Source organism: Magnolia sinica, chromosome 8, assembly GCF_029962835.1.
Source record: "Magnolia sinica isolate HGM2019 chromosome 8, MsV1, whole genome shotgun sequence".
In the NCBI taxonomy this organism is placed as follows: domain Eukaryota; kingdom Viridiplantae; phylum Streptophyta; class Magnoliopsida; order Magnoliales; family Magnoliaceae; genus Magnolia; species Magnolia sinica.
Window position 1 is genome coordinate 8228218 of NC_080580.1, and position 72089 is coordinate 8300306.

General features: G+C 38.9%; 3 protein-coding genes across 5 annotated transcripts in view; 2 read left to right on the forward strand and 1 right to left on the reverse strand.

Annotated features, from left to right (window-relative positions):
• Window positions 1-24398: 24398 nt before the first annotated feature.
• LOC131252772 (PRA1 family protein A1-like) lies at window positions 24399-37576 on the forward strand. The gene is made up of 8 exons (XM_058253458.1): window positions 24399-24725; window positions 27903-27943; window positions 28054-28132; window positions 29186-29272; window positions 29422-29510; window positions 29621-29692; window positions 29775-29892; window positions 37166-37576. The coding sequence occupies exons 1-7, from the start codon at window positions 24568-24570 to the stop codon at window positions 29876-29878; spliced, it is 630 nt and encodes a 209-aa protein (XP_058109441.1). The 5' UTR covers window positions 24399-24567; the 3' UTR covers window positions 29879-29892; window positions 37166-37576.
• Window positions 37577-39757: 2181 nt separating this feature from the next.
• LOC131252773 (uracil phosphoribosyltransferase) lies at window positions 39758-48453 on the reverse strand. 2 transcript variants are annotated; one of them, XM_058253459.1, is made up of 11 exons: window positions 48293-48450; window positions 47543-47621; window positions 46761-46819; window positions 45160-45237; window positions 44341-44422; window positions 43760-43808; window positions 42836-42897; window positions 42221-42288; window positions 41035-41090; window positions 40640-40687; window positions 39758-40194 (listed from the first exon to the last, which is right to left on the reverse strand). In XM_058253459.1, exons 1-11 carry the CDS (start codon window positions 48296-48298, stop codon window positions 40143-40145), a joined length of 639 nt encoding a protein of 212 aa, XP_058109442.1. In that variant the 5' UTR covers window positions 48299-48450; the 3' UTR covers window positions 39758-40142. The 2 variants fall into 2 exon arrangements, with proteins under 2 accessions (XP_058109442.1, XP_058109443.1); XM_058253460.1 differs by lacking the exon at window positions 47543-47621 and having other exon boundaries at window positions 48293-48453.
• Window positions 48454-71080: 22627 nt separating this feature from the next.
• LOC131252775 (uncharacterized) overlaps window positions 71081-72089 on the forward strand; it is a 16194-nt gene continuing 15185 nt past the window's right edge. For both annotated transcript variants that reach the window (XM_058253461.1, XM_058253462.1), the window contains exon 1: window positions 71081-71311. In XM_058253461.1, the coding sequence (XP_058109444.1) occupies window positions 71255-71311 (57 nt within the window). In that variant the 5' untranslated portion in view covers window positions 71081-71254. The remainder of the gene's footprint in view (window positions 71312-72089) is intronic.

Consider the following 72089-nt stretch of genomic DNA (forward strand, 5'->3'; position numbering starts at 1 on the left):
CCTATAACCTATAACCTAAACCTATTCTCAAATCCCTAAAATTAAACATAAACCTACAACCTAAACCTAAACCTAAACCTATAACCTATAACCTTAACCTTAACCTAAACCTAAATTTGAAAACCTAAACCTAAACCCGAACCCGAACCCGAATTCATAAACCTAAACCTATAACCCATAACATATAACCTAAACCTAAACCTATTCTCAAATCCCTAAACATAAACCTAAACCTACAACCTAAACCTAAACCTATAACCTATAACCTTAACCTTAACCTAAACCTAAGCTTGAAAACCTAAAGCTTAACCCAAACCCGAACCTGAATTCCTAAACATATAACCTAAACCAAAACGTAAACATAAACCTAAACCTATAACCTAATTAAACCTACAACCTAAACCTAAACCTAAACCTATACCCTAAACCTAAACCTAAACCTATAACATAAACCTATAACCTATAACTTAAACCTAGAACCTATAACCAAAACCTAAACCTACAACATAAACCTAAACCTATAACCTATAACCTTAACCTAAACCTAAACCTAAACCCAAACCCGAATTCTTAAACCTAAACCTAAGCCTATAACCTATAACCTAAACCTAAGCCTATAACCTATAACCTATAACTTAAACCTAAATATATTCTAAAATCCCTAAACCTAAACATAAACCAACAACCTAAACATAAACCTATAACCTATAACCTTAACCTTAACCTTAACCTTAACCTAAACCTAAACCCGAACCCAAACCCGAATTCCTAAACATATAACCTGAACCTAAACATAAAACTAAACCTAAATCTATAACCTAAACCTATAACATATAACCTAAACCTAAACCTATAACCTATAACCTATGACCTAAACCTATAACGTATAACCTATAACCTAAACCTAAACCTATAACCTATAACCTATAACCTAAACCTAAACCTATAACCTATAATCTTAACCTAAACGTAAACCTAAATCTAAACCTATAACCTATAACCTATAACCTTAACCTTAACCTAAACTTAAACTTGAAAACCTAATCCTAAACCCGAACCCGAATCCGAATTCCTAAACCTAAGCCTAAACCTAAACCTATAACATAAACCTAAGCTTATAACCTATAACCTATAACCTATAACCTAAACTTAAATATATTCTCAAATCCCTAAACCTAAACATAAACCTACAACCTAAACCTAAACCTATAACCTACAACCTTAACCTTAACCTTAACCTTAACCTAAACTTGAAAACCTAAACCTACACCCGAACCCGAATTCATAAACATATAACCTAAACCCAAACCTAAACCTATAACCTAAACCTGCAGCCTAAACCTAAACCTAAACCTAAACCTATAACCTAAACATGAACCTTTAACCTATAACCTAAACCTAAACCTAAACTTATGACTTAAACCTACAACATATAATCTATAACCTAAACTTATAACCTAAACCCATAACTTTAACCTACAACCTTAACCTAAACCTATAACCTTAACCTACAACCTTAACCTTAGCCTAAACCTAAACCTGAAAACCTAAACCCGAACCCAAATCCGAACCCGAATTCCTAAAACTAAACCTATAACCTAAACCTAAACCTAAACCTATTCTCAAATCCCTAAAACTAAACTTAAACCTACAACCTAAACCTAAACCTATAACATATAACCTTAACCTTAAGCTAAACCTAAACTTGAAAACCTAAACCTAAACACGAACCCGAACCCGAATTCCTATACATATAACCTAAACCTAAACATAAACCTATAACCTAAACCTACAATCTAAACCTAAATCTATAACCTAAACCTACAATCTAAACCTAAACCTAAACCTAAACCTAAACCTATAATCTAAACCTATAACATATAACCTATAACCTAAACCTAAACCTAAACCTAAACCTATAACATATAACCTAAACCTAAACCTAAACCTAAACCTATAACATATAACCTATGACCTAAACATATAACCTAAACCTATAACCTAAATCTACAACTTTAACCTAAACCTATAACCTATAACCTTAACCTAAACCTAAACCTGAACCTGAAAACTTAAACCTAAACCTGAACCCGAATCCGAACTCGAATTCCTAAAACTAAACCTATAACCTAAACCTATTCTCAAATCCCTAAAATTAAATATAAACCTACAACCTAAACCTAAACCTATAACTTATAACCTTAACCTTAACCTAAACGTAAACTTGAAAACCTAAACTTAAACCCGAACCCGAATTCCTAAACATATAACCTAAACCTAAACGTAAACCTAAACCTAAACCTATAACCTAAACCTACAACCTAAACCTAAACCTAAACCTATAACCTACAACCTAAACCTAAACCTAAAACCTAAAAATATGACCTATAACCTAAACATATAACCTAAATCGTAACCTAAACCTGCAGCCTAAACCTGCAGCCTAAACCTAAACCTAAACCTAAACCTATAACCTAAACCTAAACCTATAACTTAAACCTAAACCTAAGCTATAACCTATAACCTAAACCTAAACCTATAACCTATAACCTAAACCTATAACCTTAACCAAAACCTAAACCTAAACCTATAACCTATAACCTTAACCAAAACTTAAACCAAAAGTTGAAAACCTAAACCTAAACCCGAACTCGAATTCCTGAACCTGAACCTAAACCTATAACATATAACCTGTAACCTAAACCTAAACCTATTCTCAAATCTCTCAACCTAAACCTAAATCTGCAACCTAAACCTATAACCTATAACCTATAACCTTAACCTAAACCTAAACCCGAACCTCAATCCCTTCTAAACATATAACCTAAACATAAACGTAAACGTAAGCCTACAACCTAAACCTATAACCTAAACAAATAATCTATAACCTAAACCTAAACCTATAGCCTATAACCTAAACCTAAACCTAAACCTAAACCTACAACCTAAACCTAAATCTGCAACATAAATCTAAACCTATAACCTATAACCTTAACCTTAACCTAAACCGAAACATGAAAACCTAAACCTATATCCGAACCCGAACCCAAATTCCTAAACATATAACCTAAACCTAAACCTATAACCTAAACCTACAACCTAAACCTAAACCTAAACCTATAACCTACAACCTAAACCTAAATCTATTCTCAAATCCCTAAACCTAAACCTAAACCTACAACCTAAACCTAAACCTATAACTTATAACCTTAACCTTAACCTAAACCTAAACTTGAAAACCTAAACCTAAACCCGAACCCGAATCCGAATTCTTAAACATATAACCTAAACCTAAACGAAAACCTAAACCTAAACCTATAACCTAAACTTACAACCTAAACCTAAACCTATAACCTATGGCCTATAACCTAAACCTATAACCTAAACATAAGCATACAACCTAAACCTAAACCTATAACCTATAACATTAACTTTAACCTAAACCTAAACTTGAAAGCCTAAACCTAAACCCGAACCCGAAGCTGAACTCGAATTCATAAACCTAAATATAAACCTAAACCTATAACCTAAACCTAAGCCTATAACCTATAACCTATAACCTATAACCTATAACCTAAACCTATTCTCAAATCCCTAAAACTAAAACTAAACCTAAACTAACAACCTAAACCTAAACCTATAACCTATAACCTTAACCTAAACTTGAAAACCTAAACCTAAACCTGAACCTGAACCCGAATTCCTAAACATATAACCTAAACCTAAACGTAAACCTAAGTCTAAACCTATAACCTAAACCTAAACATATACCTATAACCTAAACTTATAACATCTAAGCTAAACCGTACCATTCCGTTAGCTTCCGCGGTCCTTCCGGTCAAATTCCGGTAACCTTCGCACCATATCCGGTGTTTGCGCACGATCCTAAGCCGGGTCCCGCACACCGACGTCGGCTCAATCCGAAACTTATGTCTTGGCGATCGCGTCATCGCCGCGGTTCCAACGCCGTGACTTGCGCACCGAACCGATACCCAGGCAAGAAGATGCCGATCAGCGTTTATTCCGAAGAAACACCGCGCGTTGCGGATTTCGAGGGAATCTCTACACAATTATTCCCATCAATCAACCATAAATGCATCCCATACATCAAGTACAACAACCCATCCCTCTTTCTCCAAAGTCAACTCTCTCTCTCTCTTCACCCATCCCTCTTTTACACACTTTTCAAACAAACCCATGCTTCATTAATTACACCCATCACTCCATCACCTCATATCACTCCCATCCTCTCATTTCTCTCTCATTTTCTCATATCTCTCCCAAGCAACTCAACCCCCCTCACGTCCAAGCTTTCTCTCCCTCTCAAGTGTGGCCCACCTTCCATCTTCCATCTACACCCTCCCATCTCTCATCCACACCATTAATCCCCCATCATCCTCCATTAAAAGTGAAGGTAAGGAGCTAAGGAGTCCAAGGGAGCAAGGAAAAGGAAGATAAGGTGGGTGATTTGCCATTATTTTAAACTTTAGGGTCCACTTGTTGGTGGGACCCCTTTTGGATGTATGTGATTTAATCAAGAGGGCCCATAGTGGCGGGGTTCCTCTATCTCACCGTATATCTCTCTCTATCTCTCTCTTTCTCTCTTTCTTTGTAATGGTGTGGATCCCACCAATATGTGTTACATCTACCCCGTCCATCTACATCAGACGGTGTGGCCCACTCTATTGCAGGTGATGATCCACACCATCCATTGCTTGGATGAACCAATGCTTTTTTTTAATATATATATATATATATATATATATATATATATATATATATATATATATATATATATGTATATACATATATGTTATATTTTATATAATATATATATAATATAATATGTATCATATATATTATATGCATATATGATGGTGGGCCACTTCTACGTGGGACCCACCATAGCAATGTGTTTGGGTGTGGTGTCCAGCGTCCAGGGGACGCTGGACGTTAGCAAGAGAAGTGTGTGCACTGGCAATGGGTGTGCATATAAAAAAAAAAAAAAGAGAGAGAGTAGGGAGAGGTGGGCCACTCATGCAGGCCCCACCTTGATGCTTTCATGCAATCCAAGCCGACCACCCTATTTTTCAGATCATTTTAGGCGTTGAGCCGAAAAATGATCTCAATCTGAACTTATGGTGGGCCATAGCATAGCAAACGAGTTCCTACCTTTGATTTACTCCCTAATGCTCCTGTATATCTGAAACAGCCCAATATTAGACTCAATGGGTTTGTATCGAGCCACAGGGACTAATGGCTGGTGTGGATCGTACTGAAGCGGGCCCCACCTAGGAAAAACCGTAGAAAAAGAAAGCAAGCAGCAGCAGCTGCCGCTGCCACTGACAACAGACGCAGGCAGCGCCTGCGCTGCCGCTGACGGACGGACGGGCGACCGGGCTGGGGCTCACGGCCCCAGCTGTGGGCCCCACCTTGATCCTTCCAACCATCAACACCGTGCATTCTCTGGGTCCCCACGGACCGGCCGTCCACTCGAAAAATCAGCCACAGACGGAACTCAGGCGGGCCACACCATCTAAAATCATGTAAAGACATGTCGAATCATACAAAAACCCTTGGTGGGGCCTACCTGAAATTTGGATGCGACTGAAACTTGGTCTGTACCCTCAGCCAAGTGGGACACACACCACATCACGGTGAGCTCCCTATCCATGTGTAAAATAAAATAAAATAAAATAAAATAAAATAAAATAAAAAAAAAACATAACGGTGGGCTCCCTGACCGTGTACTGGGGATGCAAGAATAACGGTGGGCCCCACCCACGGTCCGTGTGACCTTATGAGCAGTTTGGGTGGAAAATAAACATTCCAGTGGGCCCAGTCCAGTGGGCCCTACCTTGGTTCAAGTAGTTTTATGAACAGTTGGGTGGGAAATAAACATTATGTTGAGCCTTAAGTTGGGTGGAAAATAAACATTATATTGGGCCTTAAGCTGAGTGAAAAATGAGTATTTTGGTGGGCCCCACTTACGTAAGTATTGTAAACCACACCCTCTATTAGTGTGGGCTCCATCATGATGCCTGTGTTTCCCTCCATTAGACTGGGCTCCATCATGATGCATGTGTTTCATCCAACTGTCCATCCATTTTTGGAGATAATTTAAGGCCCATTTTATGAGGCCCACTGTGATGTATGCAGGCCCATGTGACTAGGCCCACGTGGATGCATTTGTGGCCCGTCATTGAGGCCTACCTTGATATATGTATACGAGACCCATGCATGAGGCCCATTCGATGTATTAGAGGCCCAATGGGATGTACATGAGGCCCATTTCTTGATTTATGTGTTGACCCCTATAGCGATAGTGCCTTGGGAGCAATGTTGGTTTGATGTCCACATTGAACGGATAATGTTGGTTAAATGTCCGCATTATAACTCTCCCTAAGGCCCACTGATAGGCCCAAAATTATGGTGAGAAGGCCGCCTAGGGCCATCTCCATTATATCTAGAGCCCATCTCTTTATACATGTTTAGTATAGATCCATGATTCATGAACATTCGCACCATATGTATGCCTGATGTGAGGGTGACCGATCATAGCATATATCTTTGGATAGACTATTTATGGGCTCCCTGATTAGGCTGAGTTGCCTCATATAAGTGCATGGTATATACAGGATTGTATGGCTGATAGTGTGACTCATGCATTTGCATTTGTGTGATTGTAGTTACCGTATGCCCTAACGACATCGGGGCCATAGCCTCCATGACACATCGTGGATGGCCGGATTTGATACCGAAAATATTTGGTTCTAGCATACGGCGCCATAGACGTCCCCTCGGGTGAAAATCCCTAAACCCGATGGTACTGAGGATGACTCCAACGCCGAGACCGAGTGGATGTACGAGCGCATGAGGGCCGAATACCGAGGCCGCGTCTCCCACCGTGTCGTGGTCGGTTGGAAAGGGAGTGGCCTTACTTGCCCGATGGTAGGGGCAATACTAGGCTGAGTTTGACCAGCTCGCGAATGGGTCTGCTATCGACGTACCGGATAGGTATTGGCAGACTATTGGCCAGGCGGATAGTGAGGTTTCTTATGCTCACTTGGACTGTACGGCTAGGAGAGCGACAGTGCCATTTGGAGTGTATTGAACCTCGGTGATTATCCAGAATGAGAACTATACTAATACATGATGAGGATTGGCATACTTGAGTTGCATCTCGCATCGCATGGCCGTGTTATGGCCGACAGCATTCATATCTTGCACCGCATAGCCTTGGTACGGCTGATTGCATTCATGTGCTCATTACCATGTTTCCGCATCACTCTGACCTTGCATTTTGAGCACGTTTATATTGCGCACACACACTTACACCACCCTCTAAGCTTTCCACAAGCTTATGCACGATTGATGCGTGCAGGTGACGCCAGGACGCAGCCGCAGCCATAGTCTCGCTGTAGTTGGAGCGTGCAGCTGAGCTTCTGGAGTTTTGCTTCTTTTGTTACATTGTATTTCCCCTTTTTGTCGCATTGTACTAAAAATCTTTTGATCATAGTGGATTTTGTAGTAGTGTTCTTGTGCTTATTGTTTGTGGGTTATGCTTTTGTTATGCTCATTATGAATCAAACTAATGATTTGAAACCCTCCTTGTAGTATCCCAGGATCGGAACCTGGTAAATGGGTGTCGGGATCCGAGAATAAACCTATAACCTAAACCTAAACATATACCTATAACCTAAACTTATAACATCTAAGCTAAACCTAAACCTATAACCTATAACCTAAACCTAAACATATACCTATAACATCTAAGCTAAACCTAAACCTAAACTTATTCTCAAAACCCTAAACCTAAACCTAAACCTATTTTCAAATCCCTAAACCTAAACCTAAACCTATTCTCAAATATTTCATAGGTAAAAATTAATACAAAGATTTATACCGACAAAATATTTCGTAGGTAAAAGTTTAATCCACAGTTTTTACCTACGAAATATCTCGTGGGTAAAAGTTTAATCCACGTTTTTTACCTACCAAAAATTTCATAAGTAAAAGGTTCATCCACATTTTTTACCTATGAAAAATATCGTAGGTAAAAGTTTCGTTCACATTTTTTACCTACGAAAAATTTCGTAGGTAAAAGATTCTTCCACATTTTTTACCTACGAAAAATTTCGTAGGTAAGAGCTTCATCCACATTTTTTATACGAAAAATTTTGTGAGTAAAAGAATCATTCGCATTTTTACCTATGAAAAATTTCGTAAGTAAAAGTTTTGTCCACATTTTTTACGTATGAAAATTTTCGTGGGTAAAAGTTTCATCCACATTTTTTATCTACGCAAATTTTCGTAGGTAAAAGTTTCATCCACATTTTGTACCTACGAAAAATTTCGTCAGTAAAAGTCTTACCATTGCCGACGAAGTGATTTTTTGTCGATAAAAGCCTTTACCCGCGGTCTTATCGCAATGATTTTTCCAACGACATATTTCGTCAGTAATACTCATTACCAATGAAAAAATCTTTTACCGACGAATTATATCGTCGGTAAAAGAGCAATTTCCTGTAGTGCTTTCTCCCGAACCAACGATTTAAAAATCTCTCCACCGGCCTGAGGATCTCTCTCAAGATCTTCGGAGGATTAAATCAGATCTCGAAAACCCTGGATGGCAATAATCTCAACAGAATTCCAAACGAATCTAGATACCTATGCAGAGTCCCCTCCGATGTATCCAGAGAAACTCCTTATGGCGTGATCTTCCTTCTCCTATTAATAGAGGTGCCCCTCGCCAACTAAGGTAGGCATATTCTTTCACAATACACAACTGGTGACTCTTTATCAAGAGGTCATTCCCTTCAAAATAAACCAAAGGTCCTAACTTAGGCATCGGAGGGTCCCCTGCTTAGCCAGGGTCTCATTTGTCCCTTATTTCTTTGTGCAGGTTCCAAGAGGCTAGCCAGGGAGGGTCTTCCGAAAAACTGCATCAACAAGACCGATCGACTAACATTCAAAGATAGTATTTCTGAAGATCCTCTGACAATCTTGAGCTCATGGAAGGATTCTCTCCATTTCTGTGAATGGGAAGGAGTCACCTACAGTCACCACCATCATCAAAGGGCTACCATCTTGAACCTCAGGGGCCATAGCTTGGTGGGCTACTTATCAATGCACGGTATCGTTTTCAATTGGTAAAAATTATACGGATCAAGTACTTTGTAACGTAGTCGACATGGAAGTTTATTATATGTTACTTGGTCGACCACTGTAAAATAATATTGATGTTATGTATAGAGGTCAGGATAACATATTTATATTTATTAAAAACTATAGAAAGATTATCCTCATTCCTATGAGAACGGAGAACCAACTCAAGACTTTTTAAGTTGAAGAGCAGTCTCTTAGACCCAAACATGATTTCGTTAAACAATTTGATGAGACGGGAGATGTAGATGTATTAGTTGAAAGGAAAATTATATGGAGCCTGTGAACATTCCAAAGGATTTGAAACCAGTGTTGCAAGAGTTCAAGGTGATTGTGCAATGAACTTCTTAATAAATTGTCTCTGATACGAGATATACAAAACCACATTGATCTTGTCTCAATGAGAAGTTTGTCTAATTTCATACGTTATTAGAAGGAATGTGAGATCTTGAAGACAGAAGTGAAGTAACTAATTGATACTAGCCAAGTCAAGAAGAGCATGAGTACATGTATTGTGTCAGCTCAAGAGCCTAATACAAATTACAAGAGAATGGGTAATAAACATTGGCATCAGAAGATACAAGAGAATAGGCTAATAAATTACAAGTAACTTGATGATGAGTTTTTTTACGAGTGGAGGGGTCTGATGTAGAACGTGTCACAGATACATTCTAGCATGGTTGGGCCAAAAGGTTAGATGGTTGTTTTCCTTCATTTTGATTTGTTCATATGATGTGTGGTTTTAATTCTCTAGTTAATTAGTTTACTAAATTTCCTTAGAGTCATACAAGGTTTGTCAAATTACCTTATGGCCTTTTTGTTCATGTGATGTGTGTCCATACTTTTTTTTTTTTAAAATATTTTATGGCACTATCCAAAAAAATGAAGTAGATCTAATCATCAAGTGGACCATACCATAAGAAACAGTGGTGATTGACTGTCATCCCATTAAAAACTTCTTAGGGTGCACCTTATTGTTTAGGTAGGGTTTATTTACTATTATTAAAAACTTCTTATAGTGCAACTAAATGTTTTTATAGTTTTTATTTACCATCCGATTTGTTGATAAGGTCACGTAAGCTTAGATGAATATATATATATATATATATATAAATGCTCACCTGTGAACCAGTTCGTATCTAGTACATATGAACTTTTTTGAGAACCCATCGTACATGATGTGGATCCAAAATCTGAACCGTTCATGTGAAACAGCACCTCCCATCATACATGATGTGGATCCATAATCTAAACCATTCATGTGAAGCAGCACCTCGTGAAACCTCCCAGAACCAATTTTTACTTTGATCTAGAACTTTGATGGGCCATGAAAAATTAAAACAGTTTCCTCCCTTGATTTGCATTTCTCTTTGCTATGGCTCACCAGAATTTTAGATCAGGGTGAAAATTTCTCACATGAAGTTTCATGGGATTCCGCATCACATGGACCGTTCAGATTAGACACCCATGACATGTGAGCAAAGGTGCGCACGTGCGTAGGTGCGCAGGGAAGCATGACTCTATATATATATCATCCAAAACTTTTGTGGCCCATTAATGATCAGTCAACACTGTTTCTTATGTTATGGTCCACCTGATAATTGGATCAGTTTCGTTTTTTTGGATAATATCATAAAATAATTTAAACAAAAGGATGGACAGCGTGGATACATAATAAATAAATCAAGGTGGCCCCACAGTAACCTCGTGATAAGGGCCCCCCGCCGTGGTTGAGTACAAGGTCTCACCCAATCCACTCTCAGACGGGACTTAGTTGCGCCCGAAACCAGCGACGTGGTGATAAGCGGTTCGGCTATTGACGTTGTCGGTGTTGTGGGCCTTACCATGATGTACCTGTTTTATCCAGTCCGTCTATTCATTTTTTTTCAGATCATTGTATGGCTTGATCCCAAAAATGAGGGAGATCTAAATCTCAGGTGGACTACACCATAGGAAAAATTAGTGATTGAATGTCCACCGTTAAAAAACTCCAAAGGGTCCACGTTATTATTTATTTGATGAAGGGAAAAAAAAAAAAACAAATATCAGCTAATCCGAAGCCCCATTAATTTTTTAATGGTGAGCCTTAAATCAACATTGTTTCATGTGATGTGGTTTACTTGCCATTTAGATTTACTTCATTTTTTTGACTCGGACCATAAGATCATCTGAAAATATAAATGGACGGAATGGATGAAACAAATACATCATGGTACGGCCACATACCACCAACAGTAACCATTGGCTAGTGGGAGGGTCATTAGCCGGTGCAAGTCGGTGTTCCTCTGTGGTGTGTTGACGCCACTAAGTCCTGTGAGTAGTACCATAATGGAAGCGGATTGCGTGGTGAGTTACGCTGGTAAACTCGTGAGGTCTATAATTTATGTATTTTATCCTTTCCGTCCATCCATTTTAATAGATAATTCTAGGGCTTGAGACCAAAAATGAAGTATATATAATGTGCAAATTCACCACACCATAGGAAACAGCTAAATTGAACATTTACCGTTGAAAATTTCTTGGAGGCCACAAAAGTTTTGGATCAAGCTTATATTTGTTTTTTCCCTTCATCCATGTTTGTATGTTCTTACGAACAGTTTGGATGACAAATAAACATCACTGTGGAGCCTAAAAAGGATTCAATGGTGGAAATCATTATCTACCCTGTTTCATGCTGTATGATACACTTCATCTTCAGATTGGGTCAATTTTTGGTCATCTTAAAGGTACTTTAGTGCTCTTTCATTCCTAACTAGAAGTGTCACGCCCCAAAATTCGGTACCCGAGTTGGCCAGACCCGACTCCGAATCTCAGGACATGATTCAATTTTAAACATTCACAACCACACTTAATTAAAACTCATTACAATAAACAATATTCATCAAATACAATCTTTAACTATTACAGCCTAAACTCACTTCTAAGTTCCTGCTATACAATTTATTATTATTATTATTTTTTAAAATACAAATACAGATATGGCTACCACTAAGCCGATGGTTAGATCCTCACTCTGCTTCGCCTCGACTAAACTCCAAGACCTGAAACACTGTTATTTTGGGTATGAGCACAACCGCTCGTGGGATCTTATCCAACCAAATATGAAATTTCTAGATTTATATCAAACGAATAAATAATAAAAGTACTTTCTGAAATTCCAAAACATGAATCAAAATATTAAATATTTCATATGACATGAATGCGATGCTGGAATCATAAAGACGTACTGAATGCCACACTATCATGAATTCAAGAATAAAATTAAATAATCATCACATCTTACAACACCGTACCTAGGTGTATGACCACGTTGCATTAACGCCCATACACCAGTACCTCATGGTGAGGGACTCATTTATACGTTAGCTAGTCAGACTACTGCTCCAGTTGTACCTCTGACGTATGTCCGCGCACACAATTGTACTCATACGCCGTACACAAAGGAGACTCCGAAGGATCCAACGGGTTCTAGGGTCTTTCACCCAAGGGACACGATTGCCCTACTTGCTAGCTTTAGGGTCTCTCACCCAAGGGACACGATTGCCCTACTTGTTGGCTTTAGGGTCTCTCACCCAAGGGACACGATTGCCCTACTTGCTGGCTTTAGGGTCTTTCACCCAAGGGACACGATTGCCCTACTTGCTAATACCACAATCATTTCCTCATTTTTCTTTCTTTTTCTATAATTCCATAATCAGTAGAGATGAATGCATGTCATGAATTATTCCAAAATCAGTAGCGAAATAATTTAATTATTTAAATCCCGATACAACAATGCAAGTTCTATACAAATGTGCAGAAATTCGATGCCGTAAAAATTCAATTCCTGAAATTTACTGAAACATCAAGTTATTTTCTTTGCCCTTTTTTTTTTAAAAAAAAAATCAAAATTTAGAATCAAATTATTAATATTATTTTAAACCAATTAATATAAATCAATTACTTTAATACAGATTTAAGGTCTAAATCCTAACACCAAATTTTATAAATCAAAGTTAAATTAAAATCTAACTCTAAAAGTTAATCAGATTCAGTACATGCTAAAATTTAGAAAAGTAAATATTAGGTATAAAGGAATTTGACAATATTAATTTAAAGTCATTATGTCAAATAAATAAATATTATAAAATATATAAAATCAGAAAGTTCATAAATGGAGGAGAATCACCCACCTGATATTTGGATCGTCAATTTCTGGACTAAACCATACGCCCACGACCTACTTAGCGTCGCATGCTGGACCTGACCCACTCTTACGCTCTCAACGAGTTTCTCCCACTGACACATTACATAGCATTAACTTGCTGTCTACACTCGCTGGATGCGTGAGAAGTTGAGTTTCAGGACACCATCTACCGAAAGAAAATAACACCTAAGTGGTCTATTTGATGAATGGTTTGGATTTCAGGTTAATCTATTTAACCATGGCTGTTTCCAATCAAGATTTTCTACTGTTCGTGTTGTTAGGCTGATATGGTATGTAAGATGAATCACTGTTTTACAATCGAAAATATCAACAATATAAATTTTTATTTCTAATTAATAATTCTACATATCATTTTGTTAAAACTTTAATAATTCAAATACTATTTTTACTATTATTTAATTTATGAATTACAATGAAATAATGTACAAGAAATTTTATTTAAATTCTAACTTTAATTAAATTAATTTTTTTACTTAAATAATGTTAAATATTAGCATAAAAATATTTATTATTTTTATTCACTAAATTCTAAAATTAAAAATTTTATTTTATTTATCACTAAACTTAACAAATACACACACACACACACACACACACACACACACACACACACACACACACATATTAAAATAACTTGATTATTTTATAACAAATTTTAATTTCTCTTTGATAATTCATTGAGAATGTATATTTAGGTTTAATCGATAAATTATTTAAATTTTAATTTAAATAAAAATTTTGAACTACAAGGAAAATAAATATTTATATATATATATATTTTAAAGTTAAAAATCTAATATTATACTTTATTAAAATTTTAATTTAATAAATTTTTAAATATACATTAATCACTCGAATTTGAAAATATAGAAATCTAATCAATTTAGTTTTAATTCCAAAATTTTGAAAATTTTCTTAAACTTAAGTTCATTTAAATTTAATTTAATTAACTCTTCAAATTTTAAAATTAAAATTTAGATTTTAATCTTTACAGAACAAAAATTATTACACTGATTTCTATATTATAACATTAATAATGTAATTAAATTATTATTTGATAATTTAAAATTTTATTATTATTATTATTTTTTTTATCTAACTATTTAAATCTAAATTCAGAATTTTATTATTATTTATTTTTAAATTTAAATTGAATAAAGTTAAGGAAGATATTAATTTGGACTTTGGATACTATTATTATTATATAAATTATTTGTTACAACATTATGTCAGTATGATTAACCTTGTTTTATAATTGACTATCTAAATTAATAAATTTACTTTTGTTTGATACATTTATTATAATTATTATATTACTTTTATGTTAAAATTGTTAATATCATCATTTATATAATTTTTTCTAATAATAAATTATATTTATTACAACTTTTATATATTATCAAATAAAACTTTTCTATTTTGTTACTTATAACATAATCATATAAATAATATTAAATACTTATGTATTAATTATGTAATATAATGTTATCCTACACATGTTTACTTTAATTATGTTATATATTTTGTCATTTTTTTTTGTAACCTACAATTATATTGTATTACTACTATATTATTATGAAACATAATATTTATATTTTAATATACCTTAAAGATCTTATAAACCTTTTTATTTTATTATATATCTTATTATATATCATATTAATACTGATTACATATTACAATTATAAAATTTATAATTTGTTATTATTATTATATATTTTTATTTTATTTTCATAATCATATTTGCTTATATATACTTATCAATCTTACATCACTTATATTCACAATTCTGCATAATGAATCATCAATACTTTAAATAATTAATTATATGTTCTGTTTGTACTGTAAAATATTGTAAGATATTATAATTTATTTGAAATTTAATTTAATAATTTTTTTTAACAAAGCATTTAAGAATTAATAAAATAATTTTAAATAAACTATTTATTTTATTTTGTAAATTTATTTTATTTTATTTTATTTGTATATAAATTATTTCAGTATTAAATATTTAAAAAAGAATAAAATAGAAATTCTTAAATAAGTAGATTCCCTACAAAAAAATAATAATTTAACTGACAATAATATTTCTACGAAAATTTAGATTAAATAAACATAATTATAACTAAAAATGATAAATTTCATGTTAAGATTACCTACCTTAAAGTCTGATGATCCGGCCCCGCTATGATCTCTCTCTCTTTATTTACAGAGCTCTCTCTCTCCTTCACTCATTTTTTTTAAATGTGAATGATTCCTTCGATTCTTTCTTCTTTTTTTTTTCTTTTTTATAAATGGATGCGTAATGGAATGGAGGAGTGAAAATTATAGGACGGTTTCATTTAGTGGGAGGTTCGGCGGCCATTACTATATAAAAAGGAAGGAAAGTGGAGAAAGTGGTTTAGTCGTGCGGAAGATATAACTTTCATTTTTTTATTTTATTATTATTTTTTTAAATATAGTGGGTCCCACTAACAATAATTTAAATCTACTCCGTCCATCATCTCGGCCTGGCCAAGAGAAGATATAAGGCAAAAAATGAGGCTGATCTGAAACACAAGTGAACCACACACAAGCGGACGGTGGAGTTAGTTCCCAAAAAAAATGGGTTGTTCTTGATTTTTATTTTATTTTTTAACAACAATCTAGTGGTTAAGATCAGATTAATCTCAGTGCACAGTCAATAGTTGATGTTGGTTAGATTTGGATTAGTTAATAATTAAACACGTGGTCTTAAGTATATGAGTTGAGAGAGTACATTATAAATAAACTTATATATACTCTACCAAAATCATGTAATCATTAATGACATTAATTAATAGTTCGTACCAAGCAAAATGATCACACATCAATGGTCACAATTTACATGAACCGATAGATGCATGTGTGCATGGGTGCGTGGATGTATGCATGGGTCTATGTGTGTATACTCCAATGAAGACAATTGTACATACATGTATGTGTACGCACGTGTACCAAAATTCTGGGTCATTACTTGGACAGCCCAACTCCAAGACATAAATTAAGGCGGGGCAGGACATCACTGTTCAATCGGTCCAGCAAGGTCCTGATCCTCTGGACGGTGTGGATGAAACAAATACATCACAGTGGTCCCACAGAACTTGCTGACGACCTATGTCTCACTGGGCTTGTAGTTCCACGCAGATGCCAGGCCCAAAGGATGCCCAGAAATGGTTGATCGATGCTACCCTACTGGTACTTGCAAACAGCAAGTCGCCTGGCTTAAAGAAATAAAATCCTAAAATTAAATCAATTGGCCCTACTGCTTGAGTCAGCAAATCCAGACGTTCCAAGCATCGGATCTCTTCTAAATTCACACCGAAGGTTGGAAATAAGTCCAGGCCGCACCTTAAAAATCTGAACGTTGATCGTGGAACGGTGACCGTTGATCGTGAATCGAACCACTGCGGTAAAACCCCGCATCCGTTTGGGATCAAACTTTGCCCGACCCTTCATCGAGTCATGGGGCACCTATCTCATGTATTAGATGGGCCAGAGGGCCATCAGGATAGCCCCAACAGCCAGATTTGGGTCCAACAGGGCCATTGGAAGTATTTCTTAAAACTTTGGGTCAATAGACATAATTCTCGGCATATATAAGGCTGCCCTCTCTCTCTTAAACCCTATTTCCAGCAGTTGAGAGAGAGAGAGAGAGAGTGTGTGTGTGTGTGTGTGAGAGAGAGAGAGAGAGAAGAAGAGAGAGATTTGGAGGCACCTCACTTGCATGTGACCCCGGTGGCCAAAATTCGTAAATTTCGGCGTCCTCTCCCCTCCTCCGCTGGAAATCTTGATTGTTCTCCGCCATTGGAAGAGAAATTTCTACCCATTTAAGGTAATATAGGGATTCTCACACTATTTTTATAATTTCTGCAACATGCGTATGATTTTTGCCCATCTAATGCAATACAGAGCCCCGGCACCTCGAGCTTGCGGACCCGGCGTCACTAGGATCGTCTCAGCAATATCCAGTTAAGTTTAAGTGAGGATCATTACCTTTAGGTAGTCGATTATCGCGCTTAGCATAGGTTTAGTGAATGTGTGTAGTGCATTGTTAGTGTATGTTGCTGAATTTTCATTTGGGCTGCATAATTAGAATAATGGACTAAAAATTGCTGAAATTATGGAAAGGGATTAGACCCTAATACCCCAAATATAAATTATGGAAAGGGATTAGACCCTAATACCCCAAATATGTGACTTGTGTATTTGCATGCTCATGTAGGGTGCAAATATCTAACTTTCCACAAATTTATGCTAGTTGATTGTTGATTTCTTGATTTGGTGCTAACTATGCTTAAACAATGACATGAATTGCTATAAATTGCTGATTGTCGGTTGAATTGTTGCTACATGTCAATTGTGCTAGGAGTGAAGGCGTGGAATGTTGTCACATTGTTGATTTGTTGAACCACTTACTTGATTTTCTTAATTTATAGCTGAATTATATGATTTAGGTTAACTCATAGAAGACTAATTGTTATATATTGGTGCATGGCTACCCGTATGGTTGTATATGTTAGAACATGGTGAACATGACCCGCATGGGATGACGCAACTTGATATATTGTTGTTCATGTCCTTAAATTGCTGATTTATGCCTGCCATGAGTGAACTATTTCTGAATTTGACAATACATGCTGTGTATTATTGCATAAACCCTTATGGATGGGCCGATTACCTAAAATTACTTGGGCGACCCCTTTCGTTGGACCTGCCCGCGAGTAATCTGGCCCAAATAGTTGAACTATAGTTTGTTAGCCATAGTTGGACTACGCGAGACTACGTTCTCAGGCCGATTAGTTATGGTTCAGCCCGTTGGGGCACATTGACTAATAGTCGACCATCATTATACGTTAACCTTGTTTGATCACGCTTGTATGAACCTGAAGTACCCTAAGACCATTGCGCCCACTTCTAATCATTATGTACGGCCCACAAAGTCTCATGAGCCGGGGATGGTGGTATGAGACATTATGCCCATGCTATCGGCCTACGCTAGGGTGACGAGCCTCCCCGTAGTGTCCATTGAGCAACGGTGGTATGGGACACTATACCCGTGCTGTCGGCCTGTGATGGGGTGACGACCTCCCTACAGTAACCTCGAGTAGGACATTTAAGTCTCAATCTATTTCGTCTATGTTTATACTACTTTTCGAGATTGACGACCCCAATATACATAAATATATGACAAAAAATGAGAGGCCTTAACTTATATAACGACCTAAGAAAATGTGCGCAATCGATTAACTAGTCTACAGTGGGATTCTCAGCCTATGGGAGAACGTAATTGGCTAGGCTTAGCTAATGACTTGTTAGAGATATAAAGATCATCCAAATTCGTCTCAAGATAGGAGTATAACCAGCATCAGCTAGATAATTGGCCGATTGCAAAAGGATCATGAAGACTTGTCCCAAGTTAGAAGTATGATCGGTCGCGTCTGCTAATTGGCCAATAATCCATAAAAGATCGCAACGATTTATTTTGAATAAAATTTTCCCACTACCACCTTACATCCTTATAAATTTAAGAGAGCATGAACAGCTCATGGCCCACGCCATTATAAAATAATATTACTCTTTTAGTGCAAGGTTGTCTATCCTTCATCTATTATGGACACTTATATTAGTTTTTATTCAATCTAATCCCTTGAAAGTTAGCCAACATAATGTTACAAACTAGCCCGAATCAATTAGTTTAGAATTAATTAGCTTACCACTCTCTATCCACGATCATGCCACCAAACCCTTCGATTATGTGTGTAGAGATTTTATCGACCATCTTACCATGAGGTTCGACCCAAGCAAATAACAAACTGCCACCAATCACGATTGTCTCACTACGGAGTTCAATTCAAAAGTCGAACGGGTTGTCTAATCACGACAGTCTCACATACAAAGTGAGGTCCCTAGTAACTAACAAATAACTGTTCTACGATTATTTTACCTAAGAAGTTTGGTTCCAAGTAACGAAAAAATTGTCATCCCATCGACCTTCCTGTAGTGCATGGTTGAATAATGAATAATCAATTATATAACCCATGGTCATCTCGCTCACAAAGCTCAGCTGTATGGGCACCAAACATATTATCATTTCTAAATGACCGTTTAGCCACGAAGCTCAGCCATTCAATGAACAGATTTTTGAAAATTTGCCCGCCATCATTATCTTACCTTTAACAACTGCCTTGCAATGATGTCAACAGAGGAGCAAATAGATGGCCATTCTAATGAACCACAAATATCTTGCTTGACGAAGCCCAATCTGCTATGAATGACTATAGCCCCTAACGACCATTTTGCCTACGAAGCTAGCTGAGCAGGTGAACTAGCATTTGTGTCACAAAAAAAAAAAAAACCTTGCCTATGAAGCCTTACATTTTACTTGGCAATGAACTAACTGTTGTTAATTATCTTTTTTTTTTTGTTATTTTTCAACTAATTATAGTTACAGATATAACAATATTTATATTATAGGCTTCAACTTTGTTTTTACTTTTAATACATATTAACTTATTATTGAGCAACATACATTATCATTGTTTATACCCCCACCTATCACGACTAAATTAAATAGCCCAAAAGATGCCACGTGGTGACCATGCACTACATGCCGCGTGAAGATAACCTTTAAAGCCAAAAGGTTATAAGTATGCTTGTATTGAAAAACATTAAAATGCTAATATACCAACAAAAGTAATTTTTTGTAAAATAAGAGTCCAGACAACTCTCTAGCTGTAGCATCAACTGCAAGAGTCCCACAAAAATAACTCTTTATAAAGCATTAAAGCTAAGAATTTTAGCAACGTGAAGACTCTCAACTAGAGCTCTCTATACACATTGTAGGGCCATACTAGCAAGAGGAGAGCATACATACTTATGTACTCGCTGAAAACATGGTCTCTCCTATACACGTAACCAAATGCAATGATCTACGTGGAGGATTAAGGAAATTTGCACATAATCACATAACCAGACATTCGAATATTTCACGTTACCAAATCACACACAAGGCCATTGCCTCTCAAAGTCTATAAAACAGCATAAAATGAAAAGCTTTGAGTCCTCACTAATCTAAATCAATTAACTCTTTTTATCTTAATGCTACTTATTAAACCTTTGTCTCTCGTGGACACATATCTTTGCATCGCGTAGTTTAATCTCTTCACTTCTGCCTAACACCATATTGTAGTAAGTTCGAATTGACTATCTTGGCATAGTTTAGTTTCATCTTCTGTCCAACGCATCATTGTAGTAAGTCATTTTAACTTAGTTAAATATTTGCGACTTCGCCATCAAATCTCCTCTAAACCCCTAGGTTCTTACTCATTGATTTTTCGGTCACATCCTGCTCACCGAAAGCCATGCTTATTTCATGCCCATTGATGTTATTTTCAGAACCATCCAGGTCTTAGAGACAATTCAGGCCATGGCCATCTTATCCCCTCAAATTGTTGTCATTAATTTTTTCTTCTTCATTTACTTTTATATGTCAATTATATTGAATCTTCATCTATATTAATAAAATCAACATTAAAGCCTTCAAATTCATGTTTTATTTTCTTATGTTATTTTATGGACAAACGCGATCAAGCTATCACTGCTGTGATAAAAGTTTTTATTTTCAAAGATAAAAATTCATCTCAAGGACTAACTCTCCCATTTACAGGCCACCTAATCATTCTGTCAATCAGTGAGTGAGTGGCCAAACAAATCATTACATATCAAATAACTAAGCTATTTCGACGCATAGGGTCACAAAGAATAGACATACTCACACTTGCATAAACGAAACCAAACCATTCATGACACAAGGATGAACGTAATGAGGTTGATCACCGTCTTCCTCAAGAGGATAACTACTCTGAATCCATGGAGCTTCTCTGGACTCCTCACAGAGACTTCTCAAATCCACGAGGAAAGAAAGCAGAAAATATAAATAAATTCGAAATTGATTAATTAATTCCAATAGACGAGTTCACAACCCTTTAAATAGGGATACCAAGCAATGAGAGAGAAATCAAAAGCAAACTACAACTAAAACTCCAAGAATTCGTGACTTTCTATAAATAGTAAACTTACTATTTATAGACGGTCGTATGTCTACTAGTGCGCAAGGTTTTCGGCCAAAAATAGTAAGTGTCCTATTTGGCTTCACCAAACCGTTCTCTTAATTATTCTAAGCTCTTTTCACGTTGGACGTAACTCCTAAAGCCCGACAGATGAAGAGTTATAATCAAACTAAAACTTACTATTTATAGTAAAAATGAAATTAAAACAGTGCAACGACCATCGATCCAGGGGTATTTCGCAAATCCGGGTTGCGCAACCCGGCATAGCGGGTTGGTTGGCTAAAGTAGCTCGTTCTACCCCAAAATCATATATTTTACGCCCGATAACTCATTCCGGATTGTGAGATACATCCGATCTAAGATCCAACGGTCTGGATCACTTCTGTTGTCGACTGGCCCTTTTCTGATCCATCTTATCCATGAAACTGTCCGCGACCCGCTCTACATCAATTCACTTGTACATATGGCCATACGTCCAAATTGAATAGCAACAACTACATGCAAAATTAAAAGTTATTTTTCTAAAAGTAAAAAAAAATCATTAAAACAATAAAACTTTCCTCTTTTGGATTTTGTTTTTTCAGTTATAATTGGTGGTTAGATAAAATTGATTGGCATAAACACGGCCGCCTTAACCGACTCGGTTCAATTTAAGTTACACGGCCACACTAACCGACTTTGAGCCATATGTAGCATGTAAGTCACTCGTTCCCTCTAACATATCATCCTTGAGTTATAAGATATCCTCGATCGAATGACATAAAAGCTGAAGTCGTAACAGATTCAACCAGGAGAGAGAAAAAGACCTTATTGCAGCACGTGACTCAGCGTGACACGTGTTTTATATCTGGACCGATCATTATGGTTAACCAAGCGGAAAAAAATCCTAATCCAACAAATCAGGCCAATCCGCCCATCAGATTGGTCAAAACAACGGGAAGGAAATGGACGCCTAGGGATAAAATCCCGTGTGGAGGACTTATCCGATACTCAAGCTGTCTGACGCTTGATACGCAGGCACTCAGAAATTGTATCAAGTCACATGAAAACGACTGGATTCTGGAGGCCACCGTGGCCAAGTTAAAATCTCAAAATCAAATACGTTGGACCGTCCAAACCTCTGATTCGTGGACACTTCTTTTTTTTTTGGTCGAAATTGGGCCATTGGATATTTTGGTTAACATAATTTGGACGGCTTAGTTTGATTACTTGTGTGCCACGTATACAATTTCTGACTAATTTCTATATGCCCGCGTATCATCCAACAGACTCTGCAGAGTATGAAAGTTTTTTCTCATGCATCGTCCTATATTCGCTGTAGAAGTGGGCCACACCTGAGGAGTAGATCGACTTTGGGACACGTGTTCCACGTCAGAATGTCCTCATTTTACAGAAGTGGAGTTTTTACGTGCACGTGCGCGACTTGGAAAAATCGATGAGTCGTACTCTGACCGTGGGGCCCACCTAGATATATGATTTGTATATCTATACCATCCATCCGTTTTTAAAACTCATTTTATGGTATGGACCCAAGAATGAATCGGATACAGATCTCAGGTGGACCACACTAAAGGAAACAGTGGACATTGAACGTTCACCATTAAAAGTTTCTAGGGCCCACTGTGATATTTATTTGCCATCCAATCTTTTGTCATGCAGACCTGGATGAAAAGAAAACACAAAGGTCCGCTTGACCCAAAAAAAATTGTGGCCCACAAAGTTTTTAATAGTCATTCACCACCGTTTCCTGTAGTGTGGTCCACCTGAGATTTTTATCTACTTGATTTTTTGTTTCATAGCATAAATTGAGGAGCAGATATGCAGTGCATGCATTGAGGTGGGCCCCACGGTCAGGGTACCACTCACATTGCGGGTTCTGAATTCCTAGCCGAGTCTCACCCAACGTACACATGACAACGCGGCACACGTGCAAGATCAGGACCAGTTACTACGATGCCATTCTTTAGGGTTGAAAGTTGGGCGTGTTCAACCCGACTGACCCGTGATGGACCTGATATTGGGTTTGGCTCGGGCAGGATATATCGGGTCCGATCTCATGCGTGGGTTATACAAACACCAACTCAATGAAACTTGGGTTGTGCTCGGGTTGAAGTCTTGGGTTGCTCGGCCATACCCGAACACGAACAATATATTAGTTACTTATAAATTATAATTGACTGTGGATCATTTGTGTCAAAGGTATACTAGTGATGTTGAGTCTCATTTGTCCACATCATTTCTAAGGACTCAAGCTAATAAGATATGCCGGATTTCTCTCTTCCAAATAGATTGTGTGCTATGCTACATGGCTTTTGGAGAAGTAGTTGTCCCATATTTTAGTTTGTTTTTTTAAAGAAAAAAAGAAAATTTTTTATGATGAATAATCATATATATAATTAATAAAATCATAAATACAAAAAATAAATTTTATATTGAAATATAATAAACTAATGTAATAAAGAAAATATTAGCACATACACACCTGACCAACCGATCAACCTGGCCAAGCCTGCTTGATTTAAGGTTGGGTTGAGAATTCCCAACTCGAGATTGGGTTGAATTGGGTTAGGGTTGAGATATAGAAACCTTAAGTTGGGTTAGGGTTGAGCACCAACCCGGCCCAACCTGCTGTCTTTCAGCCCTACCATTCTTTCCAAGTAGCCATTCTAGTCCACTCATCTAGTGGGCCATACTTGCACGTGGAATATAGGCCTTTCGTTATCGCCCAACGCCAGCTATTCTCGTGCGAGTACGATCTCATATGATAATGTATTCACCTGATTTATGCTCCAGGCTATGTTTATGGTTGGCCCACTAAATGGTTGTCAAAGATCTCACACACGTGTACCACGTTGGCACGTGCTGCGGTTTCCCATCGTCCGGATTCCTCGCGCGAATCGCTTCAGCATCACTATTCTAACAAAGAGGAGAAAACCAAACGCATCTCGAACTCGGGGAAAAAAATAAAAATCCGTCTGTTCGTTCGTCTATCTTCTCTGCTAGGGTTTTCATTCCTCATTTCTGCAGTTTCCAGCTCGAACGCGACCGACCAAACGATCATTTTCCCATTTCTAGGGTTTTTTGCATAGAGAGAGAGAGAACGAGATGGATTGGGGAAACGTCACAGCCGAAGATCTGATGGACGCTCTTCGAGAAGTCGACTGGTCTTCCCCTCCTCGCCCGCTCACCGAGTTCTTCTCTCGATTCACGATCCCTAGATCCTCTTCCAAGTGGAATAGCCGCCTTAAATGCAATCTCTACTAGTACGATCTATTCTCACTCTTATCCCCCATTTCCGCTGTTTTAGTTAGATTAGAAACCCTAATTTCATGTTCTTGTTGAAATCTTGATGATTTTTGTGATCGTTTCTGTTGTTTCGATGATGTTTCGTGTAATCTTGGTTTGATCAGTAGTGATCCGATTAGAAACTGTGACTATCACTTTTTTTGTTGAATTTCGATTGATTAATTTAGAAATCGTATTTAATTGAATTATCGCGGCTGTATTTTTCTGTAGTCCTGATTTGATTGTATTAATCTGATTAGAGACCCTAATTCTCGTGTTCGTGTTGAACTTCAGTTTTTTTTTTTTTTCAGAAATCATTTTAGGTTGTGTTGTTTCCATGTTATTTGCACGTATTGGCTACTCTTGATCAGTTATAATGTGATGGGAAACCCTAAAACTCATGTTCTTGTTGAAACTCAGTCGATCTTGTACAAGTCATATTCAGTTGTTTTGACTGTTGATGGCATTTTTGTTTAGCCCCAGTTGTGCCTGCAATGATTCCTTTGGGGACTCCAAATTATCATGTTCTTGTTCCATTTTTTAAATTGATTTATAGAAATATTTCCGTTTGTGTTGTTTTGGTGATATTGTGGTGTTAACCATCATGGCTTTCGATTTTTTTAATTGATCTATAGAAATATTTCCATTTGTGTTGTTTTGGTGATATTGTTGTGTTAACCATCATGGCTTCGGGCTGACTCATATATTGGGGGCTGACTCATGGCAGTAAACCAGATTGGGCAGTTTCTGTTGTTTTCATGACATTTTCCTATAATCTTGGTTCTTTGAGAAACAATTTGCACCATTTGATGGTGTCAATTAACCATACGCCCATCACACTTTCTTGGAGTTCTTTCAGTTTTCTGGATATACTTAGTTGCTTGGTTTTTTATGATATTTTGTGTAATGTCGATCTGATCTGATCCATAGTTGTGTCATTGGCAAAATGAATCCCATGCTGGTTAAAACGCCTCATCCCGCAGTTTATACAAGTGGGACCCATGGTTCCCTGACCCACTTTTTTTTTTATCTCTATGCCCCAAATATCCTACAGTGGAAGGTCCTAACCCTTTGATAAGGGGCCCATGAATAGATGGTTTCAGAAAAATGAATACAATTATAGTTTGTCAAAGAGGCATATGGTTGGATGGGTAGGATCTTCATTGTAGAAGGCTTTGCGAGTGTTCCCCTATCCACCTTAGGGCTTGTCAGATAAATGGCCTAGATCAACTGATGGGCTCCACTTTTAAGGACGATGTGCATCAGCACTCAATGCACATGGCTCGATGCATTTGGCCTCTGTACTTGAACTTATTTCTAAAGAGCATAATGCAAGTACTCTGCCAAATGATGGTGGGATTTGCAACTTGCATATGGCATTTGCTTCCTCTTTTGGAAATGATCCACTAATCTCCACTGCCCATCTCAATTCTCAGGTCGTTAGAATCAAAGTTCTATCTAGGTAGGTTTATCTCACCAGATGACTGTTGGAGACACTATCCATGGCTTGTCTCTAGCTATCTTGGCACAAGAACCAAGACAAATAAAGTGTTATCCATAAAGTACACTTCCTCCCTATGTCAAAGCAGCTAAGGTGGCTATTTCCTTGTTCACTTCTATGTTTTAGTATAGAGTTGTATTCAGGCAGGCTCCTTGATAAATTATTTTGTTCTCTAAAAAGAAAAAATCATTAAGTACACTTTAGTCCAAATATTGCAATCTCTTCGAAAAAAAAAGTAGAAACACTCTTACCCAACAACATTCCCAATGAAGAACACCATAAAACTATATAAAAAAAAAAAAATTAAAGGTGATATTTTATTGAAGAAAGAAAAACATAGACAAAAGGAAGAAACAACAAACATAACAAGAAAAAAGAAAAGAAACCTAAGAAAAACTAAAGGAACTAAAAAACTAAGGATACAACAACATCCAATGCTAACACTGGGAATAGAAACCCACTAGAAGGATCCTCAAAAGGACTCCTGCCTCAGAGCTTCTCTTGTTATGGAGATAACGATCATTCCTCTCTGCCTAGATAGACCAGAGCACCGCAAGCAAAGTGGCACACCGCTTTCTCCTCCCAAGGTTTCCTCCATCTTCCGTGTGCCAGGCCAGGAATAACTCTTCAATAGAGTGTGGCATGACCCAGAGAACCAATGTAAGAGAGAGCACCTCGTTCCAAATTCTTGACGAGAAAGCGCAGTGAAGAGATGGTCTATGGACTTTGCCTTCTTGACACACATGAGGCAAACATTCAGGAAGACCATTCCATGTTTTTGGAGGTTATTGATAGTGAGGACTCTCTTCCTCCCCACTAACCATTTGAAAGCCTCTACTTTTGGAGGGGCTCCATACTTCCATCTCTCCGAAGTTGGAACATTGACCTTGGAATCTCTAGCCTTCTCGAGATCAGCGTAGAGCGTACGGACTGAGAATGCTCCTGATGCTGCCACCCTCCATATCGTTGAATCTTGCAAATCCCGGTCCATCTTGACACCCTGCAATTGAGAAAGGAGAGAGATCAAAGACTCCATCTCAGATTCCTTCAAGTCCCTTCTCAAAGGAGGGATCCAAGTCATAACTTCTCTTTGCCAGAACAAACAATGTACTACCAAGATATCCAAATCCGTGGATAGCCCAACTCCCAGGATTTCACTTTTACCCAAATTCACCTTCAAACCGGATACAACTTCAATGCACAGGATGATCATGCATATGTTCTTTGGAGAGAAGTTAGAAAACATGCACCTAGTATTCATTTTGGTAATATTTTAGCCTCTATTGTGGCTGCTCACCCTGGAAAAAGAGAAAGGTTGATGTCTGGTAGGCAACTGACAAAAACTGTTGTGACTCTATCATGTAAAAGGCGACTTAAAATTACTGGGAGAAAGGCTTAAGTTAAAATGATAGCGTTGATTAATTGCATTGTTGTTGATGATATTTTCTTGTAAACTCAATGCAATTGGTAATAATTTTAATCGCTCAAAAAGATTTTATTGGAAGGCTAGTGCTGATGTTCATTTTCATTTGTATTGTTTGAGGATGCTATTTCGTAACTTCATTACTTCTTATATGTTGTTCATATCTATTTTCTGTTTTTCTAGATGATTAATTACCTTTTTCTTTTATGGATTTTTTGTGTGTATTTGCAGCTATCGGACAAACTACTTCATCATGATAATATTCATTCTGGGTATGCATTCTATAACTCGAATTGTGTAGAAAACGTTGTTTGATCGATTGCAAGGGATTCTGTGTTGATCTTCTTCTTTTTTCTTTTTTCTTTTTTTGTTTGGTTTTTAGGAATGGGGTTTCTGAGGAAGCCACTGGCTATTGTTGCTGCTCTTTTAACAGCCCTAAGCATCGGTTTCTTGAATGACAGGTAAGCTGTTGTGTTTGCTGAATAGGTGAAGGTGCAGTAAAGATGTGTAGTTTATTTGGTTGACTTAATATGCTATATAATTGACTGCTTGTTATTAGAAGAGTGATTTTCCTCTGAATGAGTTGAGCACTTGAGCCTGTGTTTTCTTCGAAATATGAAAAAACATGTAAGGACTTTTTGGGAATGCACTTTGGGACCATTTGATTAAACAATTGATTAATTTGATCATGATTATGTTTGGGATAGTCCTGGGGATCAAGGACTTGGATAACTGATCTTTGCTGTGTAATATGTCCAGTCTTCATCTAGATTTCAATACCTGTTGTTTTAGATCTGTGAAAAAGTCAAATCGTAAGCATTCGCTGGATGAGTTTAATGTCGTTAAGAGAACAGTACTTCCGTCATTGATTACTTGAGTGAAAAGAGACTAGCCGAGAATGATTTATGAAGGCTGGTAACATTTTTCTGACGATTAGATCATCTGCTTCCTTATTTTGAACAACCAGCATGTAACATGCTAGAGTATGTTTTCGAACCCTTTCTTTTCTTTTCCTTTTCTTTTTCTTTCCTTTTTTGAGTAGTAGACCAACCTTTCAAGTTATGCTTGATTTTCTTACCGCATACCAGTATAATAATTATGAAGATGATGTCACATTCATTACTTTGGGTAAGGTAATCTCAGAAATGCATCTGAGACAACCTCTGAAATGCCAGGGAATGCATCAAATTTACAAAATGGTGTTGTCAGTAGACGGATTTTTGGGAAATAGTTGTTTTATTTCTGTAAAATTTTCCTGTGAAAAACATTTTATTAGAATATGGGCATGTTCTTTACATCATCTTTAATACTGAGATCAAAGCTTTTCGAGCCATTTTGTCTTGGGCCAGCATTGTGCTGCTTGCTATAATCCTCCCACCAATTTGAAGCATGTGGTTCCTTCTCTGTGTTTTTACTATAGATGCAGAGTTACTTGTATATGTTGATCTGAAGCGAGCTAGTTACCATTTGTTTACTTTGGTGTCATTCATTGTTGCTGAGGATTTTAATTACAGCTTTGCAGTTACTTTTAATGAGAAGGTGACAAGAACTGTGAGGCAGTTCTCTCCACATTTAGCTGCAAAGATGAGACCCCCTATAACGTAAGTGCAGTTTCCTTTTTTGTATTGTTGTAAGCTGTCAACAATTTGTGTTGTTTCCTTTTTATTATTGTGCTAAAGCAGTTAACCAATGCTGCAGTAATACATTACAAAAAAAAAAAAAAAAATTACTTAACAGTGCATACTTGCAGGCCTGTTATTCGTGGACGTCCATCTGCGAAAAGAGCAATTCATATATGTGGAAGGCCTCGTTGGATGTTTGTCTTTGTATTTTCAGCAGGTATTTGACAGTTTTTGGAACTAGTATTTTCATCACTGGCATCTATTAGGGCAGAATAGAACAGTATTGATCTTTGCTAGATGATGATTTTATTTTATTTCTTTCTGCAGCTAGTTGTATCTTGTGGTTCACCTCATGTGGGCTTCTTATCGTCCTATGGGCACTTGCCATTGGCCTTCTTGGTAAACTTAACTTCCTGCTTGTCTTTGATGTTTATCGTTCTAATCAATGGGACATGAGTTTTTTAATATTGTGTATTTGCAGCAACCATCCTTCATGCAAGTTTTAGAACACCTAATCTGAAAGCTCGTCTGAACACATTCCGCGAGGAGTTCCGTGCAGTGTGGCGCAATTATAGTGAGCTGTGATTTCTTCACAGAATGTGAGTGAACTTGAGACTCTGTCTGCCTTTAGTTTGAAGAATTGGTATAGGAATGCTTCTCATTTACCCATACGAGAATTATGTTTCCCTAATCCAGTTTCATCATTTGATTCAATGCTTGTAAGAGTTCTCTCTTCTCGCATTGTTTTAGAAGTCCGTTAATTCTTTCTAGATTACCGTTTCCAATAGTGGGTGCACCATAACATTTGTCATTCCACATTTGTTCCTTAATTGAGATAGTAAGCTCGTTGACTTCAATAAAAAAGAATGGATTAATATTTATTAAATTGGCATTATTGTGCCATCAGAAACTCTGGGATGATGAGTTGGTTGAATTTCTCTCTCTTACAATGCTTGCACCTATATTGGCTGGATTTTGAGGAGTGCAACAGGATGGTGTGGGTTAAGGATAATATTGGTATATTTTCAGTTCGATTGTTCTATTCCATGCTTCACATCAAAGGGATGCAAAGGTTGCTCACACAAGTCATGCGTGGCATTATGGTGCCCCCCGAAGATTGTGGCCTTTGGGTGGTTAGTGGGAAGAAAAAGAATTTTGAGGATCGATAATCTTCAGAAGCGATTTGTGATATCCCTAATATATGTCTTGTAGGCATGTCTGCGGCCGAATCCATTGATCACAGTTTCATCTATTGTCCCTCGCAAGGGGTCTGTGATCAGCCATCCTTTGAAGATTTAAGTTAGGATGGGCCATGCTTCTGGATAATGGTGCCTTCTTTTGATTTGGCACTGTGTGGCTTTTTGGAAGGAAGCTAAACTCATATGGAGGCTCTTCTTTTCTAAACGATATGGGGAAAGAGAAATGGCATATAATGAAAGTTAACCGAGAGGAGAGGGAAGTTAGTATTGCTTCCTTTCTAGTTTTGGATTTGATTGTGAGCTTGGGTAGCTCTTTGTGCTCTTTTTTTCTTCCGTCATTTGTATTAATCGCTACTTTAGTGTTTTTTCCTTCTCGTCAATGAAAGTTCTTGTTAAATTTCAATAAATAAATAAAATAATAATGGTAATGGTGGCTGTAATGGCCACCGCCGTTACCGTTACGATATGGGCCCTGATGGCTATTATGGCCCCCATAACAATTGTTACGCTTTTTTAAAAAATTGTACAGGTCACGACAATTATTTTTTTGTAATGTAACCATTTTTTAATACCTTGGTTGAGAAAGATGAAAATATGAAAGGCCCTTGGACTAGATGGTATACCGGTAGATGTTTGTAATGTATAGGAGATGCTGGGTTATTTTGGTTGACAAATTTGTTCAACAAAATTGTAAGATAGAAGAAAATGGCAGACAAGTGAAAGAAAAGTAACCATGGTACCTATTTATAAGAACCAAGGAGGCATACAAAGCTGCACTAATTGTCGTGGGATTAAACTTATGAGCTATACTATGAAACTTTGGAAGAGTGATTGAGCAAAGACTAAGGCATGAGACATGCATTGGAAAATCAATTTGGCTTCATACACAGGAGGTCTATCACTAAAGCTATTTTTCTACTTAGATAAATGATGGAGAAATATGGGGAGAGGAGGAAGGATCTCCATATGGTCTTTATTGACTAGAGAGAGCATACGATAAGGTCCCTAAAGAGTTAGTCTGGTGGGTGTTAGGGACAAATGAGTCTTAAGAAGATATATTGACATTGTTAAGGATGTGTATGAGGGAGCAGTAACAAATGTGAGGACCACTAGTGGAGAGACAAGTGTGTTCCCAATTGTTGTAGGCTTGCACTAGGGTTGGCATCGAGCCCGTACCTTTTCACATTGGCTATGGACGAGTTAACGAGGCATTTGCAAGAAGAGATCCCATGGTGTATGTTGTTTGCAAATGACATAATTTTGATTGACAAGACGAGTGAGATTCAAAATTTGTCAGACTAAAATAGAATATATTGAGCACAATTATAGTAATAATAGGCGTGAAAATGAGGATTTAGTTAAAATTGCTGACCAAGAAATTTCCAACCACTTTTAATACCTTTGGTCAATAATTAATGAGACGAGACATTGAAAGGATGTTGTGCATAGAATTCAGGTTGGCTGGAAGAAATGGAGACTTGCCTCTGGAGTTTGTCATTGTTGTGTACCCCTTCAACTGAAGGGAAAATTTTATAGGATAGCTATGAGATGAGCCATGCTTCATAGGACAGAATGTTGGGTAGTTAAAGGACTACATTCATAGGATGAGTGTAGATGACATGAAGATGTTGAGAAAGGCTAGAATTAAAAATGAATGCATTTGAGGGAGCTTAGTGGTGCCAATAGGTGGTTCGACCCCGAAAACAACGTTCGACTTGCATGTGTTAAGCATATAGCTAGCGTTCCTTCTGAGCCAGGACTTCCTGTTCTGTTACTGAAAGATAGATGCTAATAACGTTTATAAATGAGATTTAGTTCACGGTGGCTCATCGATCCATATGAATCATTCTTCTGGTCTCTCTCCGCCCCCTTCTGTAACTAGTTTGAATTGATCATGGGCTCTAGAATGGCCAAGAACGACAAGCCATATTGACGGGATATTGAGAATATGTCCATACCATCAACATCTCATAAATGTATAAGATTTCTGGAATGATTATCACGGAGAGGCCTTTTGCAGTATGTGTTTCGCTCCTAATTGCTTTGCTTTTATTGACCCATCGATGTGAAATTCACTTGATTGATACATGTACCAATCTGTAGGGATGGTTCGGGTAGTAAAGCCATCAATCTTTTTGAATCATACCCTAAACACACACACACAGGAATAATTGAGGGGATGTTTTTGAAGAATATTGATTATGAAATCCAAAATGAGTGGCAAAACAAGAGAGAAATTGAATAGTTATGAGAGATCCAATCGTTTGGTCATCAAGGAGCAAAAGAAAGGATAAAAAAGAGAGCAATAAGAGGTTCTATGTTAGTAACACAATCAATTCTTAGAAAATACATCGTACTGCCTTCATTGATAATAGCTAAAAATCTTGGCCGTATGTCATTATTTCAATTCCCCGAGTAGTCTTTAATCCACCCCCTCCACTTGACACCAAACCCAAATTGACCCAGCATATACAGAAGAAAATCCCAGTCGACAGTGGAATTGGAATTGCGCGAGGGGGAGCCCTCCTTGCCAGTATGGATGCTGGCTTTGGTTGCAACTACTTCTTTTGACTCTGCCTTGTATGTTATGGGTGTGAAAGTTGCTGCTTTTCCTTTCGAGTCCACTACATATAGATCCAGTACTAGGGACTGAAACTTTCAATGAGAGGGTTGCTCCCTCTCCCACGGGGAGGAGTGCTGGTAGTGTGGATCCAGCAATGGCACAGATGACTTTCTTCCATCATATATGCGATTGGGCAACCTTCCATTGTCGTGGCTGGCCATTCCCCGTTAGAAGTTTTAGCAACCATCTTTTTATCCCCATACAAAACATTTGATTTAAATGGTTCTCAAAAACTTGAGATGTATCTAATCACGGACACATTTGAGATCACCAAATGCTCGGGAGTTCCTCTATTCAATCCTTTTCCTTCTTGTTGCTGGATATCTCGTTCTTACACATCTTCTCTTTGTTTCCCGAGCCTTTGGTGAGTTACATTTAGGTTTAGATCCAAAGGTAGCACCGGGACCTCCATCCTCTAAAGTCAGCTTTGATTACCAAGGAATAGAGGCTTTACAGATAAAGCCTGACATAATAAGATGGGGGAAATGACTTGCTCCTATCTAGTCATCAAGTGGGCCACCATTATACAAAAAGAGGATTAAAGACAACTTTGATACGTTCCAATTCACTATACATGTGTAGTTTAAAGACATCATTGGATCTAGCCGTGTTTCAATGATCGAAACTATGTATATGATGGGACTCGTTGTAGATGGTAGATACTAAAAAGTTCTTTGATTGGTCTATATTTCAAACCTTCGATCATTTAAATCTTTTTCTAGTTTGCTCCGTCCTTGTAAGGCCAACGCGTTTTTAGCTTGATTAGGGCCAGGGCCATTTCAGCCCGATTAGAGCTATGTCGAGGCTAGGGCCAACATTGGCCCAACCCATTGCAACCCCTAGAGTACCTTTGTAATTTGTGTGATCATTGCATACCAACCAAATTAAAGGGGAGATTTTATAGACAACCATAAGACCCGTCATGCTTTATGGCACAAATATTGGGTAGGCAAAGAAACGACCCTTTATTAGTAAGTAGTTGAAATGAAGAATATATTTGAGGTTAACCTAAGGAGTGAGGCAATAGGTCATAAGATGAGCAAAGGTAGAGTTAAATGGCTTGACCATGTGTATCAAAGCCCAAGAACTATAAAATGAGCAAGTCGGTTCAAGTTGAAGGCTATATAAAAGGCAAGGGAAAGGCCCATGTAGTGCGGATGCCTTGGATTCTATGTAATCTGGAGTAGGAAACATGACACTATTAGTTCGACCGACAGCGTGTTGTCAGTCCAACTGAAAGTGTCACACAGTTTAGCGTAATCAGGGTATTTAAGTTCAATTACAATTAGGGCTCAAATATTAGGGTGTTTTCTCTTTAAGGGCAATGTTTTTGCAAGATGAGAGGATTCTCTACACTTGTAAGGGCTTGGGAGGGGATTTTCTCAAGCTTTTCTTAGGTGCGCATCTCAAGGGGAGATCAGGTGATTCTATAATCGGAGAAGGTGAGTAGTCTAAATTCTAAGACTTTTGATTATGGTGGAGATCGTTGTCGCTTTGTGCCGTGGTATTTTCCCACAAGGGTTTTCCACGTAAAATCGGTGTGTTCAGTGTTTGTGTGCTTGATTGTTTTGTTATCTATGTGATTGTTCTATCTTCGTTGAACGTACTTCCGCAAAGCGCAGGGATTAACAACGGTATTAAATCCGAATTTCTAATACCTAGGGTTGATCTGGGTTTGTTGTGGGCTTGGAATTACATCAAAGTGGTGTGAGAGACAAGCCAGTTACTCCAACAGCCCAAAAGGATGTGAGGGAGATGGTAAGAAAATATTTGATGACCTATGGTTTAACTGAGGATATGGTCCTTGATAGACTGGAATGGGTGGAACATGATTCGTATTGCTGATCCCAATTAGTTGGGAGAACAGAATTAGAAATGAATGCATTTAAGGGAAATTACCAGTAGCACCAATAGTTAATAATTTGAGGGAAAGTAGAGTTTAGATGGTTTGGCCATGTGCAACTAGGACCAGGAACTGCACTCGTTAGATGGAGCGGGTTTGTTTAAGTTGAAGGCTTTAAAGGGCAAGAGGAAGGTCCAAATGGACATGGGTGGAGGTACTAAAAGCAGACTGATGACCTATGGTTTAGCTGAGGATTTGCTCCTTGATAGGGTGGAATGGCGGAACATGATTTGTGTAGCTTACCCCAATTAGTTGTGATGAAGCTTAGATGATTACGGTGATCCATGCTCAATGAGCTCATGTTACATTGCATGTTTTAGACAAACTGTTCACACATTCCCCTTTGTGGATAGTATGCACGGTGTGTTTTGACTATTTTGGCATGTGAGTCGTGATATTAATCATGTATTCTTGTGTTCCCTACTATTTTGTGCAACCAACTCAAGCAACAACCTTTCATTTGTTTGCTTGGCAACTATACCTTACCAGATTCTGTGCTGGGGTATAAAGATTGAATTATACAATTGGATAAAGGTTTTTTTAGTTCCTGCCATTGGAATTTTTCTAAGGAAAGAGAGTTTTGTAGGCAAAATTGAGTGTAAATATTTTCCTCCTGGGATGGCCATTATATGAACATGTAGTCAAAAGCTAAAACAGATTTGCAACAAGGGATGAAATCATACCTCTCATGATGAAGAATCAAGGTTGAAAAAGACTTCCCAAGTAGTCACCAATTCCAAAGGAAGAATGACAACCATAATCGCTGAACCTAAGTTCATGCTTGCACTCTACCCCATGGAGGATGGTAGTCTCCTTAAAACCCTAGAGAACATGGAAAAGTGTGGGCACAATGATACCCTAAGCATGGGATCCAACAGCCTATAGATAGAGTTCCAATAGGGAAGGCCTGGGGGCCTTGAGAGTAATTACTAAGGATGCCATCGTTGTCTTTGGTGCTAAACAAGGTCATCACGCCATGTAAACTCTCCCATGGTACACAGTGTCCCTCCCTCCTCATCATTGAACCATCAAGTAGGCTGAGGCCTTTTTGTCAGAAAAAAAAGTGTGTGCCTCGCCTCTTAGGATGAGCGAAATTTGTGAAAAGTTTATGTTCCCTGTGATATTCTTCACTTGGATCAGAGTTTGCCTGGTATTTACATTTGGTTCCCATTCATCAGGTTTAAAGTTGCCAGCCCAATACCATCTCGACTTGTTCTTCTTTGATACCAATGCATATCCATGGCTAAGTTATGAAGCTTGGAATGCAATTTCATCTCCTAGGTTGACTGCAATATCATTGTTGCAAATTCTGTCTAGAGGATCCCTTCCTCGTGTTGCCCTTGCATTGCTTGGAAGTAGAACACTCGTACAGTTTTTTGAAATTTAATTGAGGTTGGCATCATATTTTGCTGCAGTTGGGAACTTTTTGAGGACTTCCCAAGCATTAGGATCTCAGAAATGAAAATTCAAATTGAATTTTATGGGCATGCATGACTAAGCTCCCTATTTTTGATACACACGGCCTTTTCTTTTGTAAAATTGAAAAGCAAAAGGAAACCCCAAAAGGGAAAGGGGGAAAAAATGGCTGTCATATAAAGGGTGTGGGCAATATCAACTCTCTCATTTGAGACCGATCTTCACATTCAGACATAAACACATACATAAATATCTCTATACATAACATCGGCAGATTGGACATTTTTGTCCTCGCTATTAGTTTTCACAGCATTGGTTAAGAGCGTAAATTTGTCATAAAAATGTACCTTCCTGGCAAGGAACGGTTTACCTGTTGTTTTTGCTGCATAATTGCATGTGGGTTCGCATGGATTATGATACTCAGTTTCCTACTACCATCATGCCATGCAAAATCCGCTTGCTTCAAATAGGGTCTCCTGTGACTATACGCTCTCATATTTGGTATCAGATATGATGATGACGACGACGACGACGGCACGCTTATTTGGGAATTGGGATATACCTGGTAGAAATGATTCTTTTTCGAGTGGCAGGAAAATTATACACTCATCATGCAAGCTTGTACTATTGTTGTTATCGAACCTCAAAAAGATGACTTCTCACATAGAGATGCATTACTATTCCTATTCAGTGTTCTCATGGTTTGATATCTTTCTTGACCTCTTGCGCAGGGCTCCTGTCATCGTGATAGCGGATACGCGCGCGTGACCTTCTGAAGCCCCTGCTGTTCTTATAAAGCTGTGCCAACTCACCCTTTAAGCAAGAAGGCTCGCAAATCTCTGTACAGAGACACCTGCCTTGTAAATCGTATGCGATTACTCATCCTTAATTTCTGTAGAAACTGTTTCCTGTAATCCTCTCTTGGACTGCACATTCATGAAGAAATTGTGTGGATGATGGTGCTCGGCGGAGTAAGCTGAAGGAATCCCTTCTTTTCTCTGGCCTCATGCGATCATAATGCATCTGATTACTTAATCACCATCTGCTTGGTATTAATAGAGTAAGACATGCCGTGGTACAAATGGTTGTCATTTCTGGCAATAATTTGAGTATAAGCCATTGGTGAATCTACTCTTCTTCTTTTTTGTTGTTTGAATTAATTGACAATGTTGGATATGTCTAATAGTTGATGTACCCTTCTCGCTTTGTTGCAATTCTCTAATTAAGATTTAAAGTATTGTCCGAAACCAGTATGTATTGCCCCATATGAACTGGCATCGTTCATGAACAATACAGCTGTATCGGTCCAGAGTACGCATTAGTGGTGAACAATATGGAACCTGTTATATGTTTATAAACCTTCTCTCTAATTGCAATTTACTGTGACTTGCATGTGGCTTTCGATGGCACTTTTCTTGACGTCTGCTCTTCTGCTGTATCTTATTTGGGTACTTCTCAAATGTATACCAGGCACTGAATCTCCTGTTAGCATCTTGTGTAGAACCTCAATGAAACCTCCCCAAAACGTAACCTAGAATCAGATCTTCATTACCGAAATAAATGTTTTTGTTTTTGAGAGTTAACGCTTCCATGAATTGAACCCCTGGATCACTCACACATACTCATGCTGTCTTTGCCAGCTCATCTAATGAGCTGCAGATAGTAAATGACATTATTGTAAGATTTTCAAGTATCAGCAGATTTTAAAAAAATTGCATTTTTGGTTGTGATAATATCATGATATTAACAGGGAAATTAGTAAAAACCTTAAGGATTTTTTTATGTAAATATATATTTAACTTTTAAATTTATTTATTAATTCAAAATTTTCTAACTATTCTTATTTTTGGTGAGATTTTCCTCATAATATCACAGAAAGACCTCAAAATTTGAAAATCACTTGAGAAAGTTGGGGCCCGAGAATTTGCTGAGGAGGAGATTTATGGCTATTGCTGATCGCCCTCTCCTAACAGGTTTCTTTTCCTCCCCCCTGCTTTGCCAGTTGCTTTCTTTTCTGCCCCTTGGACACGTTTTTTTTTCCCGGTAAATCAACCAGGGTAAATTTGGAAGGTGACCTTTTTCAGTTCAATTGTCCATGTGATGGTCACTGATTAATGGATGGATGTCATTTGCAGACGTACTCCATCTGCCCACTGATGTGTGTGTTTTATCCTTGCTCAATCCTTCAATTTGATGCAAAAAAAAAAAAAAAAACTGTTTTCAATCTTCGAATCTGACCTACATCTGGTCAGAAATGATTTTGAAACTCCTTCACTGAATAGAAAATTATCAAAACGAGAAGAAATAAATGAGAAATAGCATAAAAATGAACCGATTGAAGACTTTTTATATCCATCTGATAGCGGACAGTGTTGAGCCCCACGCATATTGATCAAGGACCTGCAATTTGGACCGCTCTTCTTTAGTTTTTTTTTTTTTTTTTGGGTTTTCTCCGTAAACAATGGGACCCACGACTTAAAACTATCTAGATTTCTATGCATGTATGCCACAAGTAGCGTTACCATTTAAAAATAGTGATGACCTCACTACATGATCAAAGCCTTAGATGGGTCATGGACGGGATTGCACGGTGACCCTAACACCACCTACTTTATTTTTTTATTTTTTTATTTTTTTTGCCAGCTCATCTTAGGGCAGGGAGATCCAAAGTTTTGGATCGATCTGATAGTTGCATTTTCCCTTCACCCATGTCCATGAGACCTAATCAACAGGTTATGGCAAATAAACATAATAGTAGACCCTAGGAATGTTTCATTATCCCCATTGTTTCCAGTGTTGTCCACTTACGCTTTGGATCTGCCTCATTTTTAGGCTCATGCAAAACCCCCCGTTTCCCTAGTGCTGTCCACTTGAGCCTTGGATCTGCTCATTTTTGGGTTCATGCTTTAAATTGAGCTGGCAAAACAGATCAAGTATAAAACACATGCATCACAATAACCCCCACAGAGTTGGGTCACCAGGCAACATGTGATGGTCTACAGCAATCACTGAAGTGGAACCTACCCACCTGTTCTTGACATCAACAAGATGGGCCACATCATGAAAGTTCAGATCCCACACATGGGATTAGCATGCCTCACTAACAAAAGCCAGGAGTCCAGAAGCACCGGATCATCAGGCTGGCCAATTCCTTCATCGATTGAGCCACACCATCTGTGAATAAAATAGTCAGTGGCAAGTAACGAATGGCACAAGTGAGTCCCATCTGAGTAGTAGACCATCCCAGATCTCTATGGGGGATCCTTACATTCATCCCCACCTGAAAAGTGAACCTTCACACCCAAACAAGAATCACAGTAATGTTAGCTCAGAATCAGTACCAAGGCAGATTTGATATATCACCACCCCCAAACGCAAGTGTGGAAACTTTCAAGACAATTCAGTATTGACATAGTTTTTGGGGGAGGAAAAGCCAGTGAAAGGAAACCTCATAGCTTCCCAAAAGCGAGCCATGTAAGCCTTGCATCCAAACGCTCTCTGTTTTTTCCCCCCATTTTCTGCCTTTCCAAATCAAGGAGTGAATTGATGAAAGAATCAAAACACTCAAGCCGCCAGAAGGAAAAAAAAATTTTAAAAAAATCAACCATACGTGGTCAAGTGAGTTGCATATGCTCGTTTGCTCAGAGAAGATTGATGAAAAAGAAAAGAGGAAAACTGAAATTTCAGTAATTTCAATGCGTAGTACTTTCATGTGCCAAAGCTCCGATCTCCTGCATCTCCCAACCCAGGGACTATAAACCTGCAAAACGTTGACAAGAATTAAAGATGAGTGCAGTGTATACATGCATATGACGGTCCACAAATTGCATGAAGATTGCAGCATCTCTGCATGGCGACACGTGCTAAGCTCAAGCTTGTGAAACAACCGGGTGTCCATCATGCAGGCAACGATGTTGTGGTGCCCTGGCCTGAGAAAATCAGTCCTGTCCAGTCATCAGTTGGGCTAGAGTGTAGGGAGAAAATGACATGCTTTTTCATGCTTCCTGCTTGATTTGCACATTGTGGCCCACCTGCTGGGAAAATGGCATAATTGCCGTGCCATGGCATCCTCACATCGATGCCCACCTGATGGGCAGATCGATCTCGCATGGGCACATGCGGCAACATGTAGAATTGGGTCTACATTCTACATGCAAAAAATCAACAACACCCCTGGCATATATACTATTAAGTCAGTCAAGTACCCCTTCTCATTGACGGTTGGATCGATTGTTCCCGTGTATACATGCAACCTGAAAAAAGGTACACTACAATTTAGCTCTGGACTCGGATCTGATTGTATAAGAAAAGATCAGTAGAGAATGAGCAATAGGTATGGCTGGACAAGCCCAATTCTTTAGCTCGTGGCCGGGGTTCTTGCCCTTGGGTTTTAAGACTTGGACGAGTTGGGTGCAGCTCGTCCAAGTCAACTCAGACCCAGAACTGATACGGTTCAACACTGCAAGTCACCCCCGACTTAGTCGAGTTAGGCCTATTCACTCTTGACCTAGCTGAGTCGCAACTCAACTCGAGATATGGGTAAACCCCCAAACTGCCCAGTTGCAATCCTAACAATAAGAAGGTTCAGATAATATTTTACCCTGGGAATCTTTCACTTAGCTTCTGAAGCGCCGGCGGTGCAGCCACCGCTGATATCTGCAATCCGACAACTCATATAAGAAAACAAACAAAATGAAAACATTTCCATAGTTAAAGTGGCAATTTGTTGGGATTTGTACTCCTAGTAGAAATTACAATTTTTGGGGATTTGTACTCTCAGTCGAAATTCCAAAAATCATGAAATGATACTAATGCGGAATCATGGATACAAAGAGTTCTCTTTCCAACACAAAACAAAATATCCCCATTTCATGATTTTTTAGTCCCAATGGGAGAGAGATGTAGTAAGAGGAGATATCCAGAGAATGGGAAGATTTATTTTCTCCAATCCAGAAATGGCCATTAGCACAGTGACTTTTGGATTGCATATCTGGTGGGCCCACACTATAATGAGCATGACAGCTGTACGCATGAACAATAGTCCGAATGATGGGACCCACTGCAGCAGAAATAACACATAATCAAATCGATTGAATGATCCTGTTCTCTCATGAATAATGGGATGTACTGTAGATAGGCAATCCCAAATGTAAGTTTTTCACCACAAGGCTTAAGGACAGTCCAATCAACCAACCTAGACAGTCCATCAGATGCAACATGCACTTTCCATGAAAAAATCACATCAATTGGACCACGTCCAATCAGCAGCCTAACAGATAGACAAGATCATTTATTTTCAAATCCCTCCCTCAGACCCTATACTGGTGCCCTAGCCCAAGATTCACGCTCTTTTCAATACAGCACCACCATATTGATGCCCTAGTCCAAGATTCAGGTTGATCCACTGGTAAGATGGGGCACAGTTAGCAGAACAAACTTACAGCTCTGAAAAACTTGGCTGAAGTTTTAACCCATCTACCTTTTTTATTTCAATATTGGGTCCTACATAGTGGACCAGATTTATTTTCCAAGGTCAGACCAACCTGATGGATGGATTGGATCTTGCACCTATGTGCCATTGTAGCATGTGTGATGTGTAAATGAGCTTTATTGCACACCCATGATTTTTACCAAGGTCCACCTGAGTTGCAAAACAACCTTATTTTTAGCATGACCCTTCATCCAAGCCAGATGAAGGGTTTGTGTGGCCTGGATTGGATAAATGCAACACGTGGGATGAGTTCTAAAAGAGTTCTCATGGGTTCTCATTAAATCAGGTAGCTTACCACTTTTATTTGTTTGTTGTCAACTCCACGTTCCTTCAATAAGTCAATTGCTGCAACTATCGTGCCACCTGAAATTAGGTTTTGAAACTATATTAAAAATTGCAATAATATTCAACTTCTGCAGCAAAGGTTAAAATCAGCACACCGAGTATCATATCATCAAATGACCAAAGCCAACACATGTCAGACAATATACCCAAGCTTCAGTAAGGAAAATAAAAAAGAGGTGAGTGGGGGAAGAGAGAGCCCCCAAATCCCACCAACTGCATTGAAACATGCCACTAAACTTTTCTAAATGATTAATCTCCCTCAAATATGGGCTTCTAATAGAAGAACCCAGAGGTTCTTGGTGTGACTGATTAGTATCAGCGGACACTGAAACAACACTTTTCAGTCGATACATATCAGTTTCAGATGATACTTTAACCCCTGTTTTGCAGCTTCATAGCTTCTTGCATCTTTGTTTCTCCTCTTGAATTAAAAAATATGTTCATGTTGAAAAGAATTGCCAGAAAATCATTGAAATTTTACAATAAATTGTTGTTGTCGCAGGTCTGATTATAACGATCACACCACAATGGAATCAAACCATTTTGCATTAGAAATAATGTCTACCTGTTGCCAGCATAGGATCAACAACAAATACACGAGATCCCTCAGGAAGATTATCAGGTAACCTGCACAAGAGAAGAATCTGAATGTGAAGGGGCCCTTCAAATTGCATTTAAAGCATCTGCTTGCTATCAAAATGGCATCATTATAACAAAAGCAATGTGCTAGCAACACCATTCCCGCGCAACTAATGTTTTAGAAACTGGGCTGGACCAAACCAGACCATAAAGTTGTACCAGGTTGGACTGGAATGAGACACAAACTGTCTTTACCTAAAAACCTGGTGAAGTGGTGGTTACCAATTTCCTTAAAATACGAAGGGTTTAATCCATTGTGCTGGTGGCATTGTGGATGTTTACACTTTCCATTTTGATTGTAGTTATTTTACTTTAAGCAGTTGTCCTGGGTGGGAATGAGTTCATCCAGTTGCAACAGTTAGATGAACTAAACTGCCAACAAAAATGGTTTGCCTACTGGTCCGGTTTTCAAACAATAGTTCAAACTATATGAAATGACTGTTCTTTGTGCTTTGAAAAACATGGAATGCTAATAACATTCCCACACAGACATCCAGTATCTTCAGGCCTTACTTCAGGCTCATGGCTCAGTGATCCAGGCTGATGATCTGATGGGCCCCTCATTACTCCAGCCAGCAAATAGACGGTTAGGAAGAGAATACATAGGGGTAAAAAAAATTAAAAAAAACAAAAACAAAGATTGGCTGTAAACATGCTTGGAGATCTTTCAGACGCTGTTTATCCATGTCAGGGCCCCATCAGATCGATGGTCTGGAATTCTGGACAGCTGAGTCGTAGACCCGCCTGTCTAAACTTTTGAGGCTCGACAATACTGCATATCCTCGGCTCAAGGATCATATAATTTCTCCACAGGAAAAGATCCAAGGAAGAAAGAGAAACATACTCTTACTTGTTCAAATATATAAATGGTTGAAGCGTCTCCTCATTTCTGCTTATCCCTGCGCTTGTAGAAGGAAAAGAAGAATTGATGAATACATGACTGAATCATATCTCTGCAGTACTATATTTACAGTTTACTGATAAACAGCACAACGTTGCATAAGAAAACCTTGTCTACAAATTAAACGCTATAAGATCATTAGCTTAAATGAGGGGGGGAAATCATAGATATAATTCAGGGTCCGCTCAGGTAGGGGATCCTGCGTAATCGGGATTAAATCTAATCCCAATTTTGAGTGTGCCCCATGCCCTCCACATAGGATTCACTGCAATAAAGCAGTACTTTCCTCTGCAAAAACCATAAACGCTGCTTAATTGTGTTTATGCAGAGGAAGACACTGGTTTAGTGTGCCAAATTCTACGTGGAGGGTGTGGGGCCAGCCATAATCGGCGCGCAGGATGCCGTACCCAAACATGCCCTAAGCAACTTTCATTCAAACATGTCAAATGGTATATGCAAGCAATAGATTTTACAAAGATACCCAAGTCATGTTAAAAAATCAACAATATTATGAGCTTTTCCTTCCTTACCGAGATGATAAGTTTTAGTAGCTGGCAAGATTGATGGTGCATGCTCTACCAAAGCAAGACCAGCTCTCAGGATGGGGACAATCTGCAAACTAAAACCACTATCTATCAGTTGTAGCCATCTAAGGAGATTTACACCGCCATGAGTGACAAAACTCCACTTGTAAAAAAGTCCATTCTTCAATCTTCTCAAGCAAAGAAAAATCTCATAATTGCAGCCCATCAATAAAATGAAAGCAACCGGCAAATCTGCTGCATGGATTTGAGTATTTTAGCTCATGCGCACAGGAAATGATACAGCAGCTCATGCTGTAATGTAATAAAATACATTACCAATCAGTGTATGCCATGTGATATCTAAAAGCACTTTTAAAAGAAAAAAAAATTCCAGAAGACAAAAAATTTAAAATGTGACTTCCCCCCTCTGTGATTGGTACTCCAATTTATTACTCTGCTGCATGACCTACTGTAGCATTTCCAATGGCCTGTTTGGACGGGGGTTGAATCCTGACTTTTTCAGATTCTTTATCCAGAAGGATTTGAATCCAAAAAAGTTGGCAGTTGAGGCAATCCAGAATGTCCCGGGCACAAGTAGAAAACGTCATGGATTACAGAAGGTCACTTCCTCTAGTCTGTCTTTTTCTATCTCCCACTTGAAACGAAATGGACATGTGATCTGAACCAAAATGGACACATTATCCTATCCAATTCAATCAGTGTCTCCTGGAAAGTAAATAGGCGGCGGGTGTCCCACCATTTTGTGTGGAATTGGAATATGCATGCTAAGATAATAAAAAAAGAAGACTACTATTAGACACTAACCGTCACGGGCTCCCTTGGATCAATAAATTCAACAGAAGCAACACCCATGGGCGACTGAATCTCCCCGAAGACAGTAGGCTGCAAGTAATTAAATCATGCAACTGTAAATAACTTTTTTTTAAGAGGTAGCTACTGTGAATAACATGAAATCATGAATACAGCAACTAGGTAAAAAGAGAAATTCATGTGTCAATAGCGTTTCTGCAAGGGTCTTGAGCAATGATCAAGAAACAAAGCTCCATGATAACATGACAGAAAAACTGAGGACGGGAGTAAAGAATAGATGCAATTGCACATTTTGGGGGGCCCATGACCGATACATACCAGCACGTACTACCCAATGCACATTTCATATCAGCCATATCAACTTGAATTTGGACCTTTGCTTTCTATAAAGGTATCGTTATCTTATGACCCAACTCATCACTTGTATCTTTTTTTTCCAAATACCAATGCGTATCAGGTGATATTTTCCAGAGGTGGGACCATTACCCACCATTTATCCATCAAATCAAAAAATTAGAGCAATTCATGTCCATCCAATTGAAATTTAGAATTAATCAGAAACAGATGTTACAGATCAGAATTTACTCCTTCCCATAGAGGAAGCCTAGAGCACTTCTCTATTCGGCTTTTCATATACTATTTCATTACTGCCAAGCAAAACATTTGGATTTCTAGACATGGTTTCTTAGTGTTTTTGACATGGCCAATTCATCTTTGTGATGCACAATTTGTTCTCGGCTGTTTCTTCATTAATTAGAGAAGGCTTTTTATTTGCAGTTTTTCATGTAATCCGATTTCTATGCTAACCGACATGTTGTCAATGCATTGACATTAAAATGTTTCATGAATCATCCAAATTGTGAACCAAGCATATCAACAATAACAAACAAAATAAGGTTTAAAGTCTTACACGGAGCCTGTTTTTCTTCTCTTTTCTTTTCTTTTTTCTTTTTCTAGAAGGGAACACTACCAAGGGATTGAACCCAAAAAATTGATGAGGTTTCCCATGATCGGACATTTCACCATTATTTACATAGAAAAGGAAACATTGAGTTTCAAAAGGCAATCATTACCCAAACATCACAGTCAAATTCTCATGCACAAGATTCGAGGTGATTATAGTGAGAGCCTTATTTATATTTTCACTTTTATCCAAACAAGACCCTTTTTTCCCACTATCCGAACAAGGCCTAATATGGCTATTGTCAACCCACTAGCTAATCCCTTGAAGCTTCATATGTAAGTAGCCTTCCGATCTCTGCCATTGCATTCTATAACATAAGAGAGAATGCAATGGTGCTGTTAATGCATAATCTGATTTCAATGCTACCAACATTTTGTTAATGCATTGACATTAAAATGATTTATAATACTCTGAATTGTGAACTAACCATGCTATTGTAGATCACAATAACAAACATAATAAGGTTTACAGCTGTCCACTGACCATGACCTCTTGTCTGACTGAAGTCATGGCTCTTGAGAGAGTGGAATGGAACAAATTCATGTAGCCGATCCCAATTGGTTGGGATAAGGCTTAGATGATGATGAGTTTCACACTGACTACGACACAAATGGACTGATTATTGACTCACCAGCCAATCCCTTGAAGCTTCATATATAAGTAGCCTTCCGAGCTCTGCCATTGCATTCTCTGATATAACAAAACCGTCAGAAAATGTTAATGGATTTAGCATAAAAAGAATAAATAAATCAGAACATGGCGAGTGCCTGAAGGTGGTTACGAAATATAGATGCAAGAATTCCACTCAAGACGGCACCACATTATCCTTGACAATGTCGACATATGATTTCACATCTTCATCTAGATTCTACATACACATGTCATATTTCACTACCAGATCTTTCTTCTACACTGCTGATGAGACTCTGAGAAATTATGTATGATGCACTTCAGCAAGCCAGAAAGTAATTCAAAACCATTCATTTTGTGGGCCCCATAGCTGATAGCCATAGACGATTGCACCAATTGGATCAACCTAACATCCACTCGGAGGAACTTTCGGTTGTTGAATCCAGGCCATTGCACCATCCTTCTCAACAGTCCATTTACAATTGGCGGGTGCACCTTTTTGCTAATCCATGGTAGAGCCTACTAGATGAATGGTACAGATTATTGACAAACTTGCCGAAATATGCCAATCACAACTAATCTCTTTTTTCGATGAGACAGGACGCATAATAACACTCCCCTAATCACAAAATTCAAGGAAACATGTTACAAGTCTTCTTTATAGTCCTGATCTTCAAACATTTACTTCCTCACCGAAAACCAAAAAATAAAAAAATAAAATCAACACTCGAATCAGTGGAGCTACGGTCATCAAATGATTTTAAAAAATCAATCCCTACTTACTGAATATTGGACATGGAGTCTGCTCATTCCTCAGAACAGAAACCCAGTGCTTGATCAACGGATGTGGTGGAACAAACACCTGCATCCTAATCAAAATCAAAATCCAACTTCTAGAAGGAAAAAATAAACTAATTAATTAAAAATTAAAAATAAAATAATAATAATAATAATAATAATAATAACAATCCAAATTTTATGCAATTATAACAGCCAAGAGAGCCATTTCTGAGTACCAAGTACCGTCCGAAACCAGGTAAAAAAAGAAAGAAACAGAAGCCGTTATAATTAAAAAAACAGCAGTTATAATGGAGAATTGCCGTTATAACGGTAGATATAACAGCTCCGTTGCATGGGATTGATAGCTGAATGTGGCAGCCTGTATTCTACCGTACGCACACAGCATACGTGCAGCCGTTGAAATCATGGCCCCCACAAGGGATAGGTCATAGCCCGAAAAACATGCAGATCAAACGATCTTAACCGTCCGATTGTTGAACACCAAACAGACCGTTAAAAAGAAACCGCCCACGCAGTCCAGATCCAACAGACAAAATCACGTGGTTTAAGACCGTCCGATCAGCACGATTCATGAACTACGCTCCATCCACAATTGGATACACGATCTGGACGGTCTGGACATGTGGACCATTACCGCCATTCACAGAACTCCCGTTCTAGCTTCCAACCACCGTTATACCAGCCGTTATAACGCTTCTGAAATAACGGAAGAGTAGAGTTGGAAAAGCGTACCAGCATCCTGTCGTCCGAGACTGGCTTCTTCTCAGTCGTCGTTTGAGAATTCGAGGCGCGGACGGGCTGCCGTCTGCTAACGGACGTCGTTAGGGATGAAGAGAGATGCTGTTATGTTGGGAGACGGACTTCAGATATTAGGGTTTTTGGAAGGAGAGGGTATTTTGGTAAATATATAGAATATATAAGGAGAGAGAAAGGAAATGAAACTTGCCTTTTGGAGGGAGGCATCTGTTAGGGAGAAGAAACGCGCAGTACGGACGATTCGGCGGGAGCGGATCGCAGAAAAACGCGCCGTGTTGGGAGCGAATCGGGTTGGGGAGTTGATGACACGGGCCATGAGCGGAAGGGCCGACAAGGGAGGAGAGGAAGATAGGGCGGGGTTTGGGTTGGAGAGGTTTTGCCGGAATAACCAGCGGGACGCGTGTTTCGTTGCTGTACGCGTGCGAACTGTGTGGGATCGATCTGGACTGTTGATCTGGAGTTTGGATTCAGTAAGGTTGGGATCTGATCGAGTTCCGTCAGGTACCGACCGTGGAGCCTACCCGATGTGTACGTTGTATATCAACGCCGTCCATCTGTTTTGCCAGCTCATTACAGGGCATTACTCTAAAAATGAAGCAGATACAAATCTCAGCTGGACCACAACACAAGAAAGAATGATGATTAAAAGACCACCATTAAAATTTTCTATGGGTCCAAACTAGCATTTATTTGTCATCCAACGTGCTGATCAGGTAAAACAAACATATGTTCAGAAAACATAAATATTAACTTGATCCAAAACTTATGGCTCACAATGTTTTTACTGGCCATCATCATTGTTTCCTATCGTGTGGTCCAACTGAGATTTAGATCACGCTTTGAAATGACCCGGAAAAATAGATGTATGACATGGATGCAAAACACAATATATTGAGGTGGGCCTTAGGACTCAAGGGAACTCAGCTACGCGCAAGCAAGGTCATCTAGCTAGGATGGAAGATAATGTTAAGGACTCTATAGGCGTACCATAATCTATATATTTTACTCACACCATTCTTCCATTTTGATAAATTATTGTAAGGTGCGAGTCTACGTAAATAAGGCTCAAGCTCACCACAGCATGGAGGTAGGGGATTAAAAACTCCTAGTTGAAAACTTTTTATAGCCACATAAGTTCTATGTGATCTTATTAATAGGTTAGATTGCAAATAAATATTACGGTGGGCTAAGTAAGTTTTCAACCTTGGAAATTTAATCCCCAGTGTTATCTGCAGTGTGGTCCACTTGAGCCTTCAATCTGCCTTTTTTTATTCATGCTTTAAAATGATCTATCAAAATGTATAGACAACATGAATAAAATTATATATATATATATATAGAGAGAGAGAGAGAAAAAGAGAGAGAGAGAGAGAGGGGGGGGAAGGTACTATGCGCTCGGCCTCACTATAAGCTACCGTGAGGTCGAGCTGTGTGGGCCCCACCATAATGCGTGTCGATCATCAACACCATGCATTTGATGGATCCCCTCTAAATTATGCGATATCCCAAAAATCAGCCGTATACGGAACTCAGGTGGGCCATACCATCTAAAATCATGTGAAGACACCGTCAAAACATATAAAAGCACTTGGTGGGGCCCACCTGAGTTTTGAATGCTGCTAAAACTTGGTTTGAACCTTCATCCAAGTGGGGCACACATAATGGATGGGCTGGATTTGCAAACCACATCTCGGTGGGCCCAAAAATAATTATGAATGTTTTAATGGTGCATGGCCCCTCCTCACTTATATGTGGTGTGGCCCACATAAGTCACAGATTAACTTGATTTTTGAGACCTAAGCCCACGATGGAATGGTGCATCTGACTGATGGGGTAAATGTTTGAAATGCATCACGGTGGGGACCACACAACTCGACCTCATGGGACATATAAATGAGGTCGAGCGCATAGTACCTTTTCCATATATATATAGTACCTTTTCCATATATATATCATGACCATCTATCTCTAAGTAGGTCCTACTGAGGTAGTATCAAATCAGCGTCCCTTAGTCAGGCCCAGACCTGACTGAACTGCACCCGTTGATCGGTGGGTCACCATCAAAAGCGGATCGGAGTCATCTACAGCTCCCGTTTTGTAGCCCGTGAAATACTCAATATATGTAGAGCCCACCATTTTGTATATGTAAATCTACTCTGTCCATCAGGTGAGAAAACTTATTTAAACCATACATACAAAATATCAGCCGAATTTAAAAGTTAGATGGGACACACCACTCATAACATTGTAAGTTTTCTCAACTTTGAAGTGACGCGGGCAGCAGGCGTCAGTTACCTGTTGAAGATAATTTTTATTTTAGGATTAAGACAAAAAAAGTATTGACTTTGAACTTTTTTAACTACTTTAAAAATGAAAGGAAGTCATTAAATATTTTTCTAATTTTAATTACGCACCTCTTCACAGCTATCCATCTCATCCTTACTTTTGCTCATCAACCACACACGTGGCATAGTTGTAAATTAATCTAGACAATATAGCATTGCTTAAAAATTTACACAGAATATAATTGTAACTATTTACTTCACATTTGAAGTTTAGACCACTCATTATTTTACTTTCAAAAATCTACTTTGATGTCTATAAAATGAATGGTTAAGATGTGATGGGAAAACGATTGATGTAGCCTATCCTAATTAGTAGCCATAAGATTAAGATGATGATGTTCTATCCAAAATGCAGCTCGTGAATCGCGTCCTACTCCCGTTTTCTAGCCACGAATGGGCAATTCGGTTGGCAGGCCCACTATGATTTATCAGTTTATTCATGCATCTCTCAGATCATTTTAAGGCATGTGGACAAAAATGAATAAGATCCAATGCACAAATGGGCCACACCTAAGGTGTACATCGAGCTACATCGAGTTGAGCTGGCCTCGGCTCGGTCACCAGCCAGCATCTCTAGTTCGACTCAGCTCGGTCAGCAATTGGACCAGTTTAAGCCGAGTTCAATCCGAGTTCGAGCTTCGAGCTTTCGAGCCGAGTTCAAGCCGAGTTCGAGCTCGAGCTTTCAATCAGACACCATCATCCGATCTCAAAGATCTTTATGTCTACCTCCCATCTACACGACATCCCCATTGAATCAAAGCTCCCAATCACTACACGGATCCAGCAGCATTCCACTTCCACAAAACGACACTAACACAAACAACCCACTCTCTCCTTCTACAATCCCATCTAAAATCAAGATCCAAACCACAACATACAGAAATCTAAAGACAAACATACGGAAAAACAGATGAATAGGAGGAATTCGAGTTTCCTTCAGATTGGAAGTACCTGGTCGGGCATAAGAGGTCCAGAGATCGTCACCATTTGCGTTCAAAAAGAGAAGAGATCTCAGAGAGCTAGTTAGCTAGATGATCCCATCCGTCTCCACGTGTATGCAGTTACACGGAGCATGTGTACATGCCACAGTTGATACTCTTAGAATAGCTAGGGGGGCGAGGGCGGGGGGTAGAGAGAGAGAGAGAGAGAGAGTGTGTGTGTGTGTGTGTAGGGTATTTTTTGAAAGGGGAAGGGAAATGGGGAAATGGTGCGGCCGGGTAATGTGCGGGTAGGGTATTTTTTTGAAGGGGGTAAAGTAAACTACGGTTTTCTTTTTAAGGGGGTATATATATACCCAACACCGAGTCGAGCTGAGTTCGATCCGAGTCGAGTCGAGCTGAGGAAAGCTCAAACTCATTTTTAAGCTCCAAAAAACAGCTCGACTCGGTTCGAAGTCAGCTTCAATCCGAATCGAGTCGAGTCGATCTTTTTCGAGTTGAGTCGAGCGAGCCAACCGAACTAGCTCGGTTCATGTACAGCCCTAGCCACACCAAATAATAAACTTGTCTGCATTAAATGCGCAAAGCATGAAATGCAAGTTGTATTAAATGCAAAAATTATCTATCCTGTGGGTCATTTGAGTGATGGATCTATCTCATTTTTTGTCCACATACCTTAAAATGATTAGAGAGAAGTGTAGATAAACAGATAAATCACAGTGGGCTTGCACACGGAACTGCCCGTTGGTGGTCGGAGATGAGAAGGGGTAAGAACCCACGTCCGCAATTTAAGGCTTGTTTGATTTTCCAATTAGGTGGTAAATGTAGTGGAAATGGGTAATAACTATTTTCTTACGTATTTACCACACTCTTCCCTATATTTTGTTTGATAGCTAACTTTTTAGATGCAAAAATTGAAAAGGCTGCAAAATAATTGTAGGTCCCACCGTTATGCATGTCGCTTATCCACACCGTTCATCCATTATGCCAGCTGAATTTATGATATGAGCCAAAAAATGAGGCATATTGAAAGCTCTAGTTGACCACGCCACAGAAAAAAGTGAATCAAACACTTATCGTTAAAAACTTCTAAGGGCCGCTGTTTCTTTTGGTGTGGGCCACTTGAGTGTTGGATCTACATAATTTTCAAAATTATATGTCAAAATGTTGTAGTAAAACGGATGGACGGAACAGATATGTTATATACCTCACTGTAAGGTTCAAAAATTTTAACTAGCACTTTTGAACCGTTAAGGCAGGAATTTCCAAAATTTTCTAAACGGTGAAAGTGTCATAGTAACTCATTTGCCGGGTATTTACATTTGCATTGAAAAATCAAACAGGCAGTTAGGGACGCAGATTGCTTGCTGACAGTGTCAGTAGCGAGATGGATATTCACAGTGATATGTGGGCCCATCATGATGTATGTGTCCACGTCATCCATCCATTTTTCTAGACCATATTGTTATGGCATGATAAAAAAAAAAATTTGAGGCCGTTCTAAATCTCATGTTTAGTACACCACAGGAAATAGTGGTGATTGAATACTCCCATTAAAAGCTTCACCCTAGTAAGTTTTTAATGGTGGGCATTTAATCTCCACTGTTTTCTTGTGGGGTGGTCCACTCGAGATTTGGATCTCTCTCATTTTTGGTATTATGCTCTATAATGATCTTAAAAAGTAGATGGACAGCTTGGATAAAAGATATTTATATTATGTGGGGCCCACGGAGCACTCTTAATAGCCACTAGGCACTAGCTACTGACGCTGTCAGCACGCATTCCGAGCCCGCGGTTTAGATGGTATATATCCATGAGTGCGACGTATGAGAAGGATAGTCATTGGGTTGTTCAACTCATTGACTAAAGCACTTACACTTCATAGGACCTTCCATATTGCATATGTGAAATCTACTCCGTCCATCAGTTAAGAACCCTTAATTTCACCGTCCATACAAAATATTAGACAAATGCAAAACTCATATTGACCAAAATAGGTGGTAGTAATGGAAAATTATATCTGAAATCTCTAAGTTTATGTGGTGTGGCCCACCTGAGTTTTGGGTCGGGCCAATTTCTGTATAGTCACTTCATCTTGTGAACTACACATGATAAATGGGTTTTATGAAAGATAAAACAGGCCCTAAACACAAACCTATGTTTGGTGTCTGATCCTTAGTTCCGTGTAGTGAGTTCCATTTGTATTGTCTATCCAACTAATGTCCCCAGGCCTAGCATCGAGCAAGGCGCCTGATGGATGGAGCGGATGTAACACACAAAACATGGTGGGCCCAAAGAGCTTGGGTGCTTTTACCAATGTAAAACTGGTGTGGCAGAGGATTACATACTTCCTTTGGGAATAGAGCATTCTCAAATGTGGCACTGAAGCATGTACAACGATCCAAACCATCAAAATTGAAATGATCAAGAAATCCTAACCACATGGTTAATGGCTATCAAATGGACGGTTAAAAGTTAAATATTCAGTAGTCCAAATTAGAATGGAGGAATTAGATGGTTGATACTATCTTGAGTAGTTCAGCCATTGGATGGTCTGGATTACCTTACAACCATGCCGTGTGTGTGATTGAAGTCCCCACTATTTTTTTGGTGGTGCAAAACTAACAGAGAAGTCTGTCGTTCTTGTCCGGTCATTCATCTACTAGCCCACATAAGTACATTTATGTGTTTGGTAATAATTTTTAATCGGCTCTTTTTTGCATATGTTGGCCACTATTATAAGAACGGCTATTTTTTGCTCATCCCATGGGACCCACATTTTCTCGATCAATAGATGAGCGGCTTGGATCTTGCATGTTTGAATGTGAAGGTGTGGGCACACGAGCATGTGCACTGAAACGAGTGCATGCGTCTGAAATCTCTCTGTACGGAATCGGTCCAGGCAGGGGTCTGTGGGTCTCACCATGATGTATGGGTTTTATCCATTCCATTCATTCATTTTATCAGATCATTTTAACGAATGAGTCCAAAAATGATTTAGATCTAAGGGTCAAGTGGACCACACGGTAGAGATTGAACGCCTACCATTGAAAATTTATTGGAGGCTACGGAAGTTTTGATACTCAAGCTGACATTTGTCTAAAATAATCTGAAAAAAATGAATAAACAGTATGGTAGAACCTATACATCATGGTGGGCCCCACAGAGCTCCTGCCTAGACGGATTTCAGACCGGGTAGGGAAAGAAGCAATCCACTTCCGGCTGCAAGAGAATAAAATGTATATTTTGGTGGAATGCAAATATAAAAATAGACAAGTAAGGAGAATAAAGCATTATTAGGTGAGGAAAGTGGGTCATTCTCCGTTGAAAAATTTACAGAAATAACTAACTAATATCGAAACTTGTATCTTTTTCTAAAAAGTTTTCAAAAAGCTACCTTATAGTCAATATACTTATCATTTGAGTTCCTTTAACGGCTAGTTTTGTGGGCCTGCGACCAAATGGGTGGGCTGCTTGGGTGGACCCCACCAGTTCAGGTTAGATTTTACATAAAAATCATGATGAGACCCTCCTTAGCTATCGAACCATTTATTCTGCAGAGGATGTGATGGAAGACAGTAGAACGGTAATTATATAGACTAATGAGGTAGCTTTTTTAAAAATCTTTTTGAAAAAAGGCAGTAGAAAATAAATTTCACATTAATCAATCTTTTTTTTTTGCAAATTTTCCTTTCTCCTTTTATATATTCACCTGGTGCTGATGAGTTACCATTTTGATGAAAGTTATGCACTATAGAGTCTCAATTCAGACTTTTGCTTTCTTCTTTTTTCATCCCATGACTTAGAATCAAGTATAAAACTTGATGGAATGTGGATGTTGCATATATAACATTGTGAACCTATTTTGTTTGGCTGATTTTACTTGCTCCATAACGCAGATTTTGGTGATTAATCCAGTCGTTCAAAATTAGAGAAGTTGCTTGTGTTTGTTTTCAAGATGCATAGATCATTTTATTGGTTTCGAATTTGGTTGCACGTGTTATGTATACTTAGGTATATATAGGTGAGCTAGAGCCAATAGTGACTCAACTCGAATCAAACGTCTTGTATCCCAAGGCACTAAAAAATTAGCTTAGGATCAGATTTATGAAGATCAACCTAACTACTTAGCCACTAGTTGCATAGAATCAAGTGATTTGTGAAGGGAATGGTTAGTCTTTCTGATGAGTTATTCTTACCTTCAAAATAAGGAATTTATTTATGATTAAGCTTGTGATTCGCTTTACACCCAAATCCATAGCTCAATTAGAAGACTGAGTGGAGATACCTCGTTTCAACACTTGAGGTCTTGGTATTGATCCCTAGTGGGGGTGGCTAACTCGGAGAGTGTGTACTAACATGGGTGTGTACTAACAAGCTAACTCAAAAAAAAAAAAAAAAAACTTGTGATTTGCTTTCAAATCGTTCAGTAGTGAAGAATATAATTAAAAAGGATAAAGTAAGTTGAAGCCCATCAATTAAATAAAAGAGTTTTAATTAATTATATTCAACTGCAAAAAAAAAAAAAAAAAAAAATGATAACTAACAACAATATGCTCATAAGAAGACAATCCTTGGAATTAGGATTTAAAAAAATGATAACTAACAACAATATGCTCATAAGAAGACAATCATTGGAATTAGGATCTGCTCATGGCAAGAAGATCATCGAATCATGAGAGTTGGATCACATGTTGATGTAGAGCGGGCCGCGGACAAATTCATGGCCAAGATGGATCAGAGAAGGACCGATTGGAGGCGGAAGTGATCCGAACCATCAGAACATTAAAATGGGAATACCTCGCAAACTGGAATGAGTTATCTGATGTACCATATATAATTTCGAGGGAGGAGAAGCAACTTTAGCCAACCAATCTTGCTACGCTAAGTTGCCCACATCAGATTTGCGAGATTCCATCAAATCAACAGTCAAAAATCGATTTTAATTTTGTTTTTACTATTTATAATAAGTTTTAATTTGATTATAACTCTTCATACGTTGGGCTTTACGAGTTGTGTCCAACATGAAAAGTTCTTAGAAAAACTAGGAGAATAGCATGGTTGAGACAAATAGGAAACTTATTATTTTTGGCCGAAAACCATGAGGTATAGTAAAAATCATGAGCCAAATAGTACGTTTATTATTTATAGTAAGTCACTATTTCTGAAAGTTTTAGTTTTAGTTTAATTTTGAAACTCCTCCCTATGGTTCATGTCTTTATTTAAGAGGTTGTAAACTCGTTTTTTTATCATCAAGCAATTTATTCCGAATTTTTTTAGAATTATTTCTTCTTCTTTTTTTATTTTATTTTATTTTTTAGAATTATTTCTTATTTCTTATTTTCATTCGTGGATTCAAGTTCTCTTTGTGAGGAGTCCAGAGAAGCTCCATAGATTCGAAGTAGTTATCCCCCTAAGGAAAACGGTGCTTAACCTCAACACATCTTTCCTTGCATCACCTGTTCAGCTAGTTTTGTAGTTAAACGGTCATTAGGAATAATAGTTTGTTTACTGTGTGTTAAACTTCACTATGCAAGACACTCATGGTTCTTGAAAAAGGTGAACATTTATTCATTCCTCAATTGGCTTCACGGTTGGACAGTCTTTATGGTAACTATCTATTCATCATATAGGATCGAGTTCCTTTGCAAGATAGCCAATGGCGGGCTAATCTTCGACCATCCGTTCATCCTACAGTGGGGTTTCATGGCAGGGCAATAGTTGGGAAATGATAATAATTCATTTTATTACTACACACAATTGAGCTTTATAGGCAAGTTGGTAGTGTTATTGATGATTGTTTGTTAAATACTCGACCACAATACTTTGTGGTAAGAAGTTTTAAAGGGATGACAACCTGTTTATTGCTTTAGATCCTTACTTCGTGGAGAGATAGTGAAGTAAACGTCCATCTATCTATTGCTTGGATCCTAACAACATAAGCAAGATTGTCATATGACGACCGCCTATTTGTTACTTGACTGGGCACTATAGCGAGATAGTCGTAGTTAAATGACGACATGTTTGTAACTTGGTTGGACTTCGTAGCGAGATGGTCAGATGGAATCACAAGCCATGTAACAAGATGGCCTCACTAGTAGAGGTGGGCAGGATTCGACCCAAACCGATGGATCCAACTCGATCGAACCGGTCGGATCCGATCCGACTTGAACCGAAAGCCAGGATCGGGTCGGATCGAGTGGAACCACTTAGATCTGACCGCACAACAAGTCGAGTTCGGGTTAGTAGCCGATCCGATCTAATCCAGTCGGATACTATAAAGTGTATTTTTACTTCTTTTTAAAAAAAATACTTTTACCCCTATTTTCTACCCGAACGAGAACCCTAACCCGTCCCTACCTGAGCGTCACCACACCCATCTCGATCCGAATCCAAGTCACTTAATAGCCCAGCAACCCATCTTCACCGTTCATCCTCCTCCATTCATCAAGTATGTTCTATTTTTTTATGTGTATTTTCGTGCGGTGGCCGACCCTGGCTCGCTGGTGGACCGCACTGGCTTCAGTACAGCCGTGCAGGCTATTGGTAGCCCGCCTTGGCTCATCGGTGGACTGCACTTCATGGTGGGTTCCACCCTGGCTCGCTGGTGGTCCAGTCAAGGTCAGGACCTTGCTGGCTCGGCCGCAACGTCCCGCCTTGGCTCGCTAGTGGTTCGGCCCGGCTTGCTATTGGTTTGACCTTGGCTCGTTGGTGATCCCGCCCTGGGTTGCTGGTGGTCCGGCTCTGGCTCGTTGGTGGTCGTGCATGTTAGGTTTATTTACTTTTGATTTTGGACAGAGTTTATTACTGTGTTTGTTTTATGGACAGAATTTATTTACTGTGTTTGTTTTATGGACATAGTTTATTTACTTCGGAGGTTGGATCTGTGATATTTTTTGTTTTTAATAGTTAAATGACCTTGGTAAATGGTCTAACATATTGATATCATGCACTAATGCACATATGCAAATATGCGATTATGACATATGCGATCTGACACAAATGCGAATCACATATGTTGCATATGCGAAAATACGCGATCGCATTTGCGATGTATAAACTCTTAATCTCACTCTCTTATATTTCCACTCCAAATGGTCTTAATCTCTCTTTTAATTGATTTTATTTCTCTCAAATATATTTTAAATATATGTAAAATTAGTTATTTAATAACTTAGAAAAATTACTCTTAATTTCTTTTCTTTTTTTAATAATTTTTTTGAAAAATTTCTATATTTTTTTATTTTTTTAAAATTTTCAAAAAAAAAAACAGAAGATTCGATCCAAACCGTACCTAATCCGATCCAACTCGATTTCCTTGACCGAGTCGGACTCGGTTCGATTCAAGCCAACAAGGAATCGGATCGGATCGAGTCAGCCCTAATAGACTCGGTCCAGGATTGGATTGAGTTCGGGTCGAGTACTTGAAAAAATCGGATCAAGTTGAGTTGGACCCAATCTGGTCTGACTCAAGTCAATGCCCACCTCTACTCGCTAGCCATGCGTTCAAAACCTAGGGATCTTCTGAAGTATGATGACATAGTCGTAGAAATAATATGCCTAATCTATCTTATTCTAACCATTACTCAATTAAGGCTGGTTTTGCCTCTTGACACTGACTTTGGTAGTGGAGTAGTTATATTAAAAGATAATAATGATACGTGTCAATGGTAAATAGTTAATGGTAAATAAAGGCATTGAGAGCTGAAAGTAGATCGTGTTGAATTGGAGTGCCATAGGGCCCCGAGCTCTTCATTCTTTATTAAATTTATAAATGTGTAAAACGCTTCGCCGGATACACATATTGGAAGATTTTCTTCCAATCGACAAGCCGTTAGACAAGCATGGTAGATTGTATTTCTAAAGTGTGATAATCATCCATCATTTGCGGCAATCAGCTTGCTTCCAGATATGCTTGTTCAATCATATCGTGTTATATGTTGTCGTTAATCATTGCCTTAGCTAATTATGCATATTGGAACTCTTGTTTACGATTGCACATGTATGATAAACCATTGCCCACTGTGTCGTGAGAAGCATCATCGCCAACTAAAACAATGGATATGATTTTTTTTCCAAGCCGCCACAAAGTGTATAGCCTTTCTCATAGCATAATGTGTCATATTATAACTTTTTTATGCATGGTCACACATGTCTTGTGGTAGCAACGTTTCCTTTATTTGGCGATCTCCTTCTGTCGATTACATTGGTTGTGGAGATTTCGCTTTGATCTTTCGTCCAATGACACCGTGTTAATTTATTAACCGTCAAAGTTAATATGGTCAGATCAAATTTAAACACATACACTAAGTACAGCTCACCTGAAACAAGTTAGGCTGGTCCATTCATCAGGTGGCCCAGACGTCGACGGTGGATGACCAGTAGTGTATATATATATATATATATATATATATAGCACTTACAGAACAAGCGATGAGATGATTTGCTGGATTTCCTGGGTTGTCCCTCCAATTTTTCTTTTTCGTTTTTCGGCAAAGTTAGGGGCCACTGATCCAATGGATTGAATCCATACACGTGTGCATCAATCCAACGGCTTTGTGAGAGCGTTCGCAAATGGTGCAAGTGCACCAGATCTCGAACCTTCAGTGGATCCCTGACTGTGGGCCCACCTTGGTATATGTGCATTATATCCACTCGGTCCATCTATTTTGACAGGCATGTGCAAAAAAAAAAAAAAAAGCAGATCCAAATTTCATGTCCGCCACACCACAGGAAACTTCACAGCGGTGATTGGTCATTGAAAACTTCAGCTATCAAAATGGATGGACGGAGTGGATGTACGGCACGTAAATTAAGGTGGGCCCCACATTCAGGGGTGGATCCGGGGATCCACCGAAGCGGGCGCAGATTGGGTATACCCCACCAGCACCAAGCTAGATAGGGACCGTCCTGTCAGGGGATCTTTGAGGCCCTCAGTGGTGTATACGCTTTATCCACGCCGTACATCCATTTTGAAATATCATTTTAGGGTATGATCTCAAAATTGAGGCATACTGAGGGCTAAAGTGGACCACACTAGATTACCCATTGATAACTCTTTAGAGGCCACAAAAGTTCCGGATCAAGCTGATATTTATTTTTTCCCTTTATACAGGTCCATGTGACCTTATGAATAGGTTAGATGGCTAACAAACATCATAGTTAGGGGTGTACATCGAGTCGAACCGAGTCGAGCCCACCACTAGCTGACCTTAGCTTGAACTCAGCTTAGCTCGGTCCTCGAGCTTGACTGGCTAGCTCAGCTTGGTTTGGTCAGTAGCTCGAGCTAGTTCGGGACAAGTTCGAGCCAAAATCGAGTCAAATTTGTTATTGAGTCATTTTTACAAACACCTGAACTACACTTTCAAAATCTCACTGTATTTAAGATAGTAGCAATGGTACATGTATTTTATTAAACACGTTCTAAGCAACATAAATAATTAAGAAAAAAGGATATTGGTTTCTTATACATACATTCCTTGCCACCAACTACACTTCTTTAAGTCATTTCATCAAACACTTGGTGAGCAACGTCAATATCAAAGTAACTGAGTCACCGAACTAGTTCGATCCGAGTTCGCTTCGAGCTAAGTCTGATCCAAGTTGAGTCGAGCCGGGTCCAACTGGAACTCCGCTCGAACTCATTTTCGAGCTCAAAAAATTAACTTGAATTCAGCTTCGAACCGAGTCAAATTGAGCTTTTTCGAGTCGAGTCGAGTAAACTAACCGAGCTAGCTCAGTTCGCGTACACCCCTAATCATGGTGGACCCTAGGGGAGTTTTCAACGGTGGGAATTCATCCCCACTACTTCCTATGGTGTGGTCCACTTGAGCCTTCAGTTTGTCTCCTTTTTCGGATCATGCCCTAAAATGATCTGTCAAAATGGTTGGACGGCATGGATAAAACATATACATGAGGGTGGACCCCACAGATCTCCTGACAAGACCATCCGATCCACGCAACACTCAAATTGCGTATCTGTGCACCTGTTTTTCCTGGGGGCAGTATCAGCGTATAAAGCACGACACGCAAGCACTTAGAAATGGAACCGGATTCGTTGAGGCGTGGGAAATTCGGTCAGGTTTGGGGTGACACATAAGTTCGGGGAGCGGATTGTTTGTGACCCCGCACCGAAATATCTCTGTGCCAAGGGGCTGTGTGGGCCCATAGAGATGTCCGTGACAAATCCACTCCGTCCATCTTTTTTGAAAGACCACAATAGGACAGGATTCTACAAATCAGACAGATTCAAAACTCATGTAGAGCATACTATCTGAAACAGTAGGGAATGAACGCCTGGCAGTGACAGAAGTTTTGTATCACGATGATATTTATCTCTACAGTTTATCCGAGTGTTAGTAATTTTATGAACGGTTTGGATGGCATATAAACACCATGGTCAGCTCTAGGAAGGTTTCAACGGTGGATGTTGATGTTCCCACTGTTTTGTTGGTGTGGCCCACCTGGGTTTTGAATCTGTTTGATTTTGAGAATCCTGTTGGATTGTGGTCTTTCAAAACAGATGGACGGAGTATATTTTTCATGAACATCTCTATGGACCCACACAGCCCCCGGCACAGATATATCTGCGCCCAGGCAATCCGCTCTCCCAAGTTCGATCAGGCCGTGACGCCTACCGTCATAATTGGGTTGTATAAACACGGTTCATCTGTTTTCCCAGCTTACTTTATAATGAGCCCAAAAATATAACAGATCAAAATCTCAAGTGGACCATACCACATTAAATAGTGGTGATTGAATAACCACCATTAAAAACTTCTTACGGCCCACTGTTATCTGTTATCCAACCCCTTCATAAGGTCATATGGAACTTGATGAAGGGACACCATGATCCATATTTCAAGTGGTAGAGTGAGAGAAGATACCACGTTTCAACACTGAGTTCATGTATCGATTCCCAAGTGGGGGTGGCTAACACTTAGTGACAGTGGTGGGGTTTGTACTAACAAGCGAACCGAAAAGAAATAAATAAATAAAATACTTGATGAAGGGAAAACATAAATATCAGCTTGATTCAAAACTTTTGTGGCCCACAGGTTTTTAACGGTCTATCACCATTATTTCCTGTGGTATAATCTACCTGAGATTTGGATATGCTTCGTTTTTTATGACATGCCTTAAAATGAGTTAGCAAAATGGATAAAACAGCATAAATATATAACATATATATAGAGGTGGCCCCACAGTCACGGCCTGACCGAAATAGGTGCTAACCCAATCTGACCGGATCAGTTCTTGGGAAACACCAGTTGCGAATCAGCTTCCCCAAAACACAAGTTGAGGCTCTGACGCGGTGAGAAATGACTGGGCCATGAGCTCATGTCAGCGAGACCACACAGCATATTTGAAAGTGGTATGACTGACGTCACACTTCGGATGGCCTAATTAAATCTAGCCATGTCAGGGCTTCATCTAACTGGGTATTTTCCAGCCTCACTTGGAAATTACACATGCATACGTGAAAGAATTTCGAAATCAAATGATTTGGACAGTCATCGTCTCCAATTGTTTGGACATTTTCATGTTTAACTAAGGGTCCACTTGGATATCAGCCAATAAGCAATTTTTTAACTCATGTGAAATTAATAAGATACTTATCACTATGATAAAAATTAAGCCCCATAAGTTTTTTTTTTTTTGGTTCACTTTTTGACTTTTAACTTTTTTATTTCTCTCTTTCCCTGTGATGATGGTCCATATTAAAGAAGGCCTCATATGATGGAGGGTACACATCAAAGGTAGTCTCTTAATGATGAGTGGCCAATAGTCAAAGTAGGCCCCACATGATAGACAACACACATTGAAGGTGGGGCCCATGTGATGGATGGTCCACATCAAAGGTGGGCTCCACGTGATAGGAGGTGGATATTGAAGGTGAGCCCCATATGATAGATGACCCATATTCTGGTGAGCCCCTCATGAGGACAGTTCGCATCGAAGGTCGGCCCCTAACGATGAATGATCTACATCCAAGGCAGGCCTCGCTTGATGGATGGTCCACTTCAAAGTTGGGCCCTACATGATGGACCGTCAACATCAAAGGTGGGCTCACAAGATGAATGACCCACATCCAAGGTGGGCCCTACATAATGGTTGATGTGGGCCTCTAAGGGTGGATGGTCCACATTGAAGGTAGGCCCCACAAGTTGGACAATTCACATTGAAGACGGGGCCAAGGTGGGCCCAAGGTAATGAACGGTCCACTTCAAAGTTTGGGCCCGAATGAAGGATTGTAGATATTAAGGGTAGATTGAATAAACTTGAGGAATAAGTACTCATGTGATATTAGAAACCAAATATACTTTTCTACTTTTTACTACAAGCATATTGTTTATCAAACTTGCACTTATCTTCTGAGTAAGTAAAAACCAATATAAGTTACTTTAGGGTTTAAGCAGAAGTAGCTTTTATCAATTTATGATCCACATGCCACCAACCACACTTCTTTGAGTCATTTCATCAAACACTTGGTGAGCAACATCGATATCAAAGTAATCGAGTTACGGAACTGGTTTGATCCGAGTTCGGTTCGAGCTGGGTTCAATCTGAGTCGAGTCAAGTAGGGGCCAGCTCAAACTCGGCTCAAACTCATTTTCGATCTCAAAAAATTAGCTCGACTCGGCTCGAACTCAGCTTCGAACCAAGTCAAATCAAGCTTTTTCGAGTCGAGTCGAGCAAGTTAACATAGCTAGCTCAGTTCGTGTACACCTCTATTTTCTCATGCCTTAACGGTAGACTCACAAGAGTTTCAACATGAGGTCATGGGTTCGAGTAACTATTATGGTGAAAAACCACCACTATGAGTCTATGTAAAAAAATAAAAATACTTGTTATGGGGAAAACCGAATTAGTCTACCACATGGAGAGTGCTCAATTGCAAAAAGGCAGAGATCGATTGTGAGAGCCATTTCCCAAGCTGAGCCGACCACGCTAGGGTTGGGTAAGGATCTTGGAGAATATCTCACCCGATATCAAGAGATCAGATATAACATATTCGAAGATTGTGCTAGCCGAGGTGGGCTCGGCAATTGATCTGTAGGGAGATCCACATCCGGATAAGAACTTCTAGTATATCTGATGAATCCTGCAAGATATGCAATCTTGGCACCACCGTATGGACCTTATAAGTGCTTCCATTGCAAATGAATAGGGTAAGCGATAAAAACCCTAACTCAAGGCTTTTTCAACTCGAGCTTACCTGTTTGACTTAGGCATCGGAGGGTCTACAATAGTTATCGGTACCCCCATTGTCTTATCCATCTTGTCTTTGCGGGTGCATCGGTGGACTCACTTTTGTGACTGATCATATCTGTTCACCCAGATTTTGGTGATAATAATAAATATAAAAAAAAAGTCTTACCCAACGCCTGTGGCAAGCGTTGATCACCATACACATAGCAACGTATAAGTGTACTAAACCAAAACTCTCCCAATCATGGGACCAATGCAATTAGAGCATATAACATATCACATGAATCAAATGATCCTAAGGGTCTACTTATTGTCCATTAAATTGATAGTTCAAGGAGACATAACGAAAGCCTGACCTACATCACATGTTCTTTTAAACTCATATAGGCTAACAATTCAATGGATTTTGGCTTCTCCACAAAGGAAACATCAAAGCTTGAGGCTATGACATTGTTCGAAGTATCAATATCGCTACAAGTTTTGTTGGCCGGGGATACAGAAACAGTGTCGATATCACCCAAAAGATCGTCGAAATCTAGAAATGCGAGAAACATTAGGGAAACATGGGGAAAATGGTGGATTTTTTCAGTGACATTTCAGGAGATATTAAAATACACATATTTACATATGTAGAGATTAAAAAATTATAAAAACAATGCACGCATAATAAGTTTTCATTTAATAAAGCCTAAAAAGTAAGTGTTGTTGTAAGAAATTAATCCAACCATCTCATCCATCCCATATATCCATTCAACCATCCAACTTTCCATCTAAACATCCATTAATATTTTGGAATACCGACAACACACGATATTTCATCGAGAAATCGTCGACATCTGGAAAGAAAATGAAATATGGTGGTATCAATATCACCCACGTTGCGATAACGATAATACCGCGATATTATTGATGTTATCATCGACAAATTGAATACTGCATGCAACCATGCGCTCATAAATATTTAAAATAATTTTTTTAATAAATAGATTTTTAGTGATAATATCGAAATATCGCCGATACACTAGCGATACAAGTAATACTTGGATTTTCATAGTTGAAAATATTAGTGATACGTTGACAATACAAGCTACACTTGAAATTTGCGTTTTAGAAAATGTTGCCCACATCGATACATTAACAATGCATCACTGATACCTATAATTTCTAATACTACAGTATTATTGGTATTACTACCCATGTTATTAGCATCACCGAGCCGGAGATAAAGATAATATTAGAGATATTTTGATAATATCGGAGATAATTTAAACAACGAGGACATGAATACAAATTACGTCTAATAGGACATTGAATGCACTCCATCTATTGCTAACAAAAAAGCTTCATGTGTGTGTATCATACGTGGGGAAGCAAGATTGTGTTCGAACCTGATCGAATGATAAGCTATTTGACTAGAGCTCATGTGGGTCCCACCATGATGTATCTATTTATCCACGCCATCCATCTATTTTCTCAAATCATTTTAAGATATGAGCCCAAAAATGAAGCAGATCCAACACCCAAGTGGACCACGCCAAATAGTGAGCTTGGGTTGTATTAAATGCACAAAGTATTAAATACATTTTGCATTAAATACAAGAGCCAACTCTGGTGTGGCCCACTTGAGTGTTGGATCTGTTTATTATTGGGCTCATACTTAAAATGATCTAAGAAAATGGATAGACAGGGTGAATAAATAGATACATACGGTGGGCCCATAGGAGCCTTAGTGGGACAACTTATTGTCAGCCAGGATTTGGACTCAATCCGCTTCCCATACGTGGAACCCACAGTGATAAAGTAAAGACTCTTTGCCCGAAATGATAATTTTGCCATTTTTAGCATGCATACGGGGAAGATGAGCTTGGGGACAAAAAAAACTAGAGCCAGCATAAACACACTCATATAAGTAATTGATATGGATGTATAATATAAAGTTTGAAACTTCTTAACTACTCTATTTAATGAAAGATATAAAGTGAAGGAATCAAAATACGAAAAATCTCTTCCATACAATGATAATGCCAAATTCAATGAGCTTTTGTCAATCCAATTCAGGATTGATTTTCACTCCTCACTCCACAGTTTTAAGTACTTCCCTGGGCTTCTTTTTCTTCTTTTTTTGTTTTTTACTTTATTTATTTATTTATTCTGTTAGCGTATTAGTACACCCACTGTCAATCCACACTTTACTGTTAGCCACCTCCATTAGGGAATGGATAGCAAGACCTCATGTTGAAGCACCTTCGGTCCTTGACTATGGGGTGTTTTGTGACGAATGTGCCTTATATCCACACCGTCCATCCATTTTGAAAGCTCATTCTAGAGCATTATCCAAAAAAAAAAAAAAGCAGATCCAATTCTTATGTGGACCACACCATAAGAAATAGTGGTGATTGAATACCCATCGTTAAAAAAATCTTAGGGCTAGAATAATGTTTATTCTCTATCCAACTTGTTGATAAAGTCACAAAGACCTAGATCAAGAGATCACACAAATATCAACTTGATCCAAAACTTTTGTAGCCCCAGAGAAGTTTTTAATGGTCAATAACCACTGTTTCTTACCATGTTGACCGCTCGAGATTTGGATATGTTTCGTTCTCAGTATCATGCCCTAAAATGAAATCTCAAAATGAACAGATGGCATGAATATAAGGTGCATACATCATCAAGGTGGGCCCCATGGTCAGTGATCCAACGGCCGCGTGCCCCCTCACTACAAGAGCTAGACTAGGCAGTGGAGGACCAATCAGCACAATCCATCATGGGAAATTGGGTTAGGAATAAAGTAAATTAGATTCAAAATGAAGTTGGGCAACCCTGAGGGCCTGTTTGGCCGAGCAGATTGGCTGGGATTGGATGGGATTGAGAGATAGATCCCGAGATTGGTCAGGCGTGCCAAACAGACACCGGGATCTGATCCCAGGATGTAGCAATCCCATGGATCTTAAGACAATCCACTGGCATCACTATCGTTATCTTTAAATCCCATCCAATCCACCATAATCCCTTCAAAATTGCCTGGGAGGTATTTAGTTCGAGGGATTGAAAGGTTTGATACCGGGATTGGCCGGCGTGCCAAACAGACCAGATATAGCAATCCCGGGATATAGCAATCATCTTGCACCAACACCAATCCACTAACGCAGCTATCATTATCTTGAAATCCATGCAATCCACTCTAATACCATCCAATCCCATCCAATTTGCCCAGGCAGATTGGATGGGATTGGAAGGGATTGGAAGATAGATCCCGGGATTGGTCAGGCGTGCCAAGCAGACACGGGATCCTGTTCTGGGATATAGCAATTCCATGGATCTTAAGACAATCCACTGACATCACCATCATAACCTTTATATCCCATCCAATCCATCCTAATCCCTTCAAAATTGCCTGGGATGTGTTTGGTTGGAGGGATTGGAAGGTTTAATCCCTGGATTGGCTGGTGCCAAACAGACCCAATATAGCAATCCCATAGATCTTGCACTAATCCACTGACGCCGTGTAATCCACTCTAATGCCATCCAATTCCATCCAATCTGCCCGGCCAAACAGGCGAAGATAGGTAGTTGGGAAGTGAGATTTTCATCTACGGTGGGATCTGCAATTGGACGGTTTGCATTGTCTACACGCGTGCCACGTCTGAGCGGATGATTCACATTCAGTTTACAGTGCCAGTGCTCTTGCCTCGCATTACGTATCCTGCCTGCGAACCAGAGGTATCATGCAATGCTTGGAGGGAATATTCCAACGATCCAACGATCCAAACCGTTGTTATGATGCGACTCACCACGCATGGCTATTTAAAATAGAAAAGGCTTTAAAAAAAATATACTCAGAGAAATCCCAGCTCTTCAATAGCTGGCCAAAGGCAAAAAGCCAAAAACCTTTGATGCACGGGCTGTGTGATGGTTGATACACAGACACTACCCAATTGCACAAACAGCGTGCAAATATTTAAAACTGAAATGTCCAGATTGTCAGTATCAACATAGATGGATAAGAAACCAAAAATATATGCCCTAAGTAATAAGTAGATAAGTGTATTAGGCAAACAAAGTACTTAACATCCAAAAAAATAAAAAAATTTATTTGGTTTCTAACCTCATAATTATCTTGAAAGTCATGTGGGGCTAAAGTCCCCCTCATATCCACTGGCATCATGTGGGGCCAACCTTTGATGTGGATCATGCTTGTGTGGGCCCTACTTTTGACGTGGGTCATCCATCATGCAGGGCCCACCTTGGTTATGGGCCATTCATCATTAAAGGCGACCTTTAATGTGCACAGTTCATTAGGTAGGGGCCGCCTTTGATGTTAGTCATCCACCATGCGGAGTCCATCATCAATGTTATGTCCATCATGTGGGGCCCATCTTCAATATCTACTGTCCATCATGTGGACCCACCTTTGATGTGGACCGTCCATCATGTGGGCCCACCTCCGATGTGGTACGTCCATCATGTGGGACCCGCATTGAAAATGGGCTACTAGTCATTAGGTTGACCTTTTTACGTGGACTGTCCATCATGTAGGGCCCTTCATTTGGAGCCCACATTTGATGTGAAGCTTACCTTAAATTTGAGTTGCCCATTATGTGGGGCTGGCCTTCGACGTGGGCCATTCATCATTAGGGGCAGACCTTTGATGTGGATTGTCTATCATGTAGGGCTATCTCAACATGGCCTATCTTCATCTAGGCCCCACTAGATCATTTACCCCATTTGTTGGATGATTTTTCAATCTCATCAATTTAAAAGGGATCTATGGCTACATAGAACATACTCTCTTCGATAATTTTCTAAATTGTTATGTCACTAATGGAAATGAAATAAATAAATTCCTTTTAGAAGTTGAAAAGCAATAAAAATTAACAGATCAAAATAAATTACTTCTTCAAAAAGTTATTTAATTAAGTTTAATAATCAAGCTAAATTATTTAAGAAAAGTAACTTATTAGCATTCGAAATTAGAAAAGCTATAGTATCTAAATTGGCCTTTTAAGGGTGTTTGGATCTAAAGTTACTTGAGATAAGTTATTTATGCCTCACGTAGCTTATCTTAATTTTTATTTATTAAGCTAAGTGATTAAGTATATTTAAGTAAAAAAGTTACTTATAAATAATCTTAAAACAAACTCACTTGTCTAAAATAAGTTACTAAGTAGAAAAATTAACTTATTTGGTGGTATCCAAACGGCCCTTAATGACCATTGTAATTGAGAATATCTATGGAACTGATCAGGGATTAAAAATGTTTAAACAGTCTGATTTTGGGATGATGGCCCATCTACACTGGGTCCAAAATTCAGGCCGCTCATCAGCTGGGCCCTACTTCAACTTGTCCCAACCCATAAATCAAGTTGTTCCTCCAGCTCATAGGTGGGCCAGAGATGTGCCCTAAATTCGTCCGTTTTCTGACCATCGATTACAATCAAACACGTGAGGTCCACTGTGATGTGCGTATCTAAAATCCACTCCATCCATCATTTATGCTATCTCATTTAAGTTTATAGTTCCAAATATCAGGCAGATGCAATACTCAAATGGGCCACATCAAGAGGAACAGCGGAGATGGGAGCACTCACTGTTGAAACTCTCACGGGCCACATCGTGATATTCATCTGCCATCCAACCCGTTCATAATGTGAATATCGGAAGGATGAAGTGAAAATCCATATAACGTCCTAATCTTCAGTGGGTCCCAGGAAAGTTTCAATGGCAGCCGTTCACTTTCCCACTGTTCCACGTGTCTTGGAAAATCTGAGTTTTGGATCTGCTTGATTTTTAGGATCCCACACTAACTTGATCTGGAAAAAATGATGGACGGATTGGATGTGATCCAAAAATCAGTGTGGACCCCACAAGGCTTTTAGTTGCACGTTCTCAGGCAAGAACAGAAAATCTTTACTATGAGAGAGTCTGATGGATCATACGCATGCACTTATAATTATTAAAAACAAACCTTCCAATTTATGTAATAAAAATTAAGCTTATTCAATTGTTTTATTATCAGATATATCGATATTTATTGGACGGTTACGATGAAAATATTCAATGGTCTTAGTTCAGCAAATAGTGTCCACGAATCAGAGGTTGTGATCATACAAACAATCTGATTTCCGAATGTAACCTTTTGAAAGTGCTTTACAGAACTTATCCGGGTTATCATGCCGCGTGTATCACTATTTTTGAAGTGACTGAGTACCAAGTGCATAGGTAGCCGGAGTATCAAATAACTCCCTGAGTCCATTGGGCAACGGATCGCACGTGCGGCGACTTTCCTCTTCAATCCATCCTCTCGCGCGGATCGCCTCTTGTATTTCTCGGTCAGTCTAGAAAGCGAGTCGCTTCAAATTGAAGTGAGAAAAATGGCGATGTAGACAATATTTCTTCCAGCATCCATCAAAATCTCGTCATCATCCTTCAATTTCTCGCCCATGGACGAAGCTTCTTACACCAGCCTTCCTACCAGTCATTTGCTCGGCTCAGTTCCAGTATGCTTCGTTCCCACCCTCTCCCATTTTTGTTCTTTCCCTTTTTGCCCCTCCCATCCCCTTTTCTTGAATTTCCTTTTTCCCCATTTCACAGCAACGAGATATCTTCAATTCTGCCGTTTTCTCACCCTTTGCAGAGATTTCCACCGAGTTTCGATGTATGCTAGGAATTCGTGTTTTGTTTTACGTTCCGTAGTTAGGGTTTTTCTTGAGGAAGAACTGAACGATCCTCGACCTGAGGATGTGCTGGGATACTCGGGTTGTTAATTTGCGCAGTGAACTCGGGTTCTTTGGCTATAGGTCAGTGATCTAGACCGTTGGTATATTAGGACCCGTCTTGGATCGATTATGTCCCGAAAATCTCCTCGATTGGGCCATCCTATACTTTCGATTTCCCTGACATGCTAATAGACGGTTTAGAATAGGAGTGCAGGTACAGTCCACATTCGACTGGAAGATGAGCAAGATCGATGGTCGGGATCTTCTCTTATGGGATTTTTGGAGCATGGTGCATCCCCTGCGGGTTGTGTCATGCCAACAGCATGGATTGCCGAAGTGCTGAATGATGGGGCCCGCCTTCACGAGCTGAAAACCTGAGAGTACTGTGCATGTCTTGGAGTTTAGAATTATATGATTCCCCTTATTCTGAGAATGGAAATGGAATAAGAATCATCATGCAATTCTTGATTTGAGAATGATCGCATATTCAATTTGTACAAGTGGGTTCTATCCACAGTTTATGTCTGGACAACAAGAAATTTCCTGTCGGTTATGAAAG

Excerpts from the sequence above, each read along its gene's own strand:
- LOC131252772 (XM_058253458.1), top strand. The coding sequence starts at position 24,568 with ATGGATTGGGGAAACGTCACAGCCGAAGATCTGATGGACGCTCTTCGA. Across the intron at positions 28,133-29,185 it reads ATCGGTTTCTTGAATGACAG|CTTTGCAGTTACTTTTAATG; the intron begins GTAAGCTGTTGT and ends TTTTAATTACAG. Across the intron at positions 29,273-29,421 it reads AAGATGAGACCCCCTATAAC|GCCTGTTATTCGTGGACGTC; the intron begins GTAAGTGCAGTT and ends GCATACTTGCAG.
- LOC131252773 (XM_058253459.1), bottom strand. Across the intron at positions 43,809-44,340 it reads TACTAAAACTTATCATCTCG|GGATAAGCAGAAATGAGGAG; the intron begins GTAAGGAAGGAA and ends CTACAAGCGCAG. Across the intron at positions 42,289-42,835 it reads TGATCCTATGCTGGCAACAG|GTGGCACGATAGTTGCAGCA; the intron begins GTAGACATTATT and ends ACCTAATTTCAG.